Genomic DNA, 71,926 nt, shown 5'->3' with positions numbered 1-71,926 from the left:
TTATATACATATCTCATATCATCAAAATAATCACTATTTTAAGAATATTAAATCCCAACACATCATTCGCTGTGGAGACAATCCATACTCATCGCCAGCTAAAACTTAATAAGTGAGTATAGGTTCATATTTTTTATTAAATAATCTCAAAAATACCAACGATGAATTAAAATCTAAGTTTTAAATTATGGCCTGGCAATCGTTAGTGGTGGCTAATGATTCAACTAAAATCAATAAGTTAATTATTATTATTTTACACCTTAATAAAGTGAGGTAGTTAGAAAAAACAAAGCTCTTTTTTTCACAATCAATGTGTGATGATGAGTACAGGTAGCTGGAGGAGACACAGGGTGCTTTTTCTTATGAGCTATGTTGACCTTCATAAATATGATGTGCTGCATGGTGTCACAGATTTGATGTAAAGAAAGAGCACTCTAAATGCATTGTCTCTATTTTTCTTTTTTTCTTCATGAAGACATGGCAGTCAAGGATTGGGTGAGACATTAAAATCACAACGCGTAAAAATCAATTAACACTCCTTGGGAATATTTTCCAAAATTAAAGACAAGCATTTATATTTTGATTCAAAAAACAGATAAATTTGCAATCATTGGTAATTTTTTTCCGAAAAGAGGATAGGTATTAATGGAGCAATGGGTCATTTCTTTAGACTCGGATTATTATATGAAATCTTTGGAAAATATGATGATTTTGTGCCAGCAAAAAAAATATTTATTTATGACAATCTAGAAGACTGATTAAGTTGTTTTTTCAGTGTAGAATTTTGTTTCTCACATGTATCCCTCCGTACTCTTTGATCAATAAAAGAAGCCCTAATACTACTTGAAGTATCTTTAGACATGTTCCTTTATTTTTAGGTTTAGGGAAATGAGGTGCTTGCATGCGTCTGAAAATTGACATGGTACCGACAAAACACAAGGATCTGAGTTTGTTTCACTGCCGTATAGATTATACTTCTTCATCCACGCTATATTAAATCCATATATTTCTTTCATAAAAATCGCATCCAAAATATTTTCCACATCGGAAGCCTTTACATATCACCATTCCCTATCATCAAATTATTCCCAACGTGACACACATATTTTAGATCTATTTACATTCACTTAAGTACACATATCTTTCTATTATCTATATCGTTCTTAAATTACAGTATTCATCGATTTCTTTTTCATTCTCTCTATTTCTGCAACCCCCAATACTCCATAATTCATATTCTTTTAAAATGTTAACCATAACCATCTCAACTGACCTTCTCACCTAACCATCTGTGAGGCCCCAAAGTACGCAACATTCCTGCATAGAGGCCTTCATGCTTATTGTGGGGATATGCCGTGTATTGGACTCATGATTTGAGATTAAGTGATTAAGTATAACCATTACGAACACGAACTGAGGGGGGTGACTGTTGGATTTAATTGTTCTCCTCTATGCGAAAGTGCATGAAATGCAGTGGAATAAAATTTCTTAAAATTAAACTTCACTCAAAATATTGAATCTTTCTAGCAAGGCTTGTTCTTGATGAAGTGAGATCGAGACGACTCTCTTGACGTCCTCCAGAAGTATCCACACCAGCAGATAAGCCTTGGGACTCCTCTTGATCTCTACTATAGAGCCTAGATGATCTCCTCGCCATCCAAGACTCTCTTGGGAAAGATTCAAGACTCTCATGCTGGTGAGAGGAGAGGAAGGCTCAAGAGGGGGCAAGTTAGGTCTCGCATGTGTGAACTAAAATTTGCCCCTCTCTTAACATATATAGAGGGCCATTTAGGGAAATCTCATTACCCTAATTATATTGGGCCCATATACTTTTGGGCTTCCATTTAAGAAATCACATTTCTCCAATGGATCATTACCCTAGATAGTATCCCATAGATTCTCATGCCTTATTTTTGTGTGACCCTCTAGGCCCATGTACAACCAAGTTAAAGGCCATTTGAACATAACAACACTTGTTTGTCCAATCATCAATTATGATCATCATCATGAAGAATAATTGATGGTCCAACTAATCCTATGGACTAGGATGGCTTCCAACAAGTGAGGGTGACAAGCTACACCTTTTGTCCTTGGAAATACAAAGGAGATGTTATCTCACTTCATGGAACCTGCCAAACATAGTTCCCATGATCGTATAATCCCTTATCCATCGTATGACTCCCTAATGATCCTTGGGATATGGTTAACTGTCAAATCCCAATTCAATCATAGGATTGTACTAATGCTTAGTGTTGTGTTTCATCATAAGAGAACTCTTTCTCTTTGAATCAATCACTACCCTGGCCAGGGTTTGTTCAAGCATTCTTTTCCATGAGTCAATACCCCTTTTGATAGGGATGGACAATTCCCTGAAATTCATTCAATCATCTCCGTGAGATTGCTGATGCAGCCGACACATAGCAGTTGAACTCCTTTTATATAAGAAGTCATTTACTATGTTCAAAGTACACCCTTCCTCTCACAAGGTGTCTTTGATGATTCAGGTCAAAGGATCACAATCATAACTACGGCATGTGAACATTCTTTTTGACATCTTAGTTTAAAAAACATTCAGAGATTCACCTTTGGATCAGCTTATTGAACTCTTTCTTTAAGAGCACCCACCACTTGTCCGAGGTGTCTCCACACCAATGACTTATAGGATCAATCATACTCACCTAGTGAGTTGGATAAAGTGATGATGTTCTATCAGGATTGATTGATGCCCTTCTCAGTATTCCAAGAATAGGAACAAGTTTAAGGTTGTGTGATTAAGATATAATAACTCCTGCGTTGACATCTCATGTCAACTCATTTGATCTCCACATCAATCCTAGGGCTCCATCATCAATAAACTAGATAATTAATAAGTAAACTTCCATTGTATTCATTAATGATATAGAATTAAATTTTCAATAGTGATTTTGGCTATTAGGCCACCTATATTTCCATCAGTGACGCCCGATCCTGGTCTTTAAAGACAAGGGGCTTTTGGTGCCAGTTATTGTTGCTTGCACAGTGGTAGCAGATTAGGGAAAGGCTGCGTGTGGGCTGGGTGCACGGGGCCGCCGGATTTACAATAGCGCAAGCGCTAGCACCACGCGCGCGGGGCATGTGCGGGTTTGGCGGCAGCACGGGCGCTATGCGACATGCGTGTGTGCACTGTGGGGACATCGCGTGCACGTCGCGCGCACTACGTGTGCGGGCATGGGGCGGAAGACATTCTACCAGGAGATTAAGGCATTGCCACACAGAGAGTGCCGAGATGGCTCCGGGTGTTGGGCAGCCCCGCGGGTAGCGCTGGGCGTGCAACGCACAATTTGAGGCGCCAAGCATGGCCACGTCTGCACAGACCGCGTGCAATAGGTGTCACCGCAAGTGTTGATGGCGCGCGTAGCATCAAGGCTGGGATGGCCGAAGGTTGGCCGAGCGCTATGCTCACCGGCGTGCGGCACCCGGCCTCGGGGCACGTGTGTAGCAGCGGGGCCAGCTGGCACACGCGCGGAGCAGAGGACCTCAAGGCACGTGGCATCTCATTACTACGATATCCTCGCTCGTCTTCCCCCATGTAATGGCCATGACTACAATGTAATACCTTTGATATATAATGCAATGAATCTATTATTGTACGGGTCGTGTCCCCACCTTCTCCCCTAACCCCTTCTAAGCATTCTTAAGCTATTGCAAGTACTTTCGCTGCAACGGAGCAAGGGTGCTCAGCGTTCTGCTCCAAGCACTGAGGCCAGCATATGTTCAATCTGGGCATTGTTCCTAGCTCAGGACTGGACCGCGTGACACCATCTCACCTCACCATTTCCTTCTTCTTGGTGGCCTCCCCAGAGAGTATGAGTTGGTTCCTTTGTCACATCATCGAATTCTAAATACTGATTCCAGAAAACCTAAGATGGGCCCTCAGTTTGATGTCCATGAGTTTCAACTTCCACACTCTCATCAATTTGACTGATGTGAAGTATGCATCCATTGCATATTATCCATCATAATATTCTTTTGGACCTTGTTATTCATCATTGCAGTATCATTCCTATGGCACTATTGGTGGTTAGGTCCACGGCCATAGAAAGGCCCAAGTTTCACTGGGTGGTGTAGCATCTCCTCCTCGTCATAACCCAACAGAGCAGAAGAACTTCGTCATCTCCTCATCTTATTTCCAGCCACCCTTGTATAAAGGTGGGCTTTTTATCATTTTGAGGTAGGTTTTGTCCTTGAACAAGGATAGATTTGCCATGTCACAAGGAGACCTTTGTCCCGTTTAGACTCGAAAATTTGTTTTAGGAACTACTGCGCATTCACTGTATGTTGCTTTCTAATTTTATTCTCGCCATAACAAAGAGAGTCTACTATCGAAACCAACTTATTTGGGTTTACTCAGCTGCACTTGGCCAACGACAGTGACAATAATGATGGTGATGATGATGAGGATGAGGATGAGGATGAAGATGCAGACCATGATAAAACTAGAAGAAGAAAGAAGAGAATGAAGAAATAGGCCAACGCATCCATGAGGAGAACACAGAGAGACGAGGGGAAGGGAAACCATCTAATTTGGGTTTATTCAGCTGCACTTGGTCAATGACAATGACAATAATGGTGACGATGATGATGATGATGATGGTGATGATGAGGAGGATGAAGATGCAGACCATGATGAAGCTAGAAGAAGAACGAAGAGAATGAAAAGGAGTTGTATACATCCATGAGGAGACCATCCAATTCGGGTATTCAGCTGCAGTTGGCCAATGACAGTGACAATAGTGATGACGACGATAAGGATGAAGATGAAGACCATGATAAATCTAGAAGAAGAAAGAAGCCAATGAAAAGGAGGTTTATAAATCCATGAGGAGAACACAAAGAGATGAGTGGAATTGAAACCATCCAATTTGGATTTTTTCAGCTGCATTTGGTCAATGACAGCGACAATAATGGCGACGATGATGATGGTGATGATAATGAGGATGAGGATGAGGATGAAGATCCAGATCATGAAAGAGTTAGAAGAAGAAAGAAGAGAATGAAGGAGGTGTACACATCCATGACAGGAATGACCGTCTAATTTGGGTTTACTCAGCTGCACTTGGCCAATGACAGCACGATAATGATGATTGTGATGATGATGATAACGATGGTGATTATAAGGATGAGGATGTAGATACAGACCATGATAAAGCTATAAGAACGACGAAGGAGGTGTAGGCAGCCATGAGGAGAACACACAGAGAGCCATTCTTCCCCTAATTCCCGACACAAGGCCTAAGAAGCATTTCCTCAAACACCAACCAGGCGACAAAACTCAGACACGAACGGCAGCCCAGAGCGGGAGAGGAGAACGAAGCCGCAGGGGAACCCCAGTAACGGGGTGCTCAAACTCGAGGCTTTCGGCGTGGAGCGCGTGGAACTCACACTCCGTCCCGTTCCGTTCCGAGACCCCCCCGTACTTGACGTCCCCCACGATGGGCATGCCCAAGAACTGACAATGCAGCCTAATCTGATGCGTCCTCCCCGTTTCCGGCCAAGCCCTGACCAGAATCTCCGCCGCCGCCGCCGCCGCCGGAAGAATATTCCCCTCCGCCGCCAGAATCTCCTCCTCGCGGCCGCCAACGGGGCTCGCCAGCTCGAACCGCGTGGCCATCTCCCTGACCCGCGAGCCGCCCGGCAGGGACCGGCCCACGTCGGCCGCGGCATAGACCCGCCACGCGCCGAACCGCGACCGGCCGTGGCCCGACACGACGCGGACCCTTCCCCAGCGCGGCGGCACCGCCGAAGTGCAGAGCGCCACGTACGACTTCCTCACGCGGCGGGCGGCGAAGTCCTGGGCGAGCTTGGCGGCGGCGAGGGGGGAGCGGGTGATGATCATCAGGCCGCTGGTGTCTCGGTCGAGGCGATTGGCGAGATGGAGATCGGACGGCGGAGAAGAGGGCGATGACGTGGCGGCGTAGGCGGCGAGGAGGGACTCGCAGTAGACGCCGGCGGGCTTGTGGAGGACGGCGAGGGAGTCGTCTTGGAAGGCGAGGTGGTGGGGGGAGAGGGAGAACAGGGCGGAGCGCGAGGCGGCGGACATGGCGCGGCGGAGCTCCGCCGGCTTCGACTGCGGCGGGTGCGGGGGAGTTAGCGGCGTTGGGTAGCTCATCGCTGCCGATTCTAACGTGTTTGCTGGGTTAGCTCGGAGGGAGGAAAGGGCATACAACAAGTTAAAATTCTCTCTCTCCTCTCTCTCTCTCTCTCTCTCTCTCTCTCTCTCTCTCTCTCTCTCTCTCTCTATCTATCTATCTATCTATCTATCTATCTATCTATCTATCTGTCTGTCTGTCTATCTATCTATCTATCTGTCTGTCTGTCTATCTATCTATCTATCTGTCTGTCTGTCTATCTATCTATCTATCTCTCTGTCTATCTATCTATCTATCTCTCTGTCTATCTATCTATCTAGCTCTCCTACGGACTCTCTCTCTCTCTATATATATATATATCTATATACCTAGCTCTATTACAGCCTCTCTCTATCTATCTATCTATATATCTAGCTCTCTTACAGAGTCTCTCTCTCTATCTATCTATATATCTAGCTCTCTTACAGACTCTCTCTCTATCTATCTATATATCTAGCTCTCTTACAGACTCTCTCTCTATCTATACATCTAGCTCTAATACAGACTCTCTCTCTCTCTCTCTCTTTCTATCTACCTATCTATCTATCTAGCTCTCTTACAGACTCTCTCTCTCTATCTAAGCTAGCTAGCTAGATCTCTTACAGACTCTCTCTCTCTCTATGTACCTATCTATCTATAAATCTAGCTCTCTTGCAGACTCTCTCTCTCTTTCTGTCTACCTATCTATCTATCTAGCTCTCTTACATACTCTCTCTCTCTCTTTCTATCTACCTATCTATCTATCTAGCTCTCTTACTGACTCTCTCTCTCTCTCTCTCTCTCTCTCTCTCTCTCTCTATCTATCTATCTATCTATCTATCTATCTATCTATCTATCTATCTATCTAGCTCTCTTACAGAATCTCTCTCTCTCGGACTCCCTCTCCCCATCTCTCTCTTTCGATCTCCCTCTCTCTCGGTCTCCCTCTCTCGCACTTTTTCTGTCTCCCTCTCTTCCTCGCTCTCTGATTCCCTCTCTCTCTGTCTCCCTCTCTTCCTCTCTCTCTGTCTCCCTCTCTCGTGCTCTTTCTGTCTCCCGCTCTTCCTCTCTCTCTGATTCCCTCTCTCTCTGTCTCCCTCTCTTCCTCTCTCTCTGTCTCCCTCTCTCGTGCTCTTTCTGTCTCCCTCTCTTCCTCTCTCTCTGTCTCCCTCTCTTCCTCTCTCTCTGTCTCCCTCTCTCGTGCTCTTTCTGTCTCCCTCTCTTCCTCTCTCTCTGTCTCCCTCTCTCGTGCTCTTTCTGTCTCCCTCTCTTCCTCTCTCTCTGTCTCCCTCTCTTCCTCTCTCTCTGTCTCCCTCTCTCTTTCTCTTTCTGTCTCCCTCTCTTCCTCTCTCTCTGTCTCCTCTCTCGTGCTCTTTCTGTCTCCCTCTCTCCCTCTCTCTCTGTCTCCCTCTCTCGTGCTCTTTCTGTCTCCCTCTCTTCCTCTCTCTCTGTCTCCCTCTCTCGTGCTCTTTCTGTCTCCCTCTCTTCCTCTCCCTCTGATTCCCTCTCTCTCTGTCTCCCTCTCTCGTGCTCTTTCTGTCTCCCTCTCTCGTGCTCTTTCTGTCTCCCTCTCTTCCTCTCCCTCTGATTCCCTCTCTCTCTGTCTCCCTCTCTTCCTCTCTCTCTGTCTCCCTCTCTCGTGCTCTTTCTGTCTCCCTCTCTTCCTCTCTCTCTGTCTCCCTCTCTTCCTCTCTCTCTGTCTCCCTCTCTCGTGCTCTTTCTGTCTCCCTCTCTTCCTCTCTCTCCAACTCCCACTCTCTTGATCCCCCCTCTCGCTCTTGATATCTATCCTTGTAATTTAATCATGACACAATTTTATCATCCCCTTTTTCATCCCTTAAAACTCCCCGTCATGTCACCCCTCTGAGACCTTCCGCCACCGTCATGGCACCCATCGCGGGTATTCGTCACAGGGCTAAAAAAATCATTTGTCGTTCCCCACCTCAATTTCACTTCTTCTCAGTACGAGATCATCTTCAAGTTCAAACATGTAACTTACAGCTGTTGATAATGATTGCTGTGTTCTATATATCTTAGTTCGGAATAGGTCCTCATAAATATAAACTTCTCTTTCAATAAAAATGGAGCCAGTTGATCTGAGATAACTTGAGAGTCCAGTAGAAAATGTGATCCACTACTCTAAAAAAGTCATGTTATTAGAATCTACACATGATTCATACAGGACGTGAATGGCACATGAACCATGAATAAATGGAAGCAAGCTGGAATCAAGAATCACTGGTATGTTTATTGGAAGTTCCTTCTCCGGTGACAAGTTTTCCAATTACATCCTTGTTCTTCTTTATACATCCCAAGTTCCTGAGGCAGGCTCATTGCTTCAGCTGGCTCCCTTGGCTTTGTGTCCAGAGTTTCCAAGTCCATTGAATTACAATGAAGGTGTTATGCTCGACATGTTCTATGATAAAAACTGTGGTTTGTGTTGTGAAAGAGACAAGAAGGGGATAATGGAAAGTCAGAAGGAAAGTCGTCAAAGAAAGAAGATCAGCAGACTGGATGTTGCTTATGAGGGATAGGCGATCAGATAGGTTTTGGCGAGGGCTTGGGAGATAGGGGACACCAATTCAACTTCAATTATTCATCTTGCATGCCCTCCAAAACGACCTTTTCAAAAGGAAACACATACAAGGGGAAATAGTAAAGTGCCCTAAGTAGCCTAAGGGATTACATATTTTTATCCTTCTCAAACCAATTCCCCCTAATAGCTGCTGCAGCTTAACTGCATCTGATCTATGGACAGGAAATCTAGAGGATAAAATAAGGAGGAGAAAGGAGAAGGGAAGAGTTAGCACCATATTGCCCTTTAATCGTAGTGAATATATAACTGCACAATCGAGTATATAAGGACAGCAATTGGAGGATCCCCCAGTGTACCCTGATCTCAATTGCCCGCCTTTGCTCTCTTGGGTTCCTTAATTTGACCAGGTTCTACCAAAATTATCTAACACAAATAAAATGCAGAAAGAGAGAATGTAGAATGGGGGAACTCCTAGATCCTCTTTTGACGTAGACTTGAAAGAATATTTTGACAATTTGAATATGGTTAAATTATCTCACTGTCTATTAAAAGGAAAATAGGAGAGGGAAAACAGAAGGGTGTTTCAGGACACCAATTGAGAGTCCATCAAAACTTGTACTTCAAGAGAAGTATCTGATAGGAAAACTTGCATTTCAATTTTGACTATCCTCAACAAAATAGGAAAAACATTTGTGTATTGCAATGTTAATTTATGCTTATCAAATGGATATTCAAAGAAAGAGATGGAGGATGAGAATAATTTAGGTTGCTCCTGATAGAGCAAGAGAAAAATTAATAGAATCAAAGACAGGAAGAGGAATAAGGAAAGGGAGCTAGAATCAGAGTGAGAGGAAAATCTAGATAAATATACATAGAGTTAGACAGATAGCGTGAGAGTTAAAAACTGATCAATAGGGAGAGTGGTTCAAATCCATGTTGAATGAGCTTATGGTAGATAAATTGAGATGAAGAGATAACCATTAAACACATCCTTAGTTTTGAAATTTTAAGAGTATTTCTACAGAAACAAGTCATAAAGAAATAAAAAATGAAGACAAACAGTCATTTTATGCTCTTGAAATAAAATGAACAATTTGAAAAGCCGTTCATACCATCCTAGATGAGTTTAAAGGTGTGTGTCACATCCCATAGAGTGTCTTCCCAGTGTTCTCCTAGGAAATTCTGTAAGATGGAGTATCAATTATTCTGTGTAAAAAATACATTACTTAACTGAAATAAAGTGATTGAATGTAACTTACCTGACCACAAAATGTCATCATTGTTGGTGTCATCATCAGAGTCTGAGTAGTATTGGTTGAGACAATGGACCATGTTGAGAACATCATCATCATCTCAACAATCTCTGTGGTCTACACTATGAGGTGATGCCTCAGCCAAAGGAGAATAATCACTACAAGAAAATCGAGTGCGATTTTTGATAGTTTGGGAAGGTATTGTGTGCTGACCTCATTCCACCATCTCAAGGGCGTATCTTCCTCCTCGCTGCATGAGATGTTCCGTTGCCTCTCCAGCCCCTGCCTGGGCATTAAGCATGGTCAATGACGATGGCCAATAACATAAACTGACGTGTAGGGTTGACATAATATTGTTGTCATCGGCATTGTAACCGTTTTCCCTGCCAAGATACTCCAAGATACTCATCATTTCCATTATACTCCAAGATACTTCCAAGATAGGATAGCACATTCTGGTGGAAAGGCATGTCCTCTGCCTCTAATTTTTAAATGGATTCAATATCGCCGAACTTGCAAAGGCTTGATTATGAAAAAGCAAGGTTGCATACTCACATGCATTGTACCACACGAAGTCCTTAACACCATTTCCTCTCCTCTAATGGAAATAATTTGCAAATTTCTACGTAGCATCTAATGTCTTGCCTTCATTGATCGATAATTAATTTTTTTTACACGCAAATTATGAAATCTTGTACAATGTACACATGATGCCCACATATTCATAAATCATGGCCCAATTACTATGACAAATGTTGCAGTCCTTTGTCCGTGTCAAAGTGAATTATAGAGCAATATTGTACATAACTTCTCTCTTAAAAAGAGCGCCCTCTAACATGTCCAGTGTAGAGTTCCAATGCATTTGGCTGTCAACCCCTATTTTGCTTGATTTTTTCATTACAAACTTTTTGGAATGGTCAACATATTTCTCCATTCATTGTGTGGAGCCAGAAATGGCATTAACGATGGCTGCCCAATGGCTGCCCCTCAAATTGCAATTTTGGATGTTGTACTGGCATCCTAGGGTGATTCAAATGATTTTCAGTGTCTAGCAGTGTGTCTATACTTTGTTCTTGTAGGTGCAGGACACCACTCCTTAACGACTTTGTATTACAAACAACCTTCAATCCAGCTTGGAGTAGGTTGTTGAGGATAAAGTTCAGGGATGCAGACGGGACGGTTTTTTCGTCCCAGGACAAAGAAAGTGTTTGTCCGCGAGGTCGGACAAATAACAGGACGAAAATTTGTCGTGGGACGAAAAAATGGTAACGGAAGGACGAAAATTTTGGTATCTCTTTCTTCTCTTTTTCTCTCTCATCTCTCTCTCTCTGTTTCTCTCTTTAATTAAGAAATATGGGAAAATAACAACTTGAATTTAAATAAATCAATTAGGGTGAAACTCTTATAATAATCTAATGAGCACAATTTTTTTTTTACAATATCAGGACGATTGTGTAAAGATAGATGCAACAATATGTTGCGGGTAATCACCATCACCAACCCCTTAAAGGATGCAGAAATCCAGCTGGCAAATGACACACACACACACACATATATCTGTAAGTTTTAATCCCTATCTCGTCATTATCATAATTTTTTAGAGTTCAGGTCACAAATATGCTAAATGTAATAACGTATTGATTGGAGACAAGCAGGTGAGGGGCAAGCCTTTAAGCGTTCATAATATCTTCTAGTTGGGTAGGAATTTTTTGGTAAAATTATCTGTATCTGCCAAGAAGGTTCCAGCTTCCACTATCTTAGAGTACCATAACCAGATATATACTCTTTCAATAATAAATCCCAGGGATGTCGTCTATGTAATCTATAGAACAAACCATGTCGTCAACTGTATAACCCATCAATCTAAGTGAGAGAACAAGAATAAAAGGATATAATAATATTGGATATTATACTAGAATTAGTTAAGTAAATTAATGGTGGTCTAGGGTGATGTCAGAATGACCATTATTTTATACAGCAAAATTAGGCATGCAGTATAGAGATATCATTCATATCTTTTTTGTAGTATTATGTTATGACACAATGTATCCCATTTACTTTGTTATAAGTTCAGTCACACTTTTGTTTTTTTCTGAAGCTTCACTAAAAATACCTGATCGATCACCTCATTCTTTTGCACTACCGTTAACCCATAAGTTAAAATCTGTATATAGAACTTTAACTCATTGAAACCACACAACACACGCTGTCTTGGATATATAGAACTTAAACCCATTATGCTCGCATTTTATTTAAACAACATCATGATATTATTCCTACTCTAGATCGCACTCCTGAAAATTGAAAATTTCTAGATATCTGCAGATCGAAGAGTGTAGATCTCTTACCAAGTCAAACACACAGTCCTATTAGAGCAATAAATCCCATTCCAGGTGACTCTTTCCTTGCTCAACCAGGCATCCTATTCCATGCTTCCAAAGATAAAAACTAGATGTGGCCATGTTGACAGAGTATGAGTTTTTGATGCTTGACGACACATGGACTTTAGTTTTACATAATCCCATTTTTCATGTTATAAGATGCCATTGGATTCCAAGAATAAAGTATAAAAACACTCGAAAAGATAGTAAGTACAAAGCCATGCTAGTGGCCAAAAGGTTCTAACAAATAAAAATGATTTGCTGTCAATAAGACCTTCAATCCAATCAGGGTCCTACTGTACGAAGAAAGAAGACAATCAAAGAGACAAGGTCCAAATTCGATTCTTTTTTGAAGAGAAGTTATATAGTATTGATTTAAGAAGCATTTATCCATTTTTAAAAAATAAACATATAAAAAGTAAGTTCAGTCAAACAAGGAAGAGGATCAGATAGAATTAAGTGAAAAAACTTTCCAGAGTTAGTAGGAATATTGAACTGGATGAGATAAAACAAGCGGGATATCAGATTAGTTAAGATGAGCCTAGAGTCTATTCAATTCACAGTCTAAGGATCTGATGTTTGTGTAGAAGTTTCAGCGAAAAAATTTGAACTTAAATCGGTATATGTTGGTGAAGGTAAAGTGAGAGATACAGTCTTGCATTAAGATTAAACTGTGAGGAGTGTATTAGGTTTATGCATCGATTTCTTATCTATAGTGAAAAATTTTGAACTCATATTGGATGCTAAAGAGCCACCCCATATCGAGGTATCTATAAGTATTGAAAAATGACATAATTAAGTCCAGTTTCAAAACACAAAATGAACGGAGTTTGGAAATGTATTTTTGTGATCAAATTGTGAAATATGACTAATTCAGTGGAATTAATCTACTCATAAATGTGAATGGGGTAAAATGATTGAAAAAACTGCTTATGTATTTTTAACAACCAGATGGACAAATTAATTTGACATTATTATTTAATCATAAGTTCTTGTTGTGGAAATGGAACCAGTAGTTTGAAGAGAAGTTTGACATTGCCTTCAAAGCATCTGAAGTTGTGTATTAAGTTCGATAGAGTGCCTTCCAGGCGTTCCCCTTCGTTATTCTGTTAGATAGGGTGGACAAAATTACGCAAAACTTTGAAAGTGACTGACATAACTTACCGGCACATGAATTGTCATCACTGTCGTAGTCATAATCGGAGTATGAGAAGCCTTGGTCTAGACAATAGAACCATGATTGTAACATCATCATCGTCTCAAAGGTCTCTGCATCTAGGCGTGATCTTCGATATATGATGGTGCCTCGGCTGACAGAGAAAAGTCCTTCCACCGGTGAGCTTGTCGGGCTTCCAGCAAGAAACTGGAGAGCAATTTTGGACAAATTTGGAAAGGATCGTGTGCTGACCTCTTTCCACCAACTCAATGGAGTATCCTCCTCCTTGCTGCATGGAATGTTGAGATACTTATCTAGCTCTTGTCTGGGCATTGAACGTGGTCAATGATGATGGCTCGGACGCATACACTTTTGTCTAGAGGTTACATAGTGAGCTGGGCATCAACCTTTTGACACTTGTCCCTGCTCTAAGTCACATTCAAGTGCGTTTGAATCTGATGTATAGTCCAGAAGACTGCCAAGATAAGAAAGCACATTTTCACGACATGACAGATTCACTACCTCCAGTTTTGAAAATGGATCTAATGTCACCACAATAGTGAAGGTCTGATTGTGCCAAAGTAAGATTGTGTGCTGCATCAGATTCGTATGAATAGCACTGCACGCGGTCCCTAACGCATCCCTTTGCTCTAATTCCAAAGCTACCCCTGAATTATGCATATCCTCTTCAAGGTGAATTCTAAGGTCAGTGACTAGTGACATTACTTCTGTGATCGGCAATTTCGTCAACAAACAGACAAAGTCAGAACCGTCACACAGTGGTCTGAGGATGCCCACATATTCATCAAGCATCTCCCAATCCTTTTGAGAATGTCGTAGTCCTTAATTGATGTCGATAGGAACCTTAGAGCCATATTGTCGAGCACTTCTCTCTTGGAAAGAGCACGCTCTAACATTTGAAGAGTGGAGTTCCAATGCATTGGGCAGTAAAACCTTTATTTTGTTCGAATTTGGGATTCAAACATTTTGTAGAGGTCGCCATATTTCTCCATTTGTTATGTGGAATTTGAATGGTATTGATGATGTCTCTCACGCGAGTAATAGTTGCTTCCAAAGGAGCAAGTTTGGACGATGTACTATCATCTATGGGTGACTTGAATGGTTCATCGGTGTCTACCATTGTGTCTGTGTGAAAATCTCGTACGCGTAGCATATTACTCCTTGTAGCCTCTCGAGTACTAATAATCTTAAGTCCGGCCTGGACTACAAAGTTGAGGACATGGGCAATGCATGGTATGTAGCGTTCCATAGTGAATTGAGGATTCACGGTCTTCAGTGAGTCCAAAATGGCGGCTAACATCGTTTTGTTGTTAGATGCATTATCTTTAGTAATGGCACAAAGCTTTGATTCAATTCCATATTTGTACAAGACTTCCATGACGATCCTCACCAAGTTTGTGATGCTATTTGATCCTTTGATGTGTTGGAGACCAAGAAGTAGCTCACAGAGCTTCTAGTCGGTGTCGACCCAATGGGTAGTGATGCCTAATAGGCCGATGTTATTTTGGGATGTCCAAGCATCTACAGTAAGAGAGACACTGCGGACGTCAGCAAACATGTCCACCAATTTCCCCTGCACTTCTCTATACATCCTTTCCTCTGTCACTTTCACAGCATCCGGACTAGGGACCTCCCCCACCAGTTGTGTACCATAGAACCATAGTCTTCGGAACGACTTCTTCTTGACAGATCTCCAAGGCAGATCATTGTTGCATATGAACCTAAAAAAATCCTCCTCAGTTTGCTCCATGGTGAGGCTGCGTAGATACAGCTTGTTGGACTGTAAGTCATATTGGAGAAGAGTTCTCTGCTTTGTCAGACATCCCTTGATGTCATTGTGCAATTTACAATGCACTTTCTCCAAATGTCTCCAAAAGATGTTCTTACTCTTATCTTTATTTCTCTTGATGATGACCTTAATGGGTGGGGTTTTTCGCTTGACAAATCTTACACTGGTACTCGTCTGAGCCAATTTTGAGAAATTGATCCAAAATTTTGGACCGATTGTGTCTTTTGCTTCGTGATGGGACGTTGTCATCATCCTCTATCCCAAAGTATTCAGCAGATACTTTCGACAAAGCCCTAGCAGTCTAATCTGGGCCGGTTTATGATGTAAAGTCCATTATTCTATATTTTGTCACCATGAAAGGAACAAGCATTGGAAACTTATCTACCAAATAATTAGTACACAGCGTTGGAAAATAGAAAAACATAAAGGAGGTATGCAAGTGAGATCATGGACACTCATGAGCATGGGTTAGAGATATGTAGATTAACTTCAAAACATTCATTCATTCACACAATGCATATAAAGCAAAATTATGAGAAATACCGGAATAATTTTATTTGAAACTCTAAAATAAAAAAATCAATTAATAACGTTTGGATTTAAATTTACCTCATAAAACGGCGGGTACTTCAAACCAAAATGAAATTGTCTTAATTTTCCTGAAATTATCTTACTTCTTTAACTGATCACAGAGTCATTTAACACTTAATCTGACTGATGGATGGTTTGAAATGGATAAAACCATCCATTAGTCAGTTCAAACCATCCATCAATCGAATCTACTCAATGGACTGATCAGATCTCAGGCCATTGGGTAGAATGGGCGGATGGGTCCAATAGGGTACTGCCATGTGGCAAGCCCAATAAATCTCATATTCACGTGTGGATCATCGTCATTTGTGACTGCTAGGTAGAAGGGTGGAAAGAACTCATTTCTTCATTTTCGTATTCTTTATCCAATTTAGTGATCGCCATTGATAATCAATCAAAAGTTTTTGACCGATTGAACTATCTAAAGATTGAGGGAACGAATAAAAAGTCTGACTGACTCTTACACATTAATCACCTATACACAGACAGCTTATTGAGTAATATGCAAGGAACCCAGTGTACATTTTATGGGTTGGCGATGAAAATGGGCAAGATCAGGTGCCTACACTCGAGTGATATTTTGAGGTGCTCAGTGATGGTGTAATTGACCTGCTCAATGATGACGCTCAGAACTCTCTAAAATCCAAAAAAAAGTGAGGTTAGAGAATAAAGCAGGATACCAACGGCACTATCAAAAGATTAATGATTTCAAACATATTTATATATAATTAAAGAGAGGGGTAAGTAACAGACATAGGGAATCAATCTCAGGGAAACTTATGGATATCAATTCAACAAACAAGGACCTCGAGATCCTTGATTCCCACATACCAGGATGGGAATTGTGTGATGATTCTGGGTAGTAGGTGCAGGCGGTTACAGAGTCTATGTTAGTCCCTCACCTTTGAACTTTCATGATTTTTGATAATTCATGATTTTTGATAGTTACAGAAGCATTACAAGTTTTTGATAATTCATTATTTTCCTACTTTAATCAAAAAAAAAATGGGAAAGATAAAACCACACTTGTTTAAGTTCAATAACATAGACACATAATGAAATATAAAAGAATATGTGTCCTCCAAGCTCGGCAATTAAGTGGCCCTCACATCTCTCAAAGCAAAGACACCTCTAAATGTTAGAGATCTCCACGTATGTCCCTCCTAGAAGAGACTGGAGTTATGCATAATTCTAGTGTTAGCACAAAATATCAAATTTTCATCAATGAAGTGTGTGCGATGAGGTCGCCAACTATTTATGAGAAAAAATGAGATAAATGTGGGTGGACAGAAATAAATATGTTGGGGTTGATGAAGGATGATTGATTAAGAGAGATAACTATTAAATGGATAGCTCATTTCCAATAAAAAGGGATGAGTGGAATACAGCGTAAAAGGTTTTAGAGAGAAAAAATAAGGATGTCAAAAACTTCTCAAGGTGACAAATGAAACAAACATGCATCCAAAGTCACAGAGGATGGAAATGATCAACAATTATAAGGCATATCAGTTGTCACAAATAAGAAGTTAGCTATGTATAAGGCATATCAGTTATCATTCATGAATTGAAATGTGGTGATTTTCAGGTGCTTTTGAAGGAAATAGATGGAGATAGGAGATGAATTTTCAGACATCTTTGGCGGCATTACACGTTTTTGATAATTCATGATTTCCCTACTTTAATCAAAACAAAATGGGAAAAGATAAAACCACACTTGTTTAAGTTCAATAACATAGACACACAATCAAATATAAATGAATGTGCGTGTCTTCCAAGATCTCGGCAATTAAGTGGCCCTCACATCTCTCAAAACAAAGACACTCTAATGTTAGAGATCTCCACATATTTCCCTCCTAGATGAGACTGGAGTTACGCATGCCCTGAAATTCTCTTAAATGGTACCGAACAATCTGATTTACTTAGGACACTAATTGGATAAATATATTGGTGAACATGTATCGTCTTAAAGTGAAAATATAAGATTTATATATTCCATCTGATTTTCAAACCTCTGAGTTTCAAACCTATAACTGCATCACTTCATCCCAAGAAAATCTACTTGTTTTTTGATATATGTGTCTGAAAACATTATTCAACAAACTGGAAGCCAAAGTGTAGCAGGATACATAGATAAAATGCAAAAAAAAATCAATGGAATGCCATCATCTAAAATAATTTATATCTAAAAGCCTAATAATTCACATGCTATCATCTAAAATGACGGTTTTGGATCAAGATGATGGTTTTCGTCTTCATCATAATAGCCTCTCTAAGACATTATCCTCGAGCGAACTCTTGGCACCCCTCTCCCCCGCCATGATCATTGTGGCAATGCTGACGATGACCAGTGCATAATATCTTCTTCACTAATGATGAGTGTCATCATCCCCATAATTTATCCTCTACAAGATGGCAATGATGAGTCAAATCTTATCATCCCATTATTAACCTCGCTTACACAATAATGAGTCAAGATAATGATGATGATAGAGAATAATGTGTCCATATCACAACAACAATAGACGATGATGATACAAAATGACTATGGCATAGACTATGACGAGTCAAGATGACGATGAGGATTGATGAGGACGAGAATTTCAGTGACAATTTCTAAGTAAATTGAAAGAAGAAACCCAACAAGAGTTCAAGGAAAAATGGACAGACTAGCAGAACAGTAGGGAAAATCCAACCACTTTTATGGAAAAACAATGAGATTAGGAGAGTGCTCGATGAATCCAAAAAGAATTTTATAAATAAAAACCAAAAGGTTAGAACAAAAAACCATGTAAACTTACCTCGATCGTCTTCGAGGCATCTGATGAGAACGGGAGCGGTGGCCGTCGAGGAGCAAAGTTTGACGATGAGAATGAGAGGGGCACAGAAAGGGGGCCGATAGCAGTCCATAGGAGGGAGTGGAGGAGGGAGAGAGCTAGAGAGGTAGTTTAGGGCCTTTGCCGGCGGCCAATCGTGGTTCGCTGAAAGAGCAACGGCCAGCAAGTCGCTGCCTGTGTTCAAAATTCATGAATCTTTTTTGTTTGAGACAACAGATGGGACGAATCGGGCAGACTCGGGACACGGTCAAATTTTTTTAACGTTGGACGAATCCTTGGACGGGACAACTCGGACGAAGCTAAAAAATATGGGACGTCCGATGGGACGATCTTGTCCCGTCCCGTCCACCGTCCACGTCCCGGACGATCCGGAACTATAGTTGAGGATGTGTGTGACGCAAGGTATGTGGCACTCCATAGTAAAAAACAGATTCACGATCTTCAATCAATCCACAATGGAAGCTAATATTGTTATATTGTTAGATGCATTGTCAGTAGTGATGGCACAAAGCTTTGATTCAATTCCATACAATAAATGACTTCCATGATGATACTCACCAGGTTTGCACTGTTATGCAATGGTTTGATTTGTGAGAAGCCAATAAATAGCTCACAGAACTTCCACTGTGTGTCAACTCTGTGGATCATGATGATGCTGTTTGGGAATATCCAAGCACCTACAATAAGAGGGACGTTATGGATGGTAGAAAACATGACCATCAGTTTTCCTTGCACTTCTCTATACATCATTCTCACTGTCATTTTAACACCAGCCAGACCAGGGACGTCACCGACCACATGTTTCCCCATTGAACCACAATCTTTGGAAGGACTTCCCCTTCACGAGTATCCAAGACACATCATCATAGCAGATAAATCTAGAAAACTCCCCCTTAGTTTGATCCATGGTGACAACAAGAAGGTATAGCTCTTTGGACTGTAAGTCATATTAAAGAAGTGTTATCTGACTAGTTGGAACACCCATTACGTCATCATAGACTTTACGTCGAGTTTTCTCTTAATGTCTCCAGAACATGTTTGTATGCTTATCTTTATTTTTCCTAATGATGACCCCATGTGTGGGTTTCGCACTTGAGAAAACACACATTGGTACTCTTCCAAGACAATTTCAATGAACCTGTCCAAAGTTTTTGGACTGAGTGCATCTTGTGCTTTGGTACGAGTTGTTTTCATCAACCTTGATCCCCAAAGCATTCATCTGATATTTTGAGTGTAGCCCTAGGAGTCCAAAATTTTATATCACAATGGAAGGAGTAGAAGTTTAAATTTTCAGAACGAATAAGTTTTAATCATCAGATATGAAAACAATATGAATCTGTGACAATTGACAGATAAAAATAACCAGTAATGGCACGGAAACACTTGGGCCTTTAGAATACTTATACTTTTGAAAGTAGATACAAAAAACCTTGAATTTTGGAAATTTATCATAAATATTTTAAAACTAAATACATGGCAGAAGAAATCATCTGAGAACAGTGAGAATCACTAGGCTTTATATTCAGGTATAAGTGATAATAGTAATGGTCATACATCCATGATAAACATGCATACATAGTGATCATTGAAACATGTTGGTCCTTAGAATTCAATTCTTAACCACGATACATGGAAGCACAAATGGACAAAGCGTGAGAATCAAGAAAACAGATTAATCCTGAAATCATTGACTTTTAGAGTTTTTATTTTATGAATTGTTAAGCCCTGATTCATGGCAATATAGATCAATAAAATATGAGAATAAACTATACCCTGTATGACCATTATAATTTGGAAAAGGCAGTACATTGTGCATTATCCCATCTCTAACAAGATTAATATATCATCTCAATGATATATGCCATAAACAGTTCCACCAAACCACATCGTCCCACCCCTAAATGAACAATCATGTAAAGACTTGAACAATGATCTACAACAAGAGCCTCTTTTGAAAAGAATATCCCTCCTCCTAGCTTTGGTTCATTTCTATCTCTCTAGTCCTCTCTCCCTCCCTCTCCCCCTTCCACTCCCTAAGATGTAAATGAACAAGATCAAGACGAGACTCAAGGAGGAATCAAGCATAGATTTTCTAAAAATCAAGGATGGAAGATTCTCGAGCTTCGTTGTTGACAACACTCGTTGCTATCTATGAATCCTTGCATATTATTTGAAAGGATTGACACCCCCCAGGTTGATGAATCCATTTTGATGCATGTAATCATATAGATTTTAAGGCTAGTTTTGGCATCATTTTGTTGATATTATCCTTATTTTAAGGTGAATTTACAATTCATGCGTTAATTGGACCATTTTATTAAAAATGCACATTTAATAATGATTTTACACTTATATGCATAATAATTCTGATTCAAAATATTTTTTAACATTCTTAGTTTTAATGTTTTTAATTCTTCTGTCAAGTTAGCTATTTTATATTTTGCAATGATGATTAGCTGAAGCGCCTATAGTTGAGCCGAGCTTAGAAACACCCAAGCCCATGCAGGAAAGGGATCGCAGAGGGCTCAAGCCAGTTCATGGCCGACAAGTGCCGACATGCAAGGAGCAGCACCACATAACACATGGCAGGACCATTACAGAGTAGGGAATTGCAGGCCCATCGAGCACCACATGCTCAACTTTGACCCCATCACAAAATAGAACACCTCGCTTATGAACACGTGCGTGGGGAAAAAATTTATTTAATTCATCTTAGAATCCTGTGCAACATTTCTATATTAATTCTGTTTCTTGAATTTTCCAATATGGGGTTATCGAGTAGGTTTCAGCTTTTATGGTCGAGAGAGAGGATAAGAAATAGATCACGATCCAACAAGCAGCAACCCATGGAAAGATAGAGATGGGAAAATGATCACGCTTCGAGCCGACTCAACTCAAAGCCCATGTAATAACGGGACCATTTTAAATTGGTGGACCTAATCTCAGTCATCTGATCTTCTTAAAGAGTTACTGATGATGATATTTAAAACACCAAAAATGCTTAGCCTTCTTTCTCTTGCATGATTCTGATTCATCTACAGCGGCTAACAGGGACAGTGGGGCCGCTGGATGGACCAACTGGAGGTCCATAAGTTGATCAGGAATACTGATGATGAGGAAAGGGTTACATTGAATGGAAGGAAAGGAACCACAGATAAGAATACTTGCATTCATTGAACCCATCTTATAGAGATCATGGGGGGTGTGTAGACCTATAAGGGGAGGATGGGGGGTGTGTAGACCTATACTTATCCACCCCCTGGCCATCATCCCCATTGGCCAGCTGGTGGATGCCTGTGCTAGGAGTCTATAATGTGATCCAACCACCATGGGAAGGCCTCATTTTGACCCCCACTTTCCCATCATTGTTGCATGAAAGAAAGGGACAGTGAAGATTCTTTCAAAGTCATTGGAGAGCTGGAGGAGGGGAAGCGACACTCCTCTACGATCTTGATGGGCTCCAGGAAGATCAAGGAAGGTCCAGCACTCATCAAAATCGTGTCGGCAAAAAGGAGAAGAGGGGAAGCAGACCTAAGTTAGGACACAGTGATTGGTGCCCCCATCCTTGCTCTTCAAATCAGGGTGATCTGTAAGTTCAGAACCCATCTTGACTGTTCCCTTCATAGCTTATCCCTGTTACTTGAGCTTATATCATCAAAATTTCCTGCAGGAATCAAGTTTGCAGTCAAATTTCATAGACACCCTCTAAAAAGCATTTCCCTCTCTGAGGCATTTCACTTAAGTATCAAAATTAATATATATATATATATATAGTGGAAATCTCAAGAGATGAGAGAAAGACTCAACCCAGTTGTGCACTTCTAGATACATCCATATTAGATGGGCTGCTTATAAGTGATAAATCTTAGGTTTATAAGGTCTTGTATGGGCTAAGTAGATAACGTTTTCATATAAGACTTTGATTATAAGTCTGAACAGTACTTGGCTCGTTCTCACAAACTCCCAGTTTTTAATTAACCTTGTATATTGAGTGGTTGACATTTTAGATTACATGTTTGTGCATTTTAGATTGCCAATGCAACTTCTAACTGGCATCACCCATCTTATTTACAATTTCGAAAATAATATTTATCCTGTGTGAAAAGTATCCCATAAGAAAAATGATATCGTTCAATAACTAAAAACTACTTTAATGTGTCCTTATTCTAAAAATAAATTTCTTCCCCTGTTATTTATTCTATTAAAGGTGGCAATTCATCCAATATCGCTTTTAACTCCAGTATATCAACCACATGTTACTATTATCTTAATGACCTTTCTTGGGCCCCTTTGCCTGAAGAATAACACATAATCTCCTCTGCCTTGCATATATCACAAGGTATGTGATTACTCGCCAAACCACTATTTTAGTGATTGCTCAAGTCCATCTACAGCCGCTTTTCAGTTACACTGTAAGTCAGAATTCCAAATTTACTATTTGCATACATAGTTTTATAATAACTCGTTCATGGATATCTTCACGTAGAATAGCATTTTTCTATCATATTGGTTTAGTTTCTAGTCTTGCAAATTGTGAGAGAGATCAATATTTATTTGGTGTGCACTTTTGCTATTGGAGAAAAAACCCTATGTAATATTTCCCATATTATATAGTGTATCATTTTTTGAACTAGTCATGATTTATAGCATCAACTCTATAATTATCTTTCTAACTGTTTCTACATACCCGCATACCCGTCAACGTTGAGTGGGTTCTTTTCCAGATGAGAGAACCTACATCTCAACTATTAATGGAATGTAATGTTGTCATGTCCCCATTCATAGCCCTACGTTATTTTTCATTAGAGAAGAACAGATATTTATCATGACAGTTCATAATTGAATAAATTACTCGATGGGAAGGGTATAGTTTGGGCAAGTATTCTAATTTATTGTTTTATAGCTATAGGTTTATAAGGGTCAGATATGAGAATTTAATTTGTTTCGATGGGAATTATTCGTTATTTAATTAGGATGGATTTTTCGTTGAGTAGATTGCTAGTTGGTTAAGAACAAGATAAATGAATCTTGTTCTCTGGTAATTCAAGTTAGTCCATTAGTGACACATTAAAAATTCAACTACAATTAGAATTTTGACCTGCATTTAGCATTCGGATATCTAAGTTGTTTGAATGTTAGAGAAAAATGACTCGGTAATTAGCATTCTAATGTCTACTTTAACGTGCTCTCATTTTTATTGTTCCATACTTTTTGTAGGTGAATACGGGGGCAAACTCATTCGTCCTTTTCAATGATAGAAAACTATTCAAGAGATAATCTATTTTAGTCGTCAGCTAAGAAAATATCACTATCACTGAGAAATCACAAATACAATCCTTGTCATGATACATCCAACTGATCATAATTCTACTTAAAATGGCTTTTCAGCTCCTACAACAGAACAGATATCTCAACAAGCTAAAAAATTACAAATAAAATCGTTCAAATCCTGAAAATAGCTTCCCAAAAGGGACGAGCAATTTACCAGTTTATAGTTCTGGATCGTCCAGGACGTGGACAATGGGCGGGACAGGACGAATTTCGTCCCATCCGACGTCTGGATTCAGTGCAGGGACAAAGATGAGACGAATTTTCATCGGACGGGAAGAAGACCGTCCCTTCCAGTCCTCCCGGGACGAATTTTCGCCCCACCCAGTCTTCTCGAGACAAATCTTCATCCCGTTCCTCGTCCCAAACAAAAAAAATCTATTTTATATTTTTGATATATTAATATAGATTTTTGTAAGTTTTAGGGTATTACGGAGGAGAGAGAATGCGATGGGCCATATGTACAATTATTTCTGAGCGGCATCAGTTTGCAAGCACGTAAAAAAATAGGGACTTTGATGCTTCCCTTTGATGCAAATTGTCACTGCGAGGCCATTCTGTGGTGAATTACCAGACAAATATTTAAAATCCTGGACAATAAAAATTAGAATAATGTCATATATTATACTAAAAAATAGCTTCTCAGGGCCAAAAAGAAAAACAATCTTAAATACATCTTGCAGATCCAGAAAATTGCATATTTCATTGGACAAGCAAAATTTTTCTTTACATAGATCTCAAAATTCTGGCAATAACAAAATCAAGAGCTCTCCTTACCTAGCTCCTCTCGGCGAGCCGGGCAGTGACGGAACGGAGTTTAGAGTAGACCTTGCCAGCAGGTGAGCCAAGGATGAGGCTGCAGAGCGAGTCCCTCGCCACTTTGATGTTCACAAATGAACCTAAGATATGAATCTTGCGGTCGGCGATGACGATCCTCGTGCGAGTGCAGTTCTCAATAGTGAACTTGGTTTTGCCGCCTTTGCCCGACAGCCGTCCGATCGCCCTCTTCTCGTGCTCGCCGCGCAGCGTCTTTACATCCTGGATCTCAAACGATTCAACGTAAAGATCGTCGAGCCGGAGCAAGGCGACGGCGTCGGCGACGTCGAATCCCATCATGAACGCGTGCACAAAGTCGGCACATTTCTGTAGGTTGCCCACCTCTGGTGTATCCTTCCTCGTCTTCAACTCCACCTTCCGTGCCTGCGATTTCCCACCATTGATGATTAGAACGGACATGAAATTTTGATTTTATTGGAAGGAAGAAAAAATTAAACTTGGGTACAATCCGTAGTACAATCGGATGATATCACAATTTACTCTTTCATATATCAATCTGAGATAAAGAATAAAAAGTAAGACCGGATTTGAACAAAACTTGTTCGTTTATGGATCAATGAGAGGCGAAGAATAAATATAGACCAAAAGGTAGTAGGAACAGCAAGATCCTAATTGGATTGAAGAATACATCAGACGACATAAAAAAATCCTTAAATTGATAATTAGAACGGACAAGAAATTTTGCTTTTATTGTAAGGAAGAAAAAATTAAACTTGGGTCAGCGGGATACTAATCGGATCCATAGTACAATCGGATGATATCACAATTTACACTTTCATATATGAATCTGAGATACAGAAATAAAAAGTAAGACCGGATTTGAACAAAACTTGTTAGTTTATGGACCAATGAGGCGAAGAATAAATTTCATCGGATGAAATCACAATTTACTCTTTCATATATCAAACTGAGATACAGAATAAAAGTAAGACCGGATTTGAACAAAATTTGTTCGTTTATTGATCAATGAGAGGCGAAGTATAAATTTCATCGCATGATATCACAATTTACTCTTTCATATATCAATCTGGGATACAGAATAAAAAGTAAGACCGGATTTGAACAAAACTTGTTCGTTTATGGATCAATAAGAGGCGAAAAATAAATATACACCAAAAGGGAGTAGGAAGAGCAAGATCCTAATGGGACGGGATAAAAAATCCTTGATTTGAATCCATCGATCCGGAACAAAAAACATAAATACATTAGAAAATTTTAAATTTAACGGGACCGAGAGATGCATCGGATGAAATGAGAACTCGATAATTGGTCGCAAGATTACCCTGGTAAGGTCGAAAGAACAGAACATCGTGGTAAAAATGTCAAGCGAGGACGACCATAGACTGAGAAACGATTCTGTTTAGCAACGCAGTTGAGGCCATTTGGATGGATCATGGAAAACATTCTCAAAGTAGGGGTCGGCGGTCGGCTCTGATGACTTCGGGAAAATTGTTAAATGAGATATTATTTTGAAAACTAAAAGGAATTGATTTTTTCTACGTACAACTCGTTAAAGAAAGAATTATCCATCTATATATAGCGCAAATAACATTAGTGGGAAAATAGCAGTCGCTCGAAATTTTTCGAACGGTAATCATTACGCCGGTCAGAAATTCTATAATCATTCAGCGATCCAAGACCCATGTTCGGAAATTTTGAAGAAAAAGGCGTAACTTTGTGAGGCAGTTTTCCTGATTAGAAACACGACCATGGACGGGCCCAAGAATTTGAATTAAAAACTGCCGTCTGAGGAGATCAGCGTCGGCCGGGTGAAATTGAATGTTGTAAAATATGATTAAATCAACACTCTTTGGATCGGCCACTTCTCTAAAAAATAAACATCTTCGCAACATACGTAAATATATATATAACAATAAATACAAACTTTGAGATTCATGCGGATGTCGATCTTCATGTGCTCGTAGACCGGCGTGTAGATTTCCATCCAGTGCTTCTTCAGAGGCGAATATCGATGAGGAGGAACTGGAATTCGGCGAAACTCGACCTTCCCTTCCATCTCTTGCGCGGAGAGAGCGGCGAACAACGGCTTCTGAGGAAGCTTTCCTTCTTCGCGGACTCCCGCCGAAGAATCGACCTCCATGGAAGCCATGTCGAGCACCGAGATCGCCGCTCTCGACCGATCTAGGGTTTAAGCGGTGGGAGGAGAACTGGTTTAAATACCTGGTAAGAATGAAAGAGCAGCACAATATAAAAAACATCGGGGTTACAAATTGAAATTTTCTTTTTTATAAATCTTATAAATGGACGCGAAGTACGCGTTTGACATCCCGTCCCGTCTCGGGCTAATAATGCAGGGACAGTTTTTAGCTTTTTTTGGCACGGTATATCCCAAACTCACTCCACACATACGACTCTTGAAAACATTCAATATTTATATATAAAAAACCCATTTGATGGCGAATAGGGCACTGCTAGATCGGTCTATGAGCATGACCCTTGAATTGATCGTACAGGGACCCTGTTTTTCCCAATTTTTAATAGTAATATTAACTCCGAAACTCCCGATTGGAAGAGACTGGTATAGTTCCAGATCGTCCACGATGGATGGAAGGGGACGAATTTCGCATCCAAAATTTTGCAGATTAGTCCAAACCGTCCTGTCCAAGAATTTGTCCTCATACGAAATAGTTTGTCCACGTCCCGTCCATGCCAGTTTCGTCTTGTTCGGAGGAAAACCGTCCCTTAACTCATCGCGGACAAAATATCCAATAAAAATAGTTCCAAGGTTTGATTGAATTAATAGGGATTTTTCTAAATTTTTAAAGGAAAATATGGAGCAGCGAGAAAGCAGAGGAACATATTTACAATTACTTTTGGGCAACATCAGTTTGGGGACTTTGATGCAAAATGTAAAGGAATTGATTCGTCCCATCCGTCCGAAAATGTCCCGTCCGTTCGTTCCGGCACGAATTTCCGTCCTGGCTTTAGGTCAACCTCCCGGACGGGATGATTTTTTCGTCATGGAATGAAAAAGGGTTAATAGCACGGTACATCCCAAACCATGTCCAAAGTCTGCGAGTTAACCTTAGCTTTTTTTTGGCACGGTATATCCCAAACTCACTAAGTCGTCTGCGATATATCCCGGTGATGACGTGGAGTCCATCGTGGCTGCCAGGTGGATCTCCGGCCAGATTTTTACCTGGCGGAACCCACCTGGCCGCCACGCTGGATTCCACGTCATCACCGTGATATCTCTACCTGCCAAGGGTTTAACTTAAATAGAGAGAAAGAGGCATTCTAGAGAGAGAGAGAGGGGAGAGAGAGGCGTGCTAGAGAGAGAGAAGGAGAGAGAGGTTCTAGAGAGAGAAAGAGAGGTGTTCTAGAGAGAGAATGAGAGGTGTTCTAGAGAGAGAATGAGAGGTGTTCTCTAGAACACCTCTCGTTCTCTCTCTAGAACGCCTCTCATTCTCTCTCTAGAACCCCTCTCTTTCTCTCTCTAGAACCTCTCTCTCCTTCTCTCTCCCCTCTCTCTCTCTAGAATGCCTCTTTCTCTCTATTTAAGTTAAACCCTTGGCAGGTAGAGATATCACGGTGATGACGTGGAATCCAGCGTGGCGGCCAGGTGGGTTCCGCCAGGTAAAAATCTGGCCGGAGATCCACCTGGCAGCCACGGTGGCGGCCAGCCCCATTCGCCCATGCCACGCAATAAAACATATCATGACAGGCCGCTGTGGAGTCCTCGAGTGCCAAAAGCTGGTTTGGGAGGAGATGTCAGTGCTGTCCTAGTTGAGTATCATCGTGGGGGCTCTACAAATGTAGTCAGTGCCTATGTGGGGCATTGCGCACTCCTGCCTCCATGGGACTTAGGGAAATTTTATCATATAATATTTCGTGAAAAGTCATGTATATTTAGATATCTTAATTATTTTATCACAGTGTAACTAGACTTGTGACATCAACCATGCAGGCATTTTTTATTTGACTCCCACCAATCATGCAGGCATTTGGGTACATTTTTTTATAAGTATTCCCTTTGGATAGGTGAAGTGGTTTTGTTTAATGTTTTACTATTTCAACATTTCTAGTACTTATTATTAGATAACTCTATATTATGCACAAGTAGTATGTATCTAGATGGCGAGGTTATTACTATTTTATGCATGCATTTGCCACACTGCTATCTCTGTCTAGATAATGAGTGTTTTCCGTTTATTGGTTAATTTAATTTGATGTTTTATTTTATTTATTTTTGCTTGTTTCTTAAAATTACTAATTTCCGATGTTCAAATATTTGGATAAGGAAAACTAAACTTTTGGACAAGGAAAGCGGGATAAAAATCATTTAAACGAGGAAAAAGTCCAAAGTAAATCTGAGCCAAATATTCATCACAACATGCCCCAAAACAATTGGTCTGTGAGCGTATTTTCAAAAATTATGAGCCCATTTATTTCTTTCATATTTGTTTCTTCAATATTCACTGAAAATTAGGCATCAAGATACTCGGAAAATTCAAAAAACGAGGGGCATTCTCTTGACAAAGGTCTTACTGATACGCCATATCAGCAAAGAAATATACAATTAAAGATGTAACTATTCATATAATTATTCTAATAAAACATATGATCATGAAAATCCTGTTAAACCCTGACGATTTTTATATAAGATTTAATAAATATGTATATCAAAATACAAAAAACAAATTAGAACAGCTGAGGGAAAATCAAGGAAAAATCAAGACAAACCTACCATCAAGGAAAAATCAAGGAACTTTTCTATCCTTAAATTTCCAATGGTAAAATGATATGAACAGCCGAGGTGAGTCCTGATCAAGAAATATTTTGAAAATGACATGTATTTGATTCGGAATGCCTGAAAAAGACTAGGAACTTACAAAAACCAACTGTCATCAAGTCATGTTTCGCTATCAAATTCCAATCTAGATCGGGACTACGGGCCAAATCTAAGTTACAAAAAGTTTATTTTTTGGGTAGTGATTGATTAATTATACATGGGTTCGCTCTGAATTGGTTTACACCATCAAAGTAGCTATGGAAGATTGTTGTGTTTATTGCGTTAATAGCTCGACTTCTACATACTTTATTAAATATAATTGACTTACATTCGTACGCGCTACGGTACTTCTTCATCGAAACCATGGTGCGTTATTTTCTCAATTATAAGATCAGAATCTTTTAGCCAATACTAGGCATTTCCACTGACTTTAATTGCTGTTTTAGTGTTTAAATCTTGATTTGCTTAACAAGTTCAGACTTTACCGCAAACTCAGAAATTTACCAAATAACGGTATAATCGTTATCATTATTGTCAATCTGAAGTCGTTATCAACAATCAGTATTCAATACAGACATCAAGGTTCAATATTGTATATATTAATAAAAAAAACAACCCGATACTGCATGTTGGAGCTATTTTAAATTCCAATGTATCACAATTGTATTAAAGATATCCCTGGATTAAATCAAATAAAGTTTAGCAAATTACAAGTCAAGGATCCGAGAAACCCGAGAGTGTGCTAAACAAGAATCAGCAAATAAATCCAAAATTTAAGGCTTCATCTTCTCTTTGAATTTCTAAATTAACAGACGTACAAATTTTCCATTTACCCTTAACAGACTGAATCGTAGATATACCCAATAAAAATCATACCCCGAAATGGAAAACTTGTAGGATGCGACACTCTCGGTGGTTCTGATAAATCGAGCTCGCCACGTCCTGAGATAAAGAAAATTGAACCCGTCAATCTCTGGAACACACTCAACCGAGAGAGATGAAGATATATGTATATATTTTCAAAGAGTGATGAAGATAAACAAATGAGAATATTTATACAGAATGAGAGATGATGAAAACAGATATATAGAAAGATATTGATAGATAGATAATCAGATAGAGAAAGAGGAAGAGCGAGAAAATGATACAGATAGATGAAGATATACATAGAGAATGATGAAGATCTATAGAGAGATAAATATTTATAAAAAGAGAGATGACGAAGAGAGATATAGAAAGACATAGATGGGTAGAGAGAGTAATTAAGAGCGACAGAAAAATAAAGATAGACAGATGAAGAGATATAGTGAGAAAAACATTTATGGATAGAGAGACGATGAAGAGATATATAGAAAGACAGATGGATAGATAGAGAGAGTGATTTAAAGCGAGAGAGATAAACACAGACAGATGAAGATATACGCAGAGAATGATGAAGAAATATAGAGAGATAAATATTCATAAAAAGAGAGAGATGATGAAGAGAGATATAGAAAGACAGATGGGTGGACAGACAGAGGGAGAGAGAGGCATGGCATACCAGTCAAGGCAGAAAAATCAGACATCGATGAAGCGGATGTCAAAGGTGTCTGGATGGATCTGCCATACATTCAATGCCGCGTACTCCTCCAAGCACTCTTTGAGCTGGGCTTCGCTATATCCCTGAAAACCACAACAAAGATCAGCAAAAAATAAAAAACCAAATCGAATTTTGGGCCTTGATCCTACCTTTCTGGAAATCCAGTTCATAGCGTGGGCGTAGCTGATGTCCATGCAGTTAGTCCTCGCTGCCTCGTCTCGTAGAACAGAGTAGATATCAGAGATAGCGTCCAGGCCTGATCTCTGACGGTCCTCCGAATACAGCGAAAACTTGGACATCTGCATCAGTCTCAGTGCCTCGTCCACGTCGCTTTGCGCCACGGTCTCTGAAAACCTCAGCCTCGCCAAAGCCTGCCATCATTAACCTCCAAACTAAGACTCGTTGACGGATGACGGAATAGAACTGATAGGTATAGTTCAGGGACGCGGACAGGACGATTTTTTCGTCCTGGGGACCACCAGGCGGGACGTATTTCGTCCCGTGGGACGACTAAACCGTCCGTCCGGAAGGTCTCGGACAATGGACGGACGGATGTGGACTAAAAACCGTCGGATTCACATCCAACGGTTGAGATCTGGCCACGTGGCCTCATTATGACAATTTGCATCAAGGTCACTGTATTTTTTTGCGCGTGCAAACTGACGCCGCTCAGAATTAGTTGTACATATGTATATTTGCATTCTCTCTCCTCCATATTTCCCTTGAAAAACTTAGAAAAATATATATTAATACATTAAAAATATAAAATGGGTTTTTTTCATTCGGGACGAATTTCGGACGAAAATTCGTCTTTGGACTGGACGGGACGAAAAACTGTCCCGGTATGATTGGACTGGATGGTTTTTTTATCGTTCGACGAAAAACTGTCCCGTCCTTCGTTCCTTAACTTACTCTGGATGTCGGACGGAAGATAATTCGTCCCGTCCCGTCCATCGTCCACGTCCGGGACAATCCGAGATTAAGGACTGATGACTGATGGCGGTGAGAGACAGAATGGATGACCGAACGCCATCCATCCATGTTCCTTACTCCAGAATTTGGCTGATGAATTAAGCAAGAAACAGTGAAAAAATGCATGAATTCGTTTGATTTACTGACGATGGATAGCCGGAGAATGCTGAGAAGCGTTCTGATGGTTGTGTAGGAGTGGGGCGCCTTGGACTTGGCCTCGTCCTGCCGTATGCTAGCGTAGGCGGTCACGATGTACTCCTCCAGCTCTTTGGGAACCGACGGCGAGATCTTCCTCGCAGCCGAAATGTACGCCCTGAAACAAGATCATCAAGTGAGTAGTAAAATTAAGGATAGTCTGGGCTAGTGTTTGAGTACGTCGGGTTCAGCACATTCTTTTGTTTTTTTTTTGAAAGATAATGTTGGGTTCAGCACATTAGGATGACAATGACGTGTAACGACCGGTTAACCTCGTCATCCTTGTCATTGTCATTGGGAATGGGGGATTTGATCTGATTGATCCAATATTGGATTGGAACGGGCATTTGATAGATTAAATCTGAAGTTCAATCACTTGGGTCAGAAAGTTGATCGGATTCACTCATTGGGTCGAACCAAATTTGATGATCCGATCCAATGTTTCAATAGAATATCCCCAACCAATTCGATTCGAATCGTCTGGTGCGAATCGGATAGGATCAAATTGTTTCCTATTAATTAACAAAAAATCTATAAGGAGCTAGAGTGTGAGAGAGAGAGAGAGAGAGACAGTTCGATTTCACACATTGTTTTAACCAGTACGATTTAGATAGAATAGATTTAACTGTAACAAATTTATTGTTCGATTGAAACTTTAGATCAAACTTAGCTTATCCAATTTAATCCCAAATCCTCAGAGGTGGGGACGAGGCGTTACCGAATAAGAGAAGGCTCGAGAGGCGCGAATCCGAGGGCGGGGGATTCGAGATGCTGGTGGACGTAGACAACGTGTCTTGCCAGCTCGAGATCGCTGTCCATGTCCGCCCGGTCAAGTATCAGCCATAAGAGGTCAAACCGCGATAGCAGCGCCGGCGGCAGATTAATATTCTCCGCCGGAGTTCGCCGCAGATCGTAACGCCCCCTACAAACAAATTAAAGAACGGATGATGAATGATTAACGACGTAATGGATTAGTATACCTACTTAACTGCACATTAATTTACGTGGGTAATGCAAATTAATTACCAAGCTGGGTTTGCGGCGGCGAGAATGGCGGTTCTCGCGTTCAAAGACGTGGTGATTCCGGCCTTGGCTATGCTGACGGTCTGCTGCTCCATCACCTCGTGAATTGCCGTCTTATCCGTTTCCTCCATCTTGTCAAACTCGTCGATAGCGCAGATACCCATGTCAGCAAGCACCTGTAGGAGAGTAATTCTTTAGTTCTATTATGTAGAGAGAGAGAGAGTAATTCTCTAACCAGAGCTGAAAAGACAGAAAGAGAGTGATTCTCTGAGAAGAGCTAGAGAGAGAGAAAGAGAGTAATTCTCTAACCCGAGCTAGTGAGAGAGAAAGAGAATAATTCTCTAACCAGAGCTAAAGAGAGAGAGTAATTCTCTAACAATAGCTAGAGAGAGGAGAGTAATTCTCTTACAAGAGCTAGAGAGAGAGAAAGAGAGTAATTCTCTAACAAGAGCTAAGAGAGAGAAAGAGAGTAATTCTCTAACAAGAGCTAAGAGAGAGAAAGAGAGTAATTCTCTAACAAGAGCTAGAGAGAGAGAAAGAGAGTAATTCTCTAACAAGAGCTAGAGAGAGAGAGAGAGAGAGTAATTCTCTAACAAGAGCTAGAGAGAGAGAGAGAGAGTAATTCTCTAACAAGAGCTAGAGAGAGAGAGAGAAAGAGAGTAATTCTCTAACAAGAGCTAGAGAGAGAGAGAAAGAGAGTAATTCTCTAACAAGAGCTAGAGAGAGAGAAAGAGAGTAATTCTCTAACAGGAGCTAAAGAGAGAGAGTAGTTCTCTAACCAGAGCTAAAGAGAGAGAGAGAGAGAGTAATTCTCTAACCAGAGCTAAAGAGAGAGAAAGAGAGTAATTCTCTAACAAAAGCTAGAGAGAGAGAGTAATTATCTAACCAAAGCTGAAGAGAGAGAAAGAGAGTAATTCTCTAACAAGAGCTAGAGAGAGAGTAATTCTCTAACCAGAGCTCCGCCTTCAAGGACCATCTCGTTGGTGACTGGATCTCTCTGGACAGCGGCGGTCAAGCCCACGCCACTGCTCCCTTTGCCTGTCGTGTAGACTCCTCTTGGAGCCACGTTTATAATGTGCTTGAGAAGCTGGCTCTTCGCCACTCCGGGATCCCCCATCAAACATATATGCAAGTCCCCCCTGATCTGTAAGTCACATATAGCATGCAAAGTTTTACGGATAAGTTTACGTTCAATTAGATTAAATCAATCGAACTAATATTGCCAGTAACGGACATAATTCTGACAAAGAAGGGGATGAATCTCCAGACTCATCATCTTCATCGATTCAAATTATCTTGAAGATGATAAAATCATAATTTCTTTGATTGAAGAACATTTGGTTATTCCTATTACCTTCATGCCATCTTTCAATTTACGGTGAGGAGCTCCGACGAGGAGAAGGAACAAGGCCTTCTTAACATCTTCATGACCGAATATTTCAGGGGCCAAAGAACGAGATAATTTGTTGTATATGTCTCCGTCTTCGGCCAGACGTTCGATCTGTTCTTGTTCGTCTTCCATCAATTCATACCTGGACGGAGGGGAATAATGACCCGATTTTCTCACAAAAATTGCCCAGAAAATATTCCGAGGATGATTACTTACTCTTCGTATTTCTTCTTGAAATGGGTGACGGACATGGCCTCCAGAAACGTGTCTGCAATTAAGCCTGCTCGCATTGCTCTGAAGCCAACGTATGGAATGGGGAGGAAGATTCCAGAGATCTCGACGACATCGCCAGGTGCCACCTGACGTCATAAATACATGGCGAAAAATAAATTGCGTTTTAATTTCCGATGAATGGGATTCAAACAACGCCACACCTTCCTCGTAAGGTCTCCCCTCAGATGAACAGTCATTGAACGTGGTATATGGCCTTTGGGAACGTGCTCTGCTAATTCCTGCATCTTGGCCTGTAATCAAACACGTAAGTTTCATTTTGAAATAGAACGCCGAAGTTAAATGATGTTATGTCATACACTGTAGCGAAGTTCATTCAGATTTTGCAAGAACTATGTACATAGTCCAAAGAGATTACTTAAAAATTAAGCAGATAAAGACTATTGCATTTCATGAATAGTCAATTTTTCGTTTGGACACGAATATAATGCATTGCAGGACAGTTAATCAAAGGATACCACAAAATTAAAGGACGAATGAGAGATATATTCCGCTTGAAGGAATAAGTTACCTCTTGAAACTTTAGAAACTTTGAAGCTCTGAGCTGCAGTATCAGATTTCCCTTGGCCTTATTCAATTTGCAGCGCTTAGATGGGCATTCGAAGAGCGGCATGAATACTCTAGATGTTACTTCCTGGATCAGTTGAAAAAACATTATTCGCCAATGCCAGATACAAATTGAAAATGTTCCGCATGAATAGTTGCCGAATACATAATTTTATAAACTTCTAGTTTACGTCATTGGAAAAGAACACAAATCAGATCCTAGTACCATAATAACTGGCTGAAAGAGTGAGAAATCCCCTTTCTAACCTGATATATTTCGAAACCGCAATCTTCACATGTGTAAACGGCAACTTGCATCAGTGGCTTAACATCGGAGCAGCGTGTAACTATTCCAGAAATTTTCACTAGCTGGCCTATGTGGGAAGCATTGACCTGCCGAATAGTGAGGGGTGCTCCTTTGGAGAAGGCCTTTATATAGACTTCACTGAAGATGAACGAAATTAGGGACGAATATTAATGGAAAATGTGAGGAGATGGATATTATTCATAACAAACAGATCGGGGTAATAGCTCAATGCTCTCACAGCAGGAAAACATCTTCATAAGAACAATACTAATTGTAAAGCAATGTAATTCCATTCTTATTATGAAAAACAATATTCTGTAACGAAGCCAGAATCGGAGAACATGGCAAAAAAAGAAATTAATTAGACCCTCTTATGATTACCCTAAATTCCTCAACGAGGAGCCGAAAATGAACACGAGGAAAATCCAATTGCATGGACGAAGATCGACACGGATGAATTATCTTACAAGAATCGGTTGATCTCAGGCGGCATCCGCTGGAGAGGGTCAGCGTTTTCAGCGCTGTCCATTCCATCTTCCGATCTCTGAGTCATTAAAATGTCGACATCCTCGTCGGCTGGCAGTGGCTCAGTCGGTGGCGGCATCAGATCATCGATCACGGACGCAAATATGCTGATATATCGCCGAGTGTTCTCCGTAACTCGCTGAAGAAACTCCTCGTCCAAATCTTTGTACTGCAAGGAGAAAATACCAAATATAATCAGCCACAACATTGCAGAGATCAATCTCGGACCTAATTAGGAAGAAATCAAACTCACATTGAAGAGATCGTCGAGCTCGATCTGAACAGCTCGAAACTTTCGATTCGCAACATCTTGCTGCGCACCAGAAACGTGATTCAGGTTAGTAATCGGAAAAGGCAGAACAAGGCTACTCCAAGCGAAAACCGGTGCTCACGAGGATTTTGAGGTACTTCGGCTCTCCATGCGCGTCGGCGAAGTTTTTGAGGAAATCCTTGGCGAGAGCTGTAAAAGAAAATTAGAAATCAGCGGATCGATGAAAAAACGAGCAAAAATCGAGAGATTTTGGGAGATCGATAACAAATATCAACACTGCGAAAAGAAAACAGATCGATTGGCTACCAACCTTTGTCCGCTGTTAGGTCGAGACCCTTCGTCGCCATTGATAGCTCTAATGAACAACGTTACAGCGGCAAAGGGTTTTATGAATGGCGAGTTATTTTGGCGGGAAAGTCTCGTTCCTCGCTTTCTGGCGGGAAAAAAAGCGAGGATGGAGGGTGTGGGCCCCACACGCAAGGATTTTTTTTAATTCAAAGAATCCTCTTTTTATTCTATAATTACCTTAATATTTTAAATAGTATATATTACTAAATAATATAAAATATGCTTAATACACCGTCATTTAATGGGCTACATCTGACATTATAAATTCCGGTTAAATAAAATGTGAAAAAATTATAATTATAGAGGAGCCGAGTAGAAGTAGGGTTTGCCCATCCCAATACCAGTATCAGATTACGGTATCGGGACGGATGATGTACCAGATACCGAAATCAAATTTTCGGTATTCATTTATTTTGATATCTGGATATCGGATATCGACATTGGATGTCGGTTGCTACAGTACCGATATCCGATATCGATGTTCGTCTTGATGTCGTCATCTGCCTCCGTCTCACGGGGAGGATGGCGATATCGGATATCGGATTTCAATATCCGAGTAAGAGAGAATATTTAAAAATATAATTAATCCATAAATGTTCGGCAGTTAGAGTAGATCAACGTGGGCAAGAGGATAATTGGGAGCTTTTTGATTGATTAAGCATCCCGTTTAATATATACGACTGAATCTTTTCAATTTCTTCCGCATGGGATAACAGGATTTGGAGTTTACATCAAACTCCAAATCCTTTTATCCCATATGGAAGAAAATAGAAATTTCGAGCTCTATTTATTGGACGATGTGTAATTATATTAAATAACCAACCATTAGAATGGGTTTTAAATAGTGACTATAGACTAGAACAATATTTTATCATTTAATATATAGTCTGACTCATTTAATATATACAGAGCAAATTTTCTAATTTCTTCCACGTGGGATAACAAGATTCGGAGATTACATTAAACTTTGAATCTTGTTATCCCATATGGGAGAAAGTAAAAAATTTGCACTATATATAATAACTGAGGTTGAAAATACATCAAAAGCATACGACATTGATGTACATTAGTCATTGAATATGATGATAAATTTTATTTTATATGTCGATACCGGATATCTGTATCAGGATATCGAAATCCGATATTCGGTATCTGATACACGTGTCGTCCTTACCCCCCGATATCCGTCATCGATATCCATCTAGACCTAAAGGACGCATATCGACCGATATCCGATATAAGACACCGTCCTGGTTTTTTTCAGGATATCGGATATCGGTTGTTTGATATCGGATATCGAACGGATATCGGTTGAAAAATCCCTTAGTAGTAGATAAAGCCAAGGATAGACAAAGTCCCTATGATGGAGACATTGACGTTGACCTCGATGAATAGATGACAATCACAACAACGTCATCATCGTCAACATGTGTTAAGGTCCTTGTAACTCCTAACTACTTTGATAGAAACTTAACAATTCCCAACAATTCACGCGTCTGAGAGGGATAGAAGAAGATAGGACGATAGAGGGAAGGGGAGGACAATTGGCGGGGTTGACGACGCCTCTAAGCAGACGGGGTGGACAACATCTGGACTCGGCTTGGATGCCGCCCTCGAGCAGGAGTGATCGTCTGCAACGAGGAAGGGCAAAAGGGGGCCTTCGAGATGGAAGATGTGCATAGGCACTTACCAAAATCAAAAGCCATCTATCTCCCTTTGCAGATAGTCTCCGCTAATGGGCCCCCGACGTGGGCCTGGGCCGATGTTCGTAGATGCGGTGTCAGATCGCATCAGGACTCCCTCCAAAGGCAACCAGCTTGTCCTCGAGCTGAAAAGCTGGAAACTGCTGGTGAAGGCGTTCTGTGACTTCCCAAGTGGCTTTGAAGTCCAGGAGGCCTGCCGAATGCGCGAGGACTTGGAGTCCTTGAGAGGAGGGACAAAATGCGAAGGTGTAGCTCACCATTCTTATTCTGCAGTTAGGCTTCGCGGCAGCGGTTGTATGTGATTCGTCAGTCCCACTGCTTGCTTGAACTGCGATACATGAAACAATGGGTGGATATGAGCCTCGGCCGGCAAGTCAAGACAATATGCCACTACTCCAATGTGTTGGGTGATTTGATACAGTCTAGAGTATTTGGGGGGCCAGTTTCTCATTCGGAACACATGCAAACGATCTCATGCGTTACCGCTTCAGCCGGAGAAATACAATTCCCCTGTTTTGAATTCCACCTCCCGATGATGACTGTCGGCCGTGAGCTTCACAATGGCTTGTGCGCATGCTAAATGTTGGCGGAGTAGAGTCAGAATTTGATCCTGCTCTTGAAGAAGGCAGTCTAAATCATCCAGCAGTGTAGCGGGGCTGCCATGCCATAGAAGCTTCGGTGGCTTGCGCCTGTACAATGCCTTGAAGGGTGACATCTTGATGGTTGTATGGTATGACGTATTGTAGCTCAGTTGTGCCCAGTGCAGCCAAGAACTCCACTTTTTGGGTTGATATGCCTGCAAAACAGCGCAAATAAGCTTCTAAAGAACGGTTAACCACCTCGGTCTATCCGTCAGTTTCCAGGTTATAGGCCGAGCTGTGCTGCAATTTTGTCCCTTGTAGTTTGTGTAGCTCGGTCCAGAAATGTCTCAAGAATATGTTGCGGCGGTCCGAAAAAATGGTGTGTGGCATGCCGTGGAGCTTGATGATCTCGGTGGTGAACTTAGAAGCCACGTCCTTGGCAGAGAAAGGATGGGCAAGTCCGATGAAGTGTGCATACTTTCTGAGGCGATCGACCACTACTAATATGCAATCCATGCCGCTGGATTTGGGAAGATCCTCCACGAAGTCCATAGAAATGTCTTCCCATATTTGTTGCAGAATCGGTAGTGGTTGCAAGTGATTGATATTAAGTGGCCGTCAAGCCAATCACACTACTATGTTTATCTAAGTTCATTATTATTCAGTGTGATGTTTATAATGAAGGCTATGAATACGCGCAATGACTTGGTGAATTATGATGAGATCATAATATAGTGATCACTACTCTTAAAACATGTATTCTAAATATTCCTATTCAATGGATAGTCGAGACGGACATCGAATTATCCGGATAGAATAGCACTAGCTGATCCTATTTATAGGATAAGTATAGCTGATCCTGTAGCTATTAGTGTGGCGACACTAAGGACAAATAGTGGGTGCTCTTTCGAGAAAGAGTTCACTGAATTGACCCCACGAATCCCTGAATGGTACTATACCTAAACGTCAATCATGTTGATTCAAGTCGCGGTTGTATAAGTGATACACTGACGTGGTACACCAAGGACATCTTGTGAGTGGACGACTACGTATTGACTATGACTTACGAGCCTCTAATCATGGGATTCAAATAAGTTATAGATTGGATGTAGTAAGAAGCATACGGAGATGATTGAGTGGTCAAGATGGGATCATCCGCCCTCGGTATATGAGGAGATTGACTCGAGGAAGACGATGTAGAAAAAAAACATGTCCAGGGTAGTGAGGATATTGGAGAAGGCGTTCTCCAATGATCTCCATTACGCATCAGTACTGATCGAATGACGGATTAGGGTTTGACGATAAACCATACCCTAAGTCGTTGGAGAGTCTCTCGCGGATGATAGATTATACATATACGGTAATTGATCACGGCAAAGGTTCCATGAGAGAGTTTGGGACTACTCGGTATCTTCTGGAGCACGAGGTGTAGCTTGGCACCCCATAGGCTGAAAACTTAACCTATCGATTGGGTTAAATCAATCTCAATTCAATTAATCTATATGTTGATATAGTTAATTAATAAGGTTGGTCAATAAATGTTATCGGGCTATTAAAGTTATTAACTAGAACGATACATGGGCCTAGAGGGTCACACGCACGAGGTCATAAGGGCACTGGTGGATATATTTAACTTTGGAGGGTTTTTGAGAAAAACCTTAAGTGAAATATAAAGATGAAAAGGGTCTCATTTGAAGCACCCATGCAAGCCTAATTTGAGAGCCTCTCCCCTTCTCCACTCTCTTCTCAACTCATCCAAGGAAGAATGTCTTCATAGTGAGGAGATCTTCTAGATTTTCAAGAAGAGTTGAAGAAGAAGACATGGAGATCCAAGCGCCGAGTGATCGCGTGGATACTTCTAGAGGCCGGACGCGTGAACGGTTTCAGAACAATCTCAGAGCGTCAAAGTCTAGGGTGGAACGAGTTCCCCAAAAGGTACTTTCAATTTTGTTTTAAAGATCGATTGAGAATTGATTGACCACGCTTTCACATCCATGGAAACGTGATTTCCATGGACGCACCAAAGCATCGAACCCAACAACAAGAGCCTCGCCGGGGAGAGCCAATGGCGTCTTGAACCAATGGCACTGGGAACAGCTGTTGACGTAAGACTTGACAACTCTTCTCATACCTCGCCAATAGAATTGCGATGCCACGCGCTTGTGCGTCTTGACGAATCCCTAGTGGCCCCCAATGACCCCGTCGTAAAGTTTCTTCATGATAAGCCCAATTCTCGGCGAGCCGGCTGGTAACACTAGCTGTCTGTCATGAAGTAGTGCTCTGCGTTTTTGTGACAATTTGTACTTTCCCTGGCTGTTGGGGTCATCTTGTAGCTTCTGAATGACAGGCTGTAGATATGGATCTCGATCCACCTCTTAGCGCAGGCTTCCGATGTCCCCCATGGAGAGAGAGATACTACGTGGGCGGTCACGTCCGCGGCTGCCATTTGGTGGGATAACGCGTCGGCCACTTGATTCTCGCTCCGTGTCTTGTGCTGGATGGAAAAATGGTACCCCATCAGTTTTGAAAGCAAGTGATGATATTCACCTTGGATTTCTCGCTGCTTAAGCAACTGTTTGAAGCTTCGCTGATTTGTGCGGATAATAAATGCGTGGAACATGAGATAATGCCGCCATTTCTTGACCACCAGGACCACTACAACCAATTCTCTTTCGTACGCCGATTGAGTGCAGATAGTGGGTGGGAGTGCCTTGCTGAAAAAGGCAATGGGCCGTTCCTTTTGCAGTAGCACCGTGCCCACACCCACGCCCGATGTGTCCATGTCAATTGTAAATGGCTGGTTGAAGTCGGGAAGGGCAGTACCGGTGACGATGATAAGGCTTGCTTCAGTTCCTCGAATGCTCGTTGTGCTTCCTCTCCCCACTTAAATTTGTCCTTCTTCAATATTTGTGTCAGTGGCCATGCCTTGGATGCATACCCCTCGATGAACCGTCGATAGTAGCCTACTAATCCGAATAATCCGCACAGTTGTCACAGATTTTGAGTGAGTGACCACTCACGGATGGCTTCAATTTTCGCTGCGTCTGTGGTGACTTCTTTTGCGAAAATCCAGTGGCCCAAATATTCTATCCTTAACTGCCCGAAGGAGCATTTCTTGGCATTGATGCTGAGATGGTGCTTCATCAGCAATTGTAGCACCGCCCATAGATGTGCCTCGTGCTCGTCCCGGTCGCGGCTGTAAATTAAGATGTCGTCAAAGAAAATCAGGACGAACTTACGGAGGAATGGCTGGAAAATCGCGTTCATCAAGGCCTGAAGGTGGCAGGAGCATTGCACAGTCCGAAAGGCATCACCAAGTATTCGTAATGCCCTTGATGACTGCGGAAGTGATAACTTGCAAATTATAATGTTAAGTTGATGTATATTACATTCCGCTTGCAACAATCCTATAAGTTCTCTGGGTAAAAAAACATTAGACATTCCATCTTCTGAAACGATGACTTTTGATGTTACTTGACGTACAATAATTTCTACATGTCTATCATGGATCTGTACCCCTTGGGACATTTATGTGTTTTAATGGACATATTTAAATGTTATCATATATAAATGGAGATAAATGACATGCACTTTGATTTTATTATTTTTTCTAATTTTAAATATATTTTTATATAATATTTAACCTCTTTGCATTGAGTAAATATTTTTTACAGGGCTTAAAATACTCGGTTGAAGGTTGGTAAGGTTTTACTGATTTTATGAATTTTTTCCATAATTTTTTATAGTTTGTTGACCATTATTCAGGCAGGAAATGAATTTTAGAATTCTAAGATTATTTTTAATGATTTATTTAGTATCTTAAATAATTTTTCTTTGAATTTTCGTGGCATCCACTACATTCATCTGAAATTTGGGCGAATAAGTGGATGCAATCTTTTTAAATAATAATAAGAGAGAGAGCCTTATTGGCTCATTATGGCATCGAAATGCGCGATGCCCTAATGAGCAAATGATTGTTTCAAAAGGAGTAACGTGGCGGGGGCGGCGAGAAAAAAAAGGTATATTTTGTCTTTTGCATTGATTCATTTTTAATGCAATAAATGCACACGGAGAATCGATCTCGGCGTGCATTTATGAAACGCGGAGAATCATTGCACATGGAATCGGTTAGCCGCGTGCATTTTATGCACCTAGCAACCGACACCAAGGGCATGTATAACTATATTTGTTATTTTTTATATACGCGGTGATCGATTCGCCGCATGCATTAAATGCACGTGATGATCGAAAATCGCGTACAATAATTTCTGACAAAAGTGCGTTTTGTCTTTTAGGAATTTATTTAAAAACGAGGGCGACACGGGGCATTCTCCTCCGTTCAAAATGCAGCATAATTTCACGATGACTGTCACCTGTGGAAGCGCATAAAAATGTGTCAGAACGTGATCCGAGGACAGAGAAAACGAGAAAAAAATTTCAGCCAATAAGAAAATTCCAATTTTTCTTAAATAATCAATGATCCAATGGTTGAGATTAAACGCCAGTAAAATGGCGATATCTTGAGATCTATCCGTCCCATTGAGCTGAAATTTTGAGGGCATGTTTGTCTTCCCCCCTCTACGATCCATACATTTTGATTTTTAAATAGAGGTCAGGAAAAAGGTGAAATCTACTTTTTGAAGCTCTCCCCAAGGATTTGGCCAGGAAGGACACATGAGTTGCTTTGGAAGTCAACAGATTCTGATTCAACATTAAAATTTGTAAGTTTATAATTTGCCTTTTGAACTTCTTCTTGAAAGATTCTAAAATGCCATGGCATGGGCGAAATGTGCATGCCCTTGAAGTTGCTTTGAAATGAAATCAGCATTGCATTTTGATTTTGATTCATGATCTGATTTTTAATCTTTGGATCCATTCTACATTGATTTGGATCCACTTTGCATTTTTAGATTAGGGTCGAATTTCACTTTTTCCCCAAATTCTTCTATTTTCTCTCTCTAGATATCAAAATTGGTTGTTTAGAAATTCAATTAAACATCTAAATATACAATTTCATAAAAAATAGTCCATCTTCAAGTTCAATTTGAAAACCCCCTTTTGTACTTATTAATTCCCAATTTTAAATATATAAAAATTGTCTCATAAAAATTATTTTGATTAGGAAATTGGTAATCCCAATTTATCTGATATTATAATCAAAATTATCCTATCCAATTGTCTTGACCGAAAATATTAAAATCAAAATTAAAGTTCTACTTAATTTTGATTAATTATAAACATAATTAAGGTCTATTAAATGCTCAATTAATTTATTCTTGAATTAGTTGACTTGAAATTGGATAAAAGTTATTGCTCAGTGCCTCCTTGTTGTTCGACCCCTTGCTTGCTCTATATATATTATTTAGTATTAAGGGTTATTATAAATTTTATTGCATGTCTTAAAGCCCAAGCAGTGACGTAATTACACATCAATTTTAGGCTTATTTGGAAGGCAGTCTTCTCGATATCTTCTGGCTTCATGCGGATCCCGACTTGAGGTCGAGCTTGGAGAAGATTGTCGTGCCGTGGATTTCCTCTAGTAACTCGTCCACCAGCGGAATGGGAAATTGATCCGGTACTGTGATGCCATTGAGGGCCTTGTAATCTATGCAAAACCGCCATTCCCTTGTCTTTTTCTTCATGAGTAGAGTGGGACTGGAGAATGGGCTATGTGACGGCGTGATGATTCCTGCCGTCAGGTGCTCTTCCATAGCCATTCTAAATGGTCCTTCTGTAGGTGGGAGTAACGATATGGATGCCAGTGGATTGGTCCGGCTCCAGGACGCAGCGTGATTTGTTGATCACAAGCTTGGTGGGGCGGTAGGGTCATTGGTGCTTGGAAAACGGTCAGAAATTGCGTTTTGTAGGGCTCGCCGTCCGTCTCCGTCTCTATTGCCTGGAAGATAACTGAAGAGGTTATGGTGAGTTTATATAATCCCATACCTATGGTCAGATCCCGCTTGGTCCTTGTTGAGGTCGCGGCTGCTTCAAGCCGTGTCTTGCTCGGGTCCCCCTTCAGCGTGTGCCATACGCCATCAGCCTGAAATTGTAGTAGGAGCAGGTCCTACTGCGTGGATGTCCATCCTAGGGTACAGATCCAAGCGAACCCCATGATGACATCGAGGTATAAGTCTTGGACTGGATGGAAGGAAACGGTTGCAAAATAGGCTTGAATGTGGAAAGTGCGGTCGGGACACAGCTCTGTCCAGTGAGATTGTCTGCTGTCCCCATAACACACACAGTATGAGGTCGTACTCTTTCACCTTAGCCCCAGCGTGTGAGCCAGCCTGTCATCGATAAAATTGTCGGACGGCACCGAGTCGATGAGAATGGTGTTCTCTTGGTCATGAATACGACCCTTGAACTGAAGAGAATGCGGCGCGGACATGTTAGTGATCGCTTGAATAGTGAGTTTCTGTGCTCCCTTGGGCTGTCAGTCACCTGACTTGGCTCGTCCTCGACCTCCGCTTCCTCATTTGACTAGATTTCTGTCGACTCCGCAGCGTGCATCACAATGGAGAAGTTCAATGTCTTACGGCATGCATGGCCACGCGAGAGCTTTTTGTTACATTGGAAACACAGCCCTTGCGCTCTCCGAGTGCCGATTTCCTCCTACGGGAGGCGATGCAGGCGAGGTGCTCGCGGTTGTGGGTTGCTTATGGACACTCCCCAAATGTGTTTGTGGTTGGGAAGCTCCGTGGAATGTCCCTCGCCACTCACTGAACCCCACTGCTCCGTCTTGAGGATGTCCATCTCCAACTGGCTCAATAGCTTCTCCGCCTTGAAGGCGCAGTCTATTAGTGCTTCGGTGGAGCGAGGTCCTCGGCGGTCAATCTCCACCTGGAGGGACGGTTTCAAGGCTGAGTATAAGGCGTGCATGGCCATCTCTTCTGATATCTCGGGTAAATACCCCCCTCAAGTCAACGAAAGTGGAGACCACTTCATCTATCAAGCCCGTCTGATGTAGTTTGAACAGTTGATGGTACGCCTCTTGGGGTTGAAGGCTGAAACGATATGACAATTGCCGTTTGAAGTCGTCACAGCTGACAAATCCCGCTCGATCATCCTTGAAGCAGAACCATGCTGACGCCTTGCCGTCCACGTATGATGAATCGACCTAGAGTCTCCTCCCGTGAAGGACGGTATTTCGGCAAACCTGTGACAGCGAGGAGACCGGTGCTGCCGGGTACCTTGACGATGCCCGCGTCGAATTGGCCTTCTTCAGTCATAATCATCCTCCGTGTCGTGATCCGATTCGAACTCTCCTGGCAAGGTTCGTCGACCGTGTCGGGGCATGACGGCCGGCAAACGGAGGCCCGAACAAGCCTCCCTTGGTGGAGAGGGGCCTGCGGTTCTCCATGGGTCTCCACGGATATCCCGGGCGATTTCTCGGCGGAGGTGAAGCGGAGAGAGCCGTCATCCTTCGGCCCGTCTCTCCGGCCCATTCTCCGGTTCTCCATTTCCGCCACCTCACGCGGGCGTCTGTCAAATTCTGGCGAAAGCGTCTCGTGGCCGTCGGACCACTCGTGGACCGTGGTCGTGCGGTGAGTTTGCACTCGAGCGAGGGGAGACGACGGTCGTCCCCAACAGTCGTAGTTTTTGGCCCCACCCCCGTCGGCTGATGTGGGAGGGTTCGGTTCGCAGAAGGGGTCGCCACGGCCTACTTCGGGCTGCAGTTCAATCTGGCCCACTTCGGATGGCGGAGTGAGCCGGGCCCGATCGCGCCGGGTCAGGTTCAAAGAAGCCTGTGGACCCTTTGCGATTAGCCTAAGAAGACGACCCGAGTGGTCCGAATCAGCCCATTAGGGTTAGTCTATGAAACGTCACCCTCATCTGTGACAGCCTCGAGCCTGTCTGGCACGGGCAAGGGCGGCGGTGGCGGCATGAACGTCGGAGGCTCCTTTGGCTGCAGTGGGGGATTCGGTTGTTGTTACCGTCGTGTGTGGGGAATGCTCCATAAATTGATTGAGGCGGCCAAGTTGTTGCTTGATCTGCTGAATGCTGTCCTCCATGTCTCTCAGGAGGTAGACGGCTCTGATGCCAATTTGTTAAGGTCCTTGTAACTCCGAACTACTTTGATAGAAACTTAAAAATTCCCAACAATTCCCGTGTCTGAGAGGGATAGAAGAAGATAGGACGATAGAGGGAAGGGGAGGACAATTGGCGGGGTTGATGACGCCTCTGAGCAGACGGGGTGGACAACATCTTGACTCGACCTGGATGCCGCCCTCGAGCAGGAGTGGTTGTCTGCAAAAGGGAGCCTTCGAGATGGTAGATGTGCGGAGGCACTTACCAGAGTCAAAAGCCATCGACCTCCCTTTGCCTGTTGGTCGAAATAGTCTCCGCTAATGGGCCCCCGACGTGGGCCTGGGCCGACGTTTGTAGATGCGGTCTCGGATTGCATCAACATGCATTGACATCAATACTATAAAAAAGTGAACATTGGCAATTGCCACTCACCAGAGAACATTGCCAATTGCCACTCGTCGGAGAACGTTGCCAGTCGTCACTCAACGGAGAACATTGCCAATTGCCACTCGCCGGAGAACTCATCGACGACGACATTATTGTCAATGAGCGTTGAAATCAACACTATAAAAAAATGAACATTTCAATTGCCACTCGCCAGAGAAGATTGCCAATTGCCACTCGCCAGAGAACTCGTCCGACAACGGTAGTATCGTCAACAGGCACTGACATCAACACTGTAAAAGTGAACATTGTCAATTGCCACTCGCAGGAGAACATTGCCAATTGCCACTCGTTGGAGAACGTTGCCAGTCGCTACTCAACGGAGAACATTGCCAATTGCCACTCATCGCAGAACTCATCGACGACGACATCATCATCACCTGCCGGCAATCCTCCATCCTCGTCGTCGTTGTCGAGGAAGCCATCTGCATCATCCTTCAACTTAATACATGGCATTGATAGTCATTCCCACCGTCGTCTTTGGCAGACAACGTCGACGTATGACGGCAGACGACAATTGCAGATGCCCTTACTAAAACAATATGAGACCTATAAATTCTCTAACACTACATTTGACCAATAATCAAAATTAGAAGGTAGAAAAGAAAGTCGGGTAGAAAATGGGTTGGACCAAAATCTTCACGCTGGGATCAAAGGCTGATTCGTTGACTTTGACTATGCACTGAAAGCAAGGTCAAATATCTGGTCGTAGGTGTCCACAAAGTGAACGTTGAGCCCTTCCTTGACGTTCTGAGAGAGCTCGTCGAAATCTCGCCTATTGGCCGACGGGAATATGATCGTCTTTACGCCGCTCCTCCTCGCCGCTATCGTCTTCTCCTTCACCTTTACCAGGAAAAGAAAGGATCAGAAGAAAATCTTAAAACCAAATTAACTATAAAGAAACAAGAGAAAATCTTTAAATCGTGATTCTTCTTCACCTAATACGAAAATTTATCTTTGAACTTAAAGACTGATTAAGAAAAACCAAAAGAGCGATGAGAAACACGAATGTTTTAGTGCGAAGTTACCGCCCTTGACCAAAAGATAGTGAGAAAGGCGAAAAATATTTCACTCAAAAGACTGATGAAAACTCGACTAAATTTCTTTTTAAAGCATAATGCTGGGGCGGGAAACAAGAGGAAATATTTTCTTTTTAAAAATGCGATTCGAAGATTTGTGAAGAAAGCGAATTAAATTTTCTTTCAAACGACAGTGAGGAAAAAAAAGAAAAAACAATTTTAAAACCAAAAAACTGACGAGAAACAAATATTCTTTAAGCAATTTACTGAGTGGCAAACACACTTAACCAAGAGATGCGAGAGAAACGCGAAAAAAAAACAATGTTTAAACCAAAAGACTGAAAGAGAAACACAGAAAGAAACCATGGTTGAATGAAAAGACAGCTTACCCCGCCAATCGGAAGGATCCGGCCGGTCAACGTGACTTCGCCGGTCATCGCGAGGTCCTTCTTGACGGGCTTCTGCAAGGCGAGGGAGAGCATGGAGGTGATCATGGTGCACCCGGCGCTGGGTCCATCCTTGGGCGTTGACCCGGCTGGCACATGGAGATGTAGCTTGGTGTTGGCGAAGAAGGTGCTGTCTGGGTCCTTCTCCAGAAGAATTGCACGTGCCAGAGTGTGGGCAATCTGCGCACTCTCCTTCATGACGTCACCAAGTTGACCCGTGAGATGAAGGCCGCCCTTCCCTTCTCCCTGTTCTACATGGGTCGTCTCAATGTACAGCGTAGACCCGCCCATGGCTGTCCAGGCCAAGCCCATTACCACTCCCACAGGCGTCTGCTCGTAGATGCGCTCCGCGTGGAACGCCGGCTTGCCGACGTAGTCCGCCAGGTTGGCCTCGTCCACCACCACCTTCTCCAATGCTTCATGGGTTGGCGTAGCTTCCACCTGCGGTGCGACAATCTCCCATTTTTATTCGGAATTGTTCGAAAAACCAATGGGGGTAAAAATATTTCATAGAGAAGTTTCACCATTTTATCCACTAGGGGTATTTTTGCCATTTCCAATGAGCATGCTTTCCTTTTTAAATAGGGGACTCACTTTAGGAGGGCAGCCGAGAAGTAAATGAAAGCTGTGGGTTCTTATATCTCCTTCTCCAGTGTTGTTCTTCCCACCCCCTGCCTCGCTCTGTCTATGATCTTTCTGGTGCTCTCCCCATACCCCCATCTTCCCGAAAAACAACTTGTGGGTTTTTATCAATAATAGATGATATATAATAAACAAATTGTTGCATGGTGTAAAATCCCAAGGCCAAGGCCGTGGCCGGCCTTTAGGCCCTTCATGTACTTATCGATTATATTTTTATCTCACTGGGAAGGTCACCGACTTTGTGTGATCTCCCGTATCTTTATTTCAAAAAAAAAATATATATATATATAATAAACAAATGATATCAAAACAAAATAACTAATAAGTAATAGACTAAATGAGCTTAGGCAAAGTTTATAATACTGGCAAAAGGGATACCGTTGAATCATCTGGTGCTTGTTTGGTCAACCCCTCCTCACTTGGCTCTTCGTCCTTTTTCTCAGCCACCTGTTCTTCCGAATGAATCTCTGTACTCTCGTGTTGAGCTGAAGTATCAAGAGTTGCCTTAGTTGACAACCCTAGCCGAACAAGCTTCAGAGCAATCTGAAAGAGTTTCCTGTTAGTTTCTTATAAATGAGATTGAAGAAAAGGAAAAATGAGTATCTATTTTGGCGTAGAACTTAGGACCTTGCGGTAAATCTTTTCAATATGTTTCTGCAGATTCCTGACACCCGCTTCTCTGCAATAATTTTCTATCAAAGATAAAAGGGCTGGATCCGTGACTTCAACCTGAAAGTTTGATTTCCAGATGAGATCAACAATCGCCCGATTTAGCCAGGAAAAAGAGTAGATCACACGAAAATTCGAATGCATCATTTCTTAAAAAGCTCTTACACTAAGGCAAATGGTTAAAAACTAGAATAAAAAATAGCACTACGCCAATGAAGATCAACAATGTCAATTATACCTGCTCAGGTTTGATGCCGCATGCTTCGCGGGTAGTTTTCTCCAAATACTCCCTCGCAATGTGGATTTTCTCATCGGTGATATACCCGGCAAGAGCAATGATTTCCATTCTATCCAGCAGAGGATTTGGTATCATCTCCACAACATTGGCTGTACAGACAAATAACACCTGCATAAAGATAAAGAAAAAAAGTTTCCTCAGTTTTTTCCCCAACATATAAAATACGTCAAATTACTTTGAGATGAAAAAGGGAAAAATAAGTTTGTCAAGAGCAGATCACCTTTGACAGATCAATAGGTACGTCAAGGTAATGGTCAAGAAAATTTGCATTCTGTTCAGGATCAAGCAACTCAAGCAACGCGCTGGCTGGATCCCCTGCATGTCCCCTGCCTAACTGGAGAAGGAAAAAAACGAAATCATACACTTTTTACATACAGTGTGCAGTCAACACCAAACCCTTATAGAACATAAGATATATAATAGATGATATGAAATAAGTACCTTGTCAATCTCGTCAATTAAGACAAGAGGGTTAGCAGTTCCCACACTTTTCAGACATTGAACCATTTTTCCCGGCATTGCCCCAACATAGGTTCGACGATGACCCTGACGACATATAAATACAAGAAATTAGTTTTCTTTAGACAGATGTACACTAGGACAGTAAAATTAAATTCGATGAAATTCCTGAAAGTGTATATACTTCGTTCTGCAAACAAGATTTGAAAACAAAATATTATGCCGTGCATGCTTATCCTCGTACCTTTATCTCGGCAACATCTGCTAAGCCTCCAACGGAAAACCGATAAAATTGCCTGTTCAGAGCACGAGCAATCGACTTCCCTATGCTTGTCTTACCGACACCAGGTGGTCCAGAAAGACAGATTATTTTTCCTGCACGAATATATGACCGACATGAAATAACTTTTTGCATGAACGACGAAACAAAAATATAAAACTTGGGGTTGAGAGAAAATTAAAATCAGTTAAATTGTTGATGTCAATCATTCACGTATGTTCACTGAGGTACATCGACACCCTTCCGCACACTTCATATAATACATAGTATAACTTTTTTTTTGAAAGATGGTTAAAGGAGGCCAGTCACCTGACAATCAGTAAACACCCTACAACGTATAAATATTAACATCATGAAACTAGGAAAATATTAAAGTACTTAGTAGATAGACTAGAATTAAAGTTTGGCTGACCTTGTGAAGTTCCTCGAAGTTTTCCCACTGCTATGAACTCTAGTATTCTCTCCTTAACGTCAGAGAGACCATAGTGGTCTTCATCCAATATCTTTTGAGCACGATGAACATCAAAATTTTCATCGCTGCACTCAGAAAATATTTAAGTCTTTAAACATTGAAGTCTTAGTAATAAAATTAAGGAAGAACTATTGAAATAAGAAAGGAATCAGCGTGAACCTATAGTTCCCCCAAGGCAGTGCCGTAAGCCAGTCTAGATAGTTACGCGTCACATTAAATTCACTGGAACTAGCCTCCAACAGCTGAAGTTTTGTCAGCTCTTCTTCAATTACTTGCAACACATGCGGAGGACATCTTTCCTTGTTTGCTTCCAGTCTCTGTCTAAACTTGGCTGAAAACATGATAAATGTCGTAGAATTACTTTCAAATAGGTTCCTTTCAAATAAGGAAGATTTGCTGCCAAGTGACGAGTTTTCCCAAACTAACCTGAAAGTGCGGTCTTGTCATCAGTTTCTACGCCCAACTCCTGTAACATGAGAAAGTTTAGTTCGTATTTAAATTCGGTCATCCCCATGCGCTAAGTCTCGAAGTAGAAATATTGAGACCAGGTAGGATCCAAGAACCTTTTTGATGGCTTTAAGTTGCTCATTCAGTAAGAAACGGCGTTGTTCCCCGCTAATCTTTTCTTCAATTGCTTTTGCAATTGATTCCTACAGAAGGAAAGGAAATCACAATTCATGTTATTCAGTCACATTCTTACTCCAACAAAAATTTACATAACAAACCAGAAAATTTTCTCACCTGAAGCTTGCTTATTTCCATCTCCTTCTTTACCAACTCAAGGGTGAGCTGCAGTCGTTTGTGAACCTAAGCAATAAAGTAATAGACGATAAGCTGAACAGAAGATACCACATATCTGGGACGTATTATTCATGAGATCGACGGGGGAAGCTCATGTCGACGGAAGGAGCCCATATGAACTTAATGTCGACCTAAGTTCAGTGGTCTACAGTTTCTAGTTAGGTTTATGTCGTGTACCTTTCATGCATATTTCTTGTTATACTGATCTTATGAGATCCAAATGAGATAAATTTCAAAAGGGGCCAGTAAAGTCTACTCAGTACGAGTGGCCAACATGTAAAACTATTGGAATAGAGAAGACTCAATTGTACTTCCTCTCCGGATATCTCCAGGGAGTGCCAGTATTGCTCTGCCTCGCGTTGGCTAGGGTTTCAGTAGGAGAAAAGGATAGTCACATAAAGGCAGCGCCAGTTTAAATACGTTGTTTATTGCAGCAGAAAGGAGGCCTTCGCCCAACCACAAACGATACTTATTTCCTACATGAAAAATAAGTCAATCAACGCGCAGTTGGCATGGACACCCACTTTCGTTATTTATTCCCATGTGGGAATGAACCACATAAGCCTTTGTGGAAGCGTGAAAGATCCTAAACAAGCATCACTCCTCAACCATGTACGAGTCACAAACAGCCTCTCATTTCTCTCCAAACAATGCAGTGGATAGGGAATACATATAATCGGACCGAGTTACACCCTGTTGACATGTGAAGGGGTTACACCCTGAATTTGAGATGGTTGAAGCTCAACTCTTCAACAGCAAGCATAAACTGAATTTTGCGGACATTAATAAAGGCCAGAAATGAGGAAAGCCATTTGGGTCATACTTCTGAGGGAGATGGTAAAGCGGCAATCAAAAATGCAGCGTGCCTCATGAAGCCTCAATGAGGGACACCCGGTCAGTCCAAGGCACCTAATACTCCTGGTCAACTACCAAAACAGAGCCCTAGGGTAATGTGTTGATGAGAAGGATCAACATTTTACTTTTTACTTCACGAAGCCACATCAGACCAGAGAAACTTATTGGAAGCCGCATGGCAAACCCCAAGACATTAGCAGAGGGAGCTGCATTTCTCAAGTTTCTACTCAGGAACCTGACATTGGGCAGCTTCCAGAGGCATAAAAGAGACCAGACAATATTGCACAGCTCAAGGAAGAACTTCACCAACTCTGGAGCCTCATTAATAATCACTCCAACATTGTTGGGTCAACTTCCTTGGTGAATTCAGGTACATCCCATTGTTTAAACGTAACCTCAGAACCCAACCATTGATGTACCACAGATCATATAAAACCAGAAAATTATTTTTTTTCTACTGCATGAAACTTACTTCAGACAGCAGATAGCACCTAATTTCTGTACTTGGCATTGGTACCTTTGAATTGGATTACTAGGTACATTAACACATGTTTTTCATGTTACACAATTGTGTGTTGGTCTGCTTCCAACACAGATTAGCTCAGATTTCATCCTTTAAGCTGATCGTTGATGGAGATGATGCATTTCTTTGTGACAAGGTCTCGGGCCAGAAGCATGGGCTAGCTACGATCAATAAGGACCTCTACTACTCATGACCCTCTCTATCAGATGGTGCCATGAAGCCAAAAGTCTGGCAGCTTAACAGGCAGTTGAGGCACCCTTCTTTCTTTATTCTGAAAAATATGTTACCGTATTTTTCAATTGAACAATTGAACAAACTAATACGTGAAGTATGCCACTTGTCCAAAACACAAACAGACTACATATCCCCTTCCTGTCATTAGTTAGACTTCTGCGTTTGAGATAATTCACTACCATGTCTGGGGTCCAACTCCTTTTACTCGCGTGGTTTTTGCTTGTTTTTCGTCCTTAATTTTGATGCGATTCAGATTCATCTTATGAAAGTCAAATCAGAAGTCCCCAGTATTATCTGTGGATTTGTGGCCATGATCAAACTTCAATTTGGTGCCCAGATAAAAGGTTTAGATCTGAGGATGGAAAGGAATTCATGAACTCTGAAATGAGTATCTTATTTACAGAAATAGAAAGTTATTCATGAATCCTTTTGCGTTTATACCCCTCAGCAGAATAGGATAGCTGAACAAAAGCTGGGACATAATTTGGAAAAAATAGAACCCTGAATATTCAGCGCTACCTACCAAAATCTTTCAGGGGGAAAGCAGCAATGCAGTCTGATCATCTGCTAAATTGACTTCTTACTAAACCCTTTCTGATAAAACTCCATTGCATGTTGTCACTGAGTCTTATCCAACTGCTGAGCTTCATAAAAAATTGGACCTCAGACTATTCGGATGAGAGTGTTATGGACATCTACATCCAAATAAGATAAAACAATTTAGCTGCATAGGTGCATGCTTGTGTCTTTGTTGGATACTCAAATGCTTAAAAAGGATACAAGTGTTATCATTCCTCCACACAGAGGATGTTTAAATCCAAAACGGTTATGTTTAATGAGATTTTTTTTTTGTTGGATGAGTCAATCGACACTTCGTCCTCTGTACTGCCATGCGGAGATCATATGGACTCCAGGTCCAGGATGCTTCTGAGTCCTATAAGCCCTCTTCCATTCATGCCTTCTGACATGCCAGATGATATTGACCCTAGACTCCCAACGGTATCATTGGTGCTCTTAGTCTAGGGATATTTTAGTTTTTTGGCCCACTAAGCGCATTTGTGTCATTTTACCTTTGTAGGTTTCCCCCTTGAAATAGAGCAACCTTCATTTAGGATCAAGAATGGAAGTTGTTTCTTAGAATCCTGATACGATGACTGATTCTTGAAAATCGTAGGGTTATAAATACCCCCATGTAAGGTCATCAGCGAAAACTTTGATGAATGATCATATTGTGGTTACTTGACACAAGTAGCTGCATACGGCTGTCATGAGGGCAAGAACTCCCGATTTGGAAGTTATTGAGAGTTTGTTCGCCTATTGCTCTCTCTTCTTCTCTCTTCTCTCTTCCATCTCTCCAATTCTCCTCTCTCCCTTGCCTATTTCTTGATTTTGTTAGATCTCCATGATGATCGTAAAATTGTTCTCCTCTCTGGAGAACTCCCTCCTGTCATTATCTCCTCTCTTGTGATGTCCACCCTGCCGGACCTCCAAACTCATGACAGAGTCCACTACGCCATAGTTTTCACAGGTCACGCTCACTCTGCAATATGCCTCACAGGCAACGTCCACTCAGCCATACCTCTCATGGCTAACATCCACTCCACCAATGTCTCATCTTCCTCTAGTCAACGTCCATCCTGGCATTCCCTCCATCCACTGATGATAACTCTGTCATGCTCTCCCTCTTTCCCCTCTCCCCAAAAAGAATTACAGCGTTCTTATCACTACACTCAGAACCACCTACTCCAATTGAAATACTGATATGATTCCGCATCGGGTATATGAGCATAAGAAACCACGACAGAAGCAAGGCCTGGGCACGACAGTCCACGCCATTACCAGCCATACTTAAGCCCTGCCTTAGAAGAGGCTAGGGTAGAAAATCAAGTAGTAAGTCATTCTGCACTGTCACCTTTGTCTCTCTCCCTCTCCCTCGGTCATGACTCCCCCTTCATGCTCGCAGGTTGGAGTCATCTCCCCATCGAGCTGCGACCACTTGGTTGCCAATCCCTCGTCCTTCTTCTACCGTTCCCATTCTTCACTTTTGTCCCTGGGAAACTCTCCTCTCTTTTCTAGTCCCTCTCGATCTCTCTTGCTCTTTGTCATCAGTGGAACAATTTGTTGAATTGCACTTCTCTACGTTGCTAATTTACAAGGATTTGATACAGTCCAGAGAGGATCCTATCAGATTCTTCCTTAGTCAATATTGTCTGATAATCACCGGGTCCAGTCAAGATCCCAGCTGTCTCCCATGATCCTGTAATGTCTCCTCCAAGACTTTCTCTGATCCCTATCCCACGGCCATGACTGGAGGTAAACCAACATTTTATGTTCTGATCCTGTAAGCAACTTGAGTAAAAACAGTTGCCCGCCCAGAAGTGCCTGATTTCCCTTATGTGGATAACCCTAAATGCTCTGATCCAATGGTAACGGACCCAGCGATTCCTCAGACCTCTCTACCTCCAGCTGGTTCTCTGATCTGCCGGACTACTCCATTTCCAATTTTCTTCAGTACTACTGCTTCCAAAGTCATAACGCCTTAAGAGTTAGCATAAGAACGTTCTTACCAAGAATTAAACTGTAAGGGCATGGACGCATCAGAAGGATTTAGAAGGTTCCAGAAGATCTAGAAAGAAGTCTAGAAAAATTTAGATGCGTCAAGGATTCTAGAAGCCTCTTCGCAATCTTGCATTGTAATGAAAATATTCGTGGGATTCTGGAGCCCAATATTGTACTCTAAGGCAGCGGGGGTCTTCCTCTGAGCCTCAACCTTTTCTCCATTCTCTTCCAATGTTCCCAAAATTCAACATCGAAGGAATAATATTTGGCCTTTTTCATGCAATTTGAAAACGACTTAATCAATGCTACGCAGAAGTAAAATAAAATCCAGGTGTTGCGACCACATCAAGAAACATTTTTCCAAAAATCAAATACCAAAGAATCTTCGTCCTAGGTCATGTCATTTTCACCATGTCAAAGGCAAATTAGATCTTTGAAAATCAGAAAAACTTGAAATTTACGTTAGAAGATATACCAGTGATTGGTTCAATTGCACCACAAGAAATGACAAAAAAAATTGCAAACGAAAGTTATACGGGTATTTTTCTCACGTCAAGTTCCTGTAAGACTTCCTGGCAGTGAAACTTGTTCGCTCCAGAAATGGCTGCCCCGAAATCAGCCAATCTTGAATAATTAAAGTCACCAATATGCTGCAGTAAAAAAAGGTTAACCTTGTCATGTTTAAAAATAAAAATATACAAATTTGAATGGCTATAGCTTGTCGCTCAGTTTCACTAGCATAACAGAAAAATATGACCAAATGGCTTGAAAAAGATTTTTTGGATTTGATCGACCAACAGAAACAACAAAATTTACAGCGGAAAATTTGATGAAAGGATAAAAAGCAAAAACAAAGAAAAAAATCTAACATGCTGGATGAAGGATAACCTGAGTATAAGTTTGCACATGATCTCTCCACAAGGAACTTGTTTTCAGTACATCCCTCAAAGTGGATATGACTTCAAAAGACGTAGCCTTAATTACATCATCTTCTTTGTCATAAGGTAAATCCTGCGACAGAATCAGTACAGAAAAGGAGCGTGATGAACACTACATTAAGGACTCACATGGGGCAATCAAAATGGAGATTAAGTTGAAGGGTAAATGCCTTCAGATGGTCCACTTTGACTGTAAGAGGTTCCTCGTTGACCTGCGTAAACGCATCTTTTAAGTTATTTAAATGAAAAACGATCGTGAAAATATCCCACAATTAAACAATGCCAACTCACCATCTCTGTTATTCGTAGCCGGCGATGACCGATCAATACAACTTGTTCCCCTTGGATACTTGTAATCTAACATTCCAAAATTTCAGTATCATCAAACAACTATAAGTTTTTTTTGAAGAAAATTATGAAAATAAAAGTATGTAAACTAACATAAGCAAGACTGGCTTCATACCTGAGCCAATGTGCCCACTTCATGCAGTCGATCGAATAACTCTTTTCCTTTCAGATCATAAATGTTTTTTTCGTTCTCTTTGCTATCCGTCCCATTTTCCTCTTTCAAAAGAAATGCCCCGGCATATGGCGCTGATCTTTTACGGTTCTCTATCAGGGCTTGCAACAATTTCGGATCCTGAAAATAAAATTAAAGGAAACACTTCAAAAGAGTACATGACAAATGAATTTTCAATTTTGATAGTCGCATTAATTAGGCAAGATCAGAGACATTGTTCTTTACGGTTCTTTGCGGCGGAAGAAAGACTTCGAGAATATGAAAATGATCTCTCAATGTAAGAATACTTTCAAGAAACAAGAACATCAATCAGCTGGAACCTTCAAATTCTTCTTTTAAATCTTTAAAGGAAAATGTCGTACCTTTACATAAATTGGCATGTAAAAGCCTGGAAATAATGGCCGGTGTAGCAGCGGCAATGCAATAACCTGCATATCCAAAAACAATAATGATGAGATAATAAGCAGTTCGTGCAACATATATTTCACGATATTCACCACGTAGCCCATAAATTCATGTCATAGTAGAGCCCGGAGAGTAATCCATGGAATTGAATTATCGGACTTGAGTTATCACGAATCAAAGACAACTTAATAGAGCAATCTGATGGCAGAACAATAATGCGACGAAAACGAGGTAAGAATCAAATATTAACAAACCGATAAATGATCCTCTGGACGGGGATTGGTAGGAACGATCGCAGAAGACGGTTGCTCCACCGGCGCCTCCGATTCACCGGCGGACTCCGATGAAAAGCAAGCCCTGCCAGCCACCGAAGGGTTCACGCCATTGACTCTTCCAAGCGAACCCAGAATCCGCAACAAAGGGAATCTCTCATCTCCCCTGATGTAAAGACCTCCACTTGGAAGGCCCTGCAACCGACCCAGAAGCCCGTTCGGAGATAATACTTTCAACATCGCCGCCATTACAAAGCTTGAATTCCTCAATTCCAGTCCCTTCTCATTGCGTTGATCATCGCCATTGAAGAAAATTGACAATCTTTTCAACAGTAGAACTGGGCGGGAAACTGACGAACTAAATCCGCCATTAAAATCCTAGTCAAACTACGCTAAGAAGCAGGAGAGATGCTCAGAGCTAGACGATGGCGAAGAAGACATCTCCCAAGCTCAAGAGAAAAACCCTTTCTTGCACCACAAGACTGGGCCGTTTATCCATTTAGCCAGGTCTTCGTAGCCCATTAAAGGCCCACATAAGACCCTAGGCTAGACTTGTTGGACGGATGACGGATGACGGGCATATAGTGCGGAGGCGCGGACGGGACGGATTTTTTGTCTGCGATGTTGGACGAAAAACAGGACGGAAATTCGTCCCCGAGACGAACAGACGGGATGGTTTTCAGCCACTCAAACGAAAAAACCGTCCTGTCTGGAGGTCTCGGATGAAAAAATTGTCATCTCCGCGTTCCTGGACTGATTCTGGACGTCAGACAGGACGATTTTTGTCCCGTCCTGTCCATTGTCCACGTCCCGCACGATCCGGAACTAAGTAGTGCAGGGACGTGGACGGGACGGTTTTTCGTACCCGGACAAAAAATAATCCCGTCGGCGAGGTTGGACGAAAACCAGGACGGAAATTCATCCCGAGACGAATGGACAGGACGGTTTTCGTCCACTCAGACGAAAAAACTGTCCCGTATGGAGGCCTCGGATGAAAAAACCATCCCGTTTGCGTCCCTGGACTGATTTCGGACGTCGGATCGGACGATCTTCGTCTCGTCCCGTCCATCGTCCACGTCCCGGACGATCTGGAACTATAGAGACTGAAGGACCGTCTATTGAGTCATCCGTCCATGGCATTTGATCTCGGGCTCTCGGCTGCCTTTCAGTTCCCCCTCGGCTTTACCTCTCATCTCCTGCTTGACTCCCGCTCAGCTCCCACGGGATAAAAAACTGTCACCTCCACCGTTCAAGACCTCCAGACAGGACGGTTTTTTTTGTCCCAAAGCTAAAAACCGTCCTGTCCAACTACCAACGGACTATTCTACGTCCCATCATTTTTTCTGTCTCCCAGAAAAAAAACTGAGCATTTCCTCCATGGATGAAATAACTGTTCCATCCATGTCTATGCACTGTAATTTCATCCGGCCCTATCTGTCGTTGTGACCACTCTGTCATCAGCTCCGGTTCCGCCTAGGGACGGGAAGTTTGGTGTTCGTTGACGAACTAACATCAAATAACATTTGTGAGTTATTGTGGAAAGGTTGAACTACTTGGCGAGATATTATGATTTAATAAATGAATCGTATAGAAAGAGGGAATTAAGTTATCCTCATTTCACCCAGATCAGTCCTGACCAGATCTACTCAGTCATGTTTTGTGCATATATTTTGTAGATATCACATAAGAAGATAGAGAGATTTATGCGGCTGATTCATAACATCATGCGACGGTGATGAAGTGATCAAAATTTGATGTCAAGCTAGAGTTATACATTAAATAATAAAGATGAAAAATTTTACGACATATAATTATAAATAAAAGGCAGTTCATCAACAAAATGTCCCAAAAAATGGGTGTTCAGAATGTCCCAACAAAATTTAACTATTAAGTCCAGACTGGAAAATGGGATTATAAACTGAAGATTTTGCTCACATGTTTATGACGCTAACATTGGCTTTGTCAATCTAAAATGTGATAATTACATCAGACCATTATATTGCAGATCCAGTATTTAATATCAAACAAATGTTTATGTTGTACATTACCTGAATTTCAAAACTTAATGTCATAAGGTCATAAAAATTCCAGATTTGAAATGATTGAAATATCATAATAGATGCCTTGTGAAACAATTGATTGGAAGGATTGAGTTATGATCAAAATATTTATGAATTTCTTGGTAGTCTTTTTCCAGAATTTCGTAGACTGTTCAACCAAACCAGTGCGATTTAATATTGAGTAAAATTTTAAGACAAAACATAAGAAATGTGTCACATAGCTTACAGTCTGCGCCAAAACTTGGACTGTCGTCAAAATTCCTGCCACGTAAAATTGTAATCATTCCTGCCACTTATACTAGACAATATGTTGAGAACATTATTCAAGAAAAGCTATTTTTGTTTGTGTTCTTTTCCTTACATTCGCGCGTTCGCTAATGAACAAAACCTTTTCCCCATCCCTACTTCTGTCATTTGTCGGTGATAAAAAGTAGAACAGATGACTGAATGGATGAATAGACAGAGGGAGAGCGCGAGCGAGAGAGAGGGAGCTATAGGGAGGGAGAGCGAAAAATGATAGAGAGAGATAGACAGTGCGAGAGAGAGAGAGAGAGAGAGAGAGAGAGAGAGAGAGAGAGAGAGAGAGAGAGAGAGAGAGAGAGAACAAGAGAGAGAGAGAGAGAGAGAACAAGAGAGAGATATAGAGCAAGGGAGAGAGCTAGGCAATCATTGCATTCTTCATCCACACGATTGTCATCGTTGTCCGTATCGATGACTGACACTGTCCTCATAGATAAAGACTCTCTTGGTCATCTTCCATGTTGTCCATGTGGACTGCAGTAATTGCAGTTGTCATCACTATCAATTGATGGTTGCCATCCCAAGAGACTACCATTGCCACCCATGTTGAAGACGATCATTGTCTTTGTAGTTATTGATTGGCATGCTCATTGTCCCCATCCAAAACATTCATCATTTTTTACATCCATGTTGACAACAATCATCATCCATGTTGATTATTTTCTTCATCACTGTCGATGTTGATCATTGACCCCATCAACAACCACCATCATATCCATCATCCGTGTCGTCCCCATTAATGATGGTTATTGTCCTTGGTGTTGACACTCGACATTGGGTTGTCATGATCGGGGACCTTAGTCATTATGGTTGTAAGTGATGGGTTCTAGGACTGTGATCGACACAAAATATTAATGATTGGCACAACAGCTTCCCCTTCAAACCTGATGGCCAAATCAGCTTGGCACAGATCAAATATGTAATTTAATGGTTCTTTAATTTAGCTATGTTGATATGTTCATGTGTCGCGCCTTTTTAGATGTATCCGCATAATCCACAGCATGTTGAATTTCATCCTTCGTCTTGCCGGTACCAATTATTGATCCATTATTGTTCTTTTGCCATCCATATCTCTTTGGGAGGGGGTTGAGCCTAGATGAAAAGGGAGAAGAATGATGTGAACCTAAAAATTTAGGTTATAAATGAATTATGTAACGACGTGCAACCCTTAAGGTGTATGTAGCAGTCTAGTAAATGACTCCAATGGCTCAACAACCTTTATTGATCAACCTTGTCAAATAGTTATATCAATATATAAATTAATTTATAGATTATGAATTTAAACAAATTGATATGTTGGATTCACATCATGAAGGGTGCTCAACTACACCTCGTGCTCTTGGATTCACATCAGTTATTCTTTGGTGTGGTCTTACTATCATCGGCTGTTGAGTATGTATATTTCCCCATCATCTTGATGGTACTAGGAAGACTTAGGGTATTTTTAATTGTTAAGCCCTAATTGGTCATCCCAGTTAATCGGATGCATTAGGAAATTGTCAAATTAAGTATTGTCCAATATTCCACTACCTTGACCAAAGACTTCATTATATCGTCTTTTGTTAGCTATCTCTTTTTATAACGAGGGGAGGCATTTTCATATTGAATACTCAATCACCTTCGTAAACTTCTCACTACATTTGAGCTAAGACGGTTGATTTTCCATGATTATGAACTCGTAGGTCATAGAAAAAACACAACCATTCATCTACTATATGTCTTTGGAAGCTCATGTTTAAGGAATACTCACATAACCTTTGAGTGAATCAACCTAACATTTATCAATTTAGTGACATATTTCCTCTAAATATTGTCCATTATGCATCCTTAGGCTCTCCACAATAATGTCTATTGGACTGGTTGATGGAGGATCATCGAGTGGACCAAGCCCAAGCTTGCCAGGAACCGCACTGTAGAGCCCGAGCCAATGCACATGACCGAGCTTCATGTACACGGCGTGACGACCGGTCCCGAGAGTTTGTTTCTTTTGGCATTACACCTTTATGATTTTATGGGGCCCCCATATTTTTGGTCTCCATCGTCTTTTTTAGTGCTTTATGTTTGTTTTATCTGAACCATTAGGGGAATGTCTCTCTTTGGACAGTTCCCCTAAGTTGGCCCAATAGGGAAATCGCCCTTTACCTATCTAAGGGATTGCATACCCCTGAGCCACTTAACTTGATGATGCAAATTTGAGTTTTTCTCATTGGAGTTCCACTTCTCCCTTGAGGGAATTATTTTATTGTCTCTTCTAGTGTAAACCAGATGACGACGATCGCCGATCAATCGCCGTCGCCACCAGTTCACGGCCACAAAGATGATACCGCCATTGGGAGAACATCCGTTGCCGTCGACGACCTATCCGTCCCTATCTAATTGGAGTTCTACATTGCCATCCCACGTGCTATTGTGTCGCTTCATTGCGAGTGTCATCATCAGCCCGCCGACAGTCTGACCTGCCCTCTCTAATCCAGCTGACTACGCTCAATGTGTCAATCGCGTCGATCCTGGCACTGACCACCGTGACCCGCCTTTTGCCCTCAGAGTCGGCTTCCCAAACTCATCTCGCTCGGCGTTGCCACCGCCCCCCCCCAACGGACAGTTGCCAAGAATGGTACTCGCACTAACCCAAACCCTCTCCTCCTACGACTCCTGCCACCCAGAGCCCCTTCGTGCCACCTTGTTTGTTGGTCTATCGATAACGTCCTCGGACTGCTGTTGGCCGACTCCGCTGGTCGCCGGTGGTTTCTACCGCTTGGGCACTGATTGGGTGATGGGCGACCTAGGACTCCCTTGCCAGGTCAGCGTGTGGGCTGTTCACTGTCCGAGCAGTCCACGGGAGGTTGCTGCCATCACAACTATGTCCCTCGCGCTTTTGTGCGCGGGGTCCGCATGTTGATTGGTCTGGGCCTGACCGCGCCTGACTGGGCCTGGCCAACCGCAGTCGCGACGACCACAATCCCACCTTCGTGCCTGCGGCTTCCCCTTCGAGGTTGTCTGCGGCCTGCACCAGTCGATCGTGGATTCCTGAACATCGTCAATTGCTGCCTCCACTGGATCATCTGTTGACGCTAGCCTGATCATGCCGTCTAGAGGCGATCGTCCAACCATCTTAAACAGCTCCCGTAGCGTTAAATCTATGCCTCTGGGAAGTCCGCGTATTTTTTCATGCATCTAGGCCCGTCGCCGGCAGGTCACACTTTATCACCCTCCCCTAGATTTCAATATTATTACCTACTCCAGTGCCACCTCGACACTCCTTTCTAGAGCTTTGTATCATAGGATTAGCCACCACCACTATAGTAGGGAATCTCGTTCTTGATGTTGGGTTGGGTTCTCTACCAACAACAGTTGGGAACACGTACGGTCAGTGATTTCCTCCCCACTTAGTTGGCATTCGAACTGATCTGTCATGTCATTCGGAGCCTGTCCGCCCCCTAGACCCATCATGTCGTCTTTTGGATCCTTTCGTCTTAGTCGGAAACAACCCTGTGTGCCCTTTTGCTGATTTCAAATGATTGCATCCTCAATCATCGCATCTCATGGCATCTTTTCCTATGGTGTAACACAAGCTGTTCGATCCTGGCACGTCATTTTACATCACGGGTTGTATTCATCACATAAGAGGGACCAGATAGTGTTATTCTATCAATATCTTTTGATGCCCTTCTAAAGAACTAGTTGAATAGTTAATTTTAGCATACACATTTGAATATATCTGATATTTGTGTTTTGATATAGTCTTAATATAACTAGTCATACAATACATTCGTGTCATTATAATCAGTACATGTGCATTTTAATGAACGTGTCAATTTGATGGGTATTATACGGCCGTCAAGCCAAATAACACCACCATGTTTATTCAATTTCATTAAATAAAATATTATGTTCATTATTATTCCATTGTGATGTTTAGGATGAAGTCCATGCCTGCGTGAAATGACAAGGTGAATTATGATGAGATCATAATAGAGAGATCACTAATCTTCAAACATGTATTCTACATATTTATATTCGATGGATATTAGAGATGGACATCAAATTATCTAGATAAAGCTGACGTAGGACAACTAAGGAAAAGGTGACTGAGGGGATGGATGGGTTGACGACAGGTAAGGGTAATAGACGGATTATAGGTAGGGATGAAACAATCCACAGAAATTCACGATCGGATTCGGATTTAAAAACCGATGAAAATCTGGTGGTGCAGCTCCGACCCTTTTCGAGGGCGGGAGTACTGTCTTCCCCCACCGCGACGATGCCTAAGCACCGAAATCAATACCTGAATTCACGTCGCAAGGGAATACTCGAGAAGAGGAGAGAAGAGATAGAATCTCAAACCAATTCTAAATCTGACGGCAGTGGAAACTTCTCGAGAAAACACTGAACGAGGAACACTTCGACACCAAAGAGTTCAGGCGTACCTCGACACCGTAGTGCGTGAAGAGGTTGTGGGCAATTCTGATCGTGACGAAGCTGGGCGAATTCGGGCGTTGAGTGGCCCACTAGACCTAAACGAGGCCGGGCGTTGGGCGAGAGAGAGAAAGAGAGAGAGAGAAAGAGAGAGAATGGAGAGGAGACGGGAGGCCGACGTCGCGAGGCGGCGGCGGCAACGACGAAGGCTAGGGTTAAGAGGGATAGGGGAGGCTGGGCAGTCCTCCAAGAAGAGTTGACAAAACTCAATTCTTGAAATAATGACTGCCTATGTGTTTCTTGAAAACATTGGCCTTTATATAGGCCTTGGAGGAAAGAGAAAATGACGAGAAAATAAAGACGATAAAGTAAAGACGTGCGCCGTGTCACGCCAAAGGGCAGTTGTGGATCTGCCTTTGGCGTCGTGTCATGACGCGCGTAGAGACGTGCGCGGGTGGAGACGTGCTCGTCGGCGGTCGTGGCGTGTCGGCTTCGGCGTTGATTTCGGTTGACTCCGTTTGACCGCGGTCCAAAGTATGCATGTTGACTCCGGTTGACCGTGGTGACGCGTTCGTCGATGATATGTTGGCGTCCTCGCCATCAAAAGCAACACTAACTGATCCTACTTATACAATAAGTATAGCTGATCATGTGGCTATTAGTGTGGTGACACTACAAATAGATAGTGGGTGCTCTTTTGAGAAAGAGTTCACTGGATTGATATGGAGAATCCCTGAATGATATTATACCTAAACTTCAATCAAGTTGATTCATGTCACGATTGTATAAGTGATCCATTGACTCAAGACACTAAGGACATCTCGTGGATAGATGACTATATTTTGACTACGACTTACGAGCCTCAAATCATGGGATTCAAAAAAGTAGTGGTCAAGATGGGATCATTTGCCCTCGACATAAGAGAAGATTGAATCAATGAAGACGACTCATCTAAATCCCTCACTAGGGTAGTGAGGATATTGGAGAAGTCATTCTCCAATGATCCTCGTTACACATCATCACTAATTGAATGATGGATTAGGGTTTGACGACCAACCATACCCTAAGTCATTCGTGAGTCTCGCGCAGATGACGGATTATGCATATATGATAACTGATGACGGTGAAGGTTCCATGAGAGAGTTCAAACACTACTCGATATCTTCTAGAGCATGAGGTGTAGCTTGGCACCCCACGGGCTAGAAACTTATCCTTAGTTAATTAATATATACGTTGATATAGTTAATTCATAAGGTTGGCTAATAATTATTATTGGACCATTAAAGTTTTTAAATAGAATGATACATAGGCCTAGAGAAGGGGCATTCATTTCAAGCACCCAGGCCAGCCAGAATTGAGAGCCCATCCCCCTTTTCCACTCTGCCCTATTGATGGAGCAAGAGACCCCACGATATCCTAGACGTCACCAAAACCCGCACCATCGTCATTGACAATCGCTGATTCACGTCCAGCCAGGCCGGCATGCCAAGGCGGAGGCGAAGGTACACCCGCGCTGATAAGTTCGGGCCATATCTACGCACACGACCCCTTCTTTTCTTTTAGAATTTCTATTTTTCAAGTGTTTTATTTGTTGGTTTTAAGGGGAGGCTATGCCTAATAGGCCCCTCTTGTGGACGTCTCTTAGGGGTCCATCACCATCCCTATTTAAGGGATGGAGGGGGCGCCCTAAGTCCTAAGTCAAAGACAAAGAAAGTAAAGGTTATTTTTGGAACAAAAAAAAAGGGTCGTTCACGATAGTGAGGGAAAGCGGGGAAGAAGGAGGGGAAAGAAGAAGGGGAAGGGGGGGAAGCGCCGCCGTCTGACCACCGCCAACGCGGGTTTGCAGCCGCAACCGACAGCCCACGACACTGACCGCAGATCGTCCTCACCGCGGGCTCGCCGCCGCAGTCAACAGGCAGCGGCCGTTGACCGCAGACTGCGACCGCTGGACCACAGACTACGGCCGTCGATCGCAGACTGCCAGCGTCGATAGTTCGCGGTCGTCGACCTCAGACTGCCATCGCTGGGGGCTTACTGCCGTCGTCGGCCGGCTGTTGCCGCCTTTCGCCGGACGCTGGTGTCGAATCGTCGCGGACTCGCCGTCCGCGCTTTCTTCGCGCAAACTGCACGCCTCACTGCGCCGCCGCCTTCCGCTGGATGCCGCTGTCGTCGCACCGCCCCACGCGCCGTCACTGCCACCTTTCTCCTCTTCTTCTCCCCCCCCCCTTTCGTTGGCATTTCCCTCTTGCACGATCTTCGGCAATGGTCCATCACAGCCGTTGCCTCTATCTGCGCCCCTCGGCCTGTGCCCACGCCCATGCTGCATAGTCCTTGTTCGCGCCGTGCCGTCTGTCAGAATCGTTGCCCGCTGTAGCTGTCGTCTGCGCCACTGCCATGCCGTCGCCCACGCTGCCACTTGACGTCGCTGGCGCCGTCGACGGGCCATCGACATGCCGCCTCGCCGCGCCGTCGACACGCTGCCTTGCTGCACCGTCGACGCGCCGCCTCATCGCACCGCCACCAGCGTCGCCGCCTGCGCCACCACTCATGCCACCGTCGCCGCTGCCCGCTCAGCCTCGCCGCCCGTGCCATCGCCTCGCCGCCACCGTGTCCCCGCTCGTGCCGCCGTCGTCGGCGCCTGGGCTGCCAACTCCGCGTAACCTGCCCGCACTGGTTACTGCACCGATGAATATTACGACAATCAGTCGACGCGACCAGAGAGGTACCTCGCTCCCCTAGCTCACCGACTTAATTTATCTTTTTTCGTTTATCTTTTGATTGCACTCCATCGTGCTCGGGATAGAATAGGTGAGAGAATAAAAAACACGAGAGAATCCGTTCGTTACATGAGAGCACCCATGGACTCAGTCCGTCCGGCGCCACAGACACCGTCGTCGCTCCGATGAGGGTCAGGAGGTTACCGTCACCGTCATCGGTGACCCGCCCCAGAGCCCGGAGCTTGGCGAACCACACGAGTCAGGGCCTGCACGTATGTCTGCCTAGGAGTTTTTACATCATGTAGTTGCATCTCCGACGGAGTCCATATCCGATGGAGGACATCTTCGATGACATCCACTATCTCCCAATATCCGAGCATCATCTTGTTAGCCTCGGGACGACAGCAACAACGTCGTCTTGCATCACATATTCTCTACTCAACCATGGGGAGTGTCTTCAAGGAGAGTTGGAGAAGAAGAAATGGGGAGCTAAGGCCAACGTGATCGCACGAATACTTCAATAGATCGGGCAAGTGAACGGCTTTAGAGCATTCTCAAAGTGAGGAGGTCAAGGGTGGAATAAATTCCTCAGAATGTGATGTATTGTTTTAAAGATCGATTAAGAATCAATTAACATGCTTCCGCATCATGGAATCATGTTTTCCATGGTTGAACCAAGGCACGTAACCTGACACAATTAACATTGAATGAGACAAAATATGTGATTTGCTTATTGGCCACATATATTTAAATCACATTTCTACATCAATAACCATCAATGACAATTGTCATCTCCATCCATGAAAATAATCATCCCCAATGATGACAATCATTTTTGTTGTATTCCCCATCGACGACTATCATCTTAATAATCATCCATGTCAACAAGCGTTGTCCATGATGATTGCCATGCTCTTCCTCCCCGATAATGGTCATTGTGATCATCCTTTGTGTTAATGATACCTGTGGTAGTGATCATCAACATTGACAACCCTTGACGATGGTTGTCTTCTTCGACAATAGTTGTCGCGATGGTATTGTCCACATATGATACTATGAGCGACAACATCTGTTGTGGTTGTACGCTTTATTAATGATAGTTGTTGTGATCATTGTCCACGTTAGCAATTGTCGCCTGGTTATCATTTCATCAACGATGACTGTTGTCATTGTTGAGGACAATATGTGTCTGTATTGATGATAGTTTATCCCTATTGACAATGACTATCATGGTAATCATCATGTTGGTGACAATGACCATGGTCATAATCCATATCAGCGTAGCTGTTGTGGTTGTCCTCCCCCTCAATTATCGTAGCCATCCTCTTTGAAGACGACCATCTTCCCCATCGACGAAAGTTGCCTCCTCTATCACTGACAACTATCATGGTCATCATTCCATCAACCAAAGTCATCTAAGAAGTCATTCACCTTGACAACACTATCTTGGCCATCAACCTTATCAATAGTGGTGATCGTCTCCATCAATGATGGTCATCATCCCTGTCAACAACATTCATCGCTCTTATCCACGATAACTGTTCTGATCGTCGTCCCCCTCAGCAACAGCTACCAACATTGTCGTTCATGTTGACAATAGCCATCGTCGTCATCTATTTCGACAACCGTCATCATTGTAGTTGCCATTGTCCTCATAAGAATATTAATCGTAGAGCACACAAGTTTACAACTTCATAAACTATAAATTTGACAACATTAATATTCCACCTTAATTTTCTATTGTTTACCCACACTTCAGCCTCCAACAATCCCAGCCCACACGTTTCTTTTTTACAATCTCAACAGCCCCCCGTATTTGACTTTCCAACCTCGAGAAACTTCCACTGGATAGTGGATAAGCACCCAACGTAGGGCCCACTCAAGTCAAACAGTTGACCCGTCAACCTCGTCGAAAACTGACGGCAGGAGATTGCGTGGGCCCAGAAATCAAGCCCAAACACCAGGGCCCACGAAGACAACCTCTATCCTTAACCCCCCGCCGCCGTCAACCACGTCATCGACGGCGCCTTTCTCTCTCCGAGCTTAACGGAATAGCCTCTAACGGCGCCAGAATATTCCTCTCTCCTCCCTCCTCTATAAGAAGCCCCTCCCGTCTACCAAGTTTCATTCTTCCTTCTGTTAAAATCTATGAAAAACCCGTGTAATAGTTTCGAGTTTCCCTTCAAGATTTCTCGACGCTGTCAACTTCTATGAGCATCTCTAACAGTTTAAGAAGAAGGAGAAGAAGAGCGGGGGATGGGATCGACCGGGTCGGAATCGACGGTGGAGCAGAGAAAGAAGCGGCGGATGGAGTCGAACAGGGAGTCGGCGAGGCGGTCGAGGATGAAGAAGCAGCAGCACTTGGACGAGCTGGTGAAGGAGGCCGGCTCGCTCGAGGAGGAGAACCGGCGCGTCGCGGCGCGAGCCGATGGGTGCGCTTGCCGAGCCGCCGGGCTCGAGCGGGAGAACGCCGGGCTGTGCCGGCGGCTCGAGGAGTTGGCTCTGAGGCTGCGCCAGCTGAACCGGGTTCTGCGCGCGGTTCAGGAGCTCAGCGGCGAAGCCATGGACATCGTAGAAGTGCCCGACCCTCTGCTTAAGCCGTGGCAGCTGCCCTGCGCTTCTCAGCCCATCGCCGCGTCTTCTCGTCTGTTGCCGCGGTGAGAAACCTGCGTGTATTATCGCGTTCCTCGTCTGTTTGATCTTGTTTATGCGCTGCGGATGATAATGGGTTTCGATGATGGACGAGGAATTCTGGATTTTTTTATTCTTTTGAATTGTATTCTTTTTTAAGTGTTTGGCTGGATGACTGCGACGTTATGATGAGTTTAGATGATGATGGGAGGAGTCGTGAACAATTTTAAATGTTCTATATTTCTTTCATAAAAGTTTAGACTATCTACTATTATCCTCTCTTTCTCTCATTCTCTCTCTTCTTCTATCCGCCTCTCTCTCCTTCTCTCTCTCTCTTCTGTCTCTTGCTCTAACTCTCTCCGTCTCTCTCACTCACTCTCTACCCCTCTCTCTCTCTCCCTCCCTCTTTCCTTCTCTCTCTTACTCTCTCACGCTCTCACGCTCTCCCACTCCGTCCCTCTCCCTCTCGCTCCATCTCTCCTCTCTCTTTCTCTCTCCCGCTCTCCCTCTCTTTCCCTCCTCTATCTCTCCCTCTCTTCGTCTCTCTCTCCCTCTCTCCTTCCCCCCCTCTTTCTCCCTTCC

At 42.3% G+C, this 71,926-nt stretch overlaps 4 protein-coding genes and 1 pseudogene across 5 annotated transcripts; 1 reads left to right on the top strand and 4 right to left on the bottom strand.

Moving 5' to 3' along the window:
• Nucleotides 1-5,183: 5,183 nt before the first annotated feature.
• On the bottom strand, nt 5,184-6,206 carry LOC144709130 (Pseudouridine synthase family protein). Its single transcript, XM_078582555.1, has one exon. The coding sequence runs from the start codon at nt 6,146-6,148 to the stop codon at nt 5,312-5,314; it is 837 nt and encodes a 278-aa protein (XP_078438681.1). The 5' UTR covers nt 6,149-6,206; the 3' UTR covers nt 5,184-5,311.
• An 18,195-nt stretch (nt 6,207-24,401) lies between these two features.
• LOC144709119 (RNA-binding KH domain-containing protein) lies at nt 24,402-27,033 on the bottom strand. Of its 2 annotated transcripts, none has more exons than XM_078582534.1 (3): nt 26,758-27,033; nt 24,813-25,235; nt 24,402-24,625 (listed from the first exon to the last, which is right to left on the bottom strand). In XM_078582534.1, the coding sequence occupies exons 1-2, from the start codon at nt 26,980-26,982 to the stop codon at nt 24,813-24,815; spliced, it is 648 nt and encodes a 215-aa protein (XP_078438660.1). In that variant the 5' UTR covers nt 26,983-27,033; the 3' UTR covers nt 24,402-24,625. The 2 variants fall into 2 exon arrangements, with proteins under 2 accessions (XP_078438660.1, XP_078438669.1); XM_078582543.1 differs by having other exon boundaries at nt 24,402-24,592.
• Nucleotides 27,034-30,363: 3,330 nt separating this feature from the next.
• PRL (Minichromosome maintenance (MCM2/3/5) family protein) lies at nt 30,364-37,108 on the bottom strand. The gene is made up of 16 exons (XM_078582520.1): nt 37,035-37,108; nt 36,846-36,913; nt 36,707-36,766; nt 36,396-36,622; nt 35,889-36,066; nt 35,587-35,709; nt 35,219-35,308; nt 35,001-35,143; nt 34,749-34,926; nt 34,347-34,538; nt 33,398-33,570; nt 33,090-33,293; nt 32,324-32,489; nt 31,354-31,575; nt 31,166-31,287; nt 30,364-30,567 (listed from the first exon to the last, which is right to left on the bottom strand). The coding sequence occupies exons 1-15, from the start codon at nt 37,069-37,071 to the stop codon at nt 31,183-31,185; spliced, it is 2,166 nt and encodes a 721-aa protein (XP_078438646.1). The 5' UTR covers nt 37,072-37,108; the 3' UTR covers nt 30,364-30,567; nt 31,166-31,182.
• Nucleotides 37,109-48,352: 11,244 nt separating this feature from the next.
• Nucleotides 48,353-59,675, bottom strand: LOC144709108 (lon protease homolog, mitochondrial-like). Its single transcript, XM_078582511.1, has 20 exons — nt 59,203-59,675; nt 58,906-58,971; nt 58,487-58,663; nt 58,315-58,380; nt 58,194-58,235; nt 57,974-58,096; nt 57,637-57,735; nt 52,855-52,920; nt 52,677-52,763; nt 52,540-52,579; nt 52,273-52,444; nt 52,054-52,178; nt 51,606-51,736; nt 51,344-51,448; nt 51,123-51,236; nt 50,843-51,010; nt 50,563-50,664; nt 50,314-50,478; nt 49,237-49,734; nt 48,353-48,671 (listed from the first exon to the last, which is right to left on the bottom strand). Exons 1-20 carry the CDS (start codon nt 59,467-59,469, stop codon nt 48,504-48,506), a joined length of 2,781 nt encoding a protein of 926 aa, XP_078438637.1. The 5' UTR covers nt 59,470-59,675; the 3' UTR covers nt 48,353-48,503.
• An 11,158-nt stretch (nt 59,676-70,833) lies between these two features.
• On the top strand, nt 70,834-71,546 carry LOC144709097 (bZIP transcription factor 53 pseudogene; annotated as a pseudogene).
• The last annotated feature ends 380 nt before the right edge of the window (nt 71,547-71,926 follow it).

The sequence above is a fragment of the Wolffia australiana genome, chromosome 1, assembly GCF_029677425.1.
Source record: "Wolffia australiana isolate 7733 chromosome 1, ASM2967742v1".
In the NCBI taxonomy this organism is placed as follows: domain Eukaryota; kingdom Viridiplantae; phylum Streptophyta; class Magnoliopsida; order Alismatales; family Araceae; genus Wolffia; species Wolffia australiana.
Note: the sequence above shows the minus strand (reverse complement) of the source record. Positions and strands in the feature narration are given on the sequence as shown.

Excerpts from the sequence above, each read along its gene's own strand:
- PRL (XM_078582520.1), bottom strand. The coding sequence starts at position 37,071 with ATGGCGACGAAGGGTCTCGACCTAACAGCGGACAAAG. Across the intron at positions 36,623-36,706 it reads AGCTCGACGATCTCTTCAAT|TACAAAGATTTGGACGAGGA; the intron begins GTGAGTTTGATT and ends TTCTCCTTGCAG. Across the intron at positions 35,710-35,888 it reads GCGGTTTCGAAATATATCAG|GAAGTAACATCTAGAGTATT; the intron begins GTTAGAAAGGGG and ends CAACTGATCCAG.
- LOC144709108 (XM_078582511.1), bottom strand. The coding sequence starts at position 59,469 with ATGGCGGCGATGTTGAAAGTATTATCTCCGAACGGGCTTCTGGGTCGG. Across the intron at positions 58,972-59,202 it reads GTCCAGAGGATCATTTATCG|GTTATTGCATTGCCGCTGCT; the intron begins GTTTGTTAATAT and ends TTGGATATGCAG. Across the intron at positions 58,664-58,905 it reads ACATGCCAATTTATGTAAAG|GATCCGAAATTGTTGCAAGC; the intron begins GTACGACATTTT and ends TTTTATTTTCAG.
- LOC144709119 (XM_078582534.1), bottom strand. The coding sequence starts at position 26,982 with ATGGCTTCCATGGAGGTCGATTCTTCGGCGGGAGTCCGCGAAGAAGGA. Across the intron at positions 25,236-26,757 it reads ACATCCGCATGAATCTCAAA|GCACGGAAGGTGGAGTTGAA; the intron begins GTTTGTATTTAT and ends GGGAAATCGCAG.
- LOC144709130 (XM_078582555.1), bottom strand. The coding sequence starts at position 6,148 with ATGAGCTACCCAACGCCGCTAACTCCCCCGCACCCGCCGCAGTCGAAG.